This window comes from Thermobia domestica, chromosome 1, assembly GCF_964235325.1.
Source record: "Thermobia domestica chromosome 1, izTheDome1.hap1.1, whole genome shotgun sequence".
NCBI classification, from domain to species: Eukaryota; Metazoa; Arthropoda; class Insecta; order Zygentoma; family Lepismatidae; genus Thermobia; species Thermobia domestica.
Window position 1 is genome coordinate 359,296,041 of NC_137454.1, and position 72,089 is coordinate 359,368,129.

A 72,089-nucleotide genomic window follows, 5' to 3' on the forward strand; every position below is an offset into this window, starting at 1 on the left:
TTCAAGGTATGAAAGTAGTAGAATTTGCAATTAAATGTAAAAATTAAAGTTTTGAATCATGTTGACTTATCTAGTGATTCGAATTGTGGGCAATATATGTAAAATAAAAATATAACGTTACAACAAAACATACTACTTAACAATGATTTATTTGGTGACTTACGTATTGGAAACCGCCTTCGGTATTCTTGATTAGCCATGCGACTAATTCCATTACAAAACCATACACAAGTACAATGTCTGCATACTCCTCAATTATGTACTGTATTTATGCGCCGTTTGCCTCGGTGACAGTATGTGAAATGTATCGGAATGAATACACATAAGGATAGTTCACAACGGTGCCCGAGCTCCAAAAACACTCTCTTACAACAGTGGAGGCGTAACTGTGTCGCATGTGCTACCATCAGTTGGCAAATTTGAAGTCATCATGAAACATTCCTAATTGCGAATTATTCTAACGTTTATTAACCTGAAAACTTAATGTTTTACATACTAGCTACTAAATACTTTCTACCTACCTCAATTTCTTGTTTTACTTTAATAAATGAGATACATTGATGTTGGTGGCAGTATGTTATTTTTCTTCCTATTTCAGTTGTTATTGAAAATCGTACCCATGTTTTTATGGTTGTTCTCTTGTTTGATTTACCACTATCACTATTCGTCAAAGCATTGCCACTTTTTACCTGGACACCCACCACATAATAATTATAACATTAGAGTTTGCTATGTGTAGCATATTAAAAGCTTTTAGGAAAGATCGGTTTAACACCCTAACAATCTTAAGTCTTTCTTCTTGATAAGATTCACTCAGTGTGTTACATTGTCTCATTCTCACATGTTATTCTTCCCTAATACTTTTGTTGGGTATTACGACCGTCTCTACCATATGAACATCAGGCAGAAGGTTTTGAAGGGAAGCAAAATCTATCAAAACTATGGTATTTAAAGTAAATATTTCCTGATAGAACAGATTTCTTGATGATGACAGTTAAACTTACTAAGCTGGCCTTCTATTTAAACACTACATTTATAAACCATGATTATGTTACATTATATTAAGGTCATATGGACAACGCTAAAGCAAATGGTCTAATGAAATGTGTGTGAATTACTGATTGTTGTGTAATACAATAACTCAACGAACAAACAGTAGCGAACAACTGTTCCCTTGGGTTACTTATCACTATACACCGCATGTTAGGCAAAATGTGTATTCTTTAATATTAAATATATGATCAAAAATAACTTTTTAAAGTTTTCATGGCGGGGGCATAGTTTCAACTCAAGTCAGGTTTTAGCCTATTTTGCCTATTTCGATCTTTACTGCTTAAATAGTTGCTTTAGTGTCCAATATTACGTATTCTATGATATTTTTTTTTTCAAAATAAGATTTTATTGGAAAAAATATATAAGTAAGTATTTCAAGAATGGATTCTGTCTCCTCCGAGAAATATAAGGGCTGTTTGAGGAGATAAGAGGCTGCTAAATTTGGACTACTCTATTTACTGTTAAAGTTTATAAAATTTGGACTCTTATGTGTAGTGATGAAGTGCTGTATAGAATGTATCTACAAAATATACATGGAATATATGTCATGTTTCTTTTTACATAAGTAGTAAAACAAGATATTAAGATACAGGTATGTTTCTATACTATTTGAACATTGTATAAAACTTGAGTTACTTTTCAACTGGATTGGATATTTATCTTCATTTATTTTGAGTTCCATTTCAGTGGGAATTTTCAAAATCTTAATTGTCTATTTTCTTGTCTATTTTCCAGATTTTCTTTTCCTAGCATCGGGTCTTTCCTTATCACACTTTTGATACGAAATCTTCTCTTGTTTTTGTCACAAACATATTCCTTATCATTGAAGGTGAAAACAAGTTCTTCCTTGCAATTTTAACAGATATAAAAGCAAATCAGGAAATATGATAAATGAGCTGCTTTGACTGTAATAGTAAACTGATATATAAATATTGAAGCACGATATTGCATTCTATAAAAAGGATTATCCTATTTCATCTAAAAATACATATGTTTTTTTTTCTTTCACGAGCATAATAGTTTTAAAGATAAGAAACAGACACAAATAAGTTATATTTGTATTGTTTAGGCGTTTCTGAGTGCAATTGTCTTACATTCCCCTTCGTTGTTCAAAATGGAGTACAATCCGCGGCTTAGAAATTGTTACAAAAGTTCTAAGTCCAAATTAATATCAAACTCTTCCCCGTTTTCTTATGCAATCCAGAAATACATGTCTCGATCGATTAGTTATTTCTTGTTTCAATCCAACTCACTCCTCCTCCACCTCTCCTCGTCTAATGCAGCGTGTATGACGTAATACACTCTTTCCATTCAGACGAAGAAACAGAAACGAGGTTTACAAGTTTTATAGCTTTAAACTAGTCTCTTCCATTGGTTTGATCTGAAATGCCTTTCTAGAGCCTGAAAAAAGTCACAAAATGTTCCCATAACTGCATGAACGTCTTTATTTCCATTCGTTTCTTTCTTCTAAGACTGAAAGTTAGGAAGTTCTTTGTGAAATTTATGAAAATTGTCAATCACGGTCGTAGTTTTTGTGCTTTTCAAAGTCTGTAATGCGAGCACAAAGCTCTGAAAACTACTAAAAGAAATTAAAGTTAATGAATGAATAATTTCATTTCTTGTAAGTAATTTCAAGCAAATGTTTCAGGGGCGTCACTTTGGTAGGACACGAGAGTATAATTCTCAGTCTCTTGACCTTGACAAATACATATTGTTAATCAAATGTATAGTAATTAGAGATGCAAGGGCTCGGAAAAATCTGTTTTTCGGAAAAGAAGTCGGTTTTTTCTGCTTCGCTTTTTTGCTTGGGAATTTTTTTTGCTTTTTTGAAAATTTTGCTATAAACTGGTAAAGCAGACTTTGTTTCGCTTCTCTACAACAACAACAACAACTCATTAGTGATTAGTGAGATCAACAACAAATTAGTGATTCATGCAGATAATAATATGAAACCTCGAAAATAAACCATGAATTTCAAAAAGATTTTTTAAAATTCATAACAAACTTACACTATGAATTCCAAAGTATTAACCAATATATGTAATAATATTTTAACTTCTTATATGCAATAAGTACTTTTTAAAATGATACACAAATAACTAGCAAAATTGTATGTAGAATTTGTACTTCAAAACATTACACACACCCACTTTTTGAAGCAAAATAAAGAAAAAAACATGAGAGAAATCTGCACATCAAGTGCTTTGTTTCGGGTAGTTCTCTACATTCTTGAAATTTTTCAGTTAAGTTTTAACTTTCATATACATTGTATCAATATTTCGAAAAAAAATTTCATTGATTGATCACATGCGTAATAATCTGTTACCACGTATCAGGTGCTTCGGATCTGCAAAATCGGTAAAGCTTCAAAATCGGTAATGCACTCACTGTTCCCTAAGCTTGTTGAGAATCGGGTAAGTATTGTAAAGGAATCAATGTGTCTTTGCTTCGATTTACAAAGACTGTTATTAATAATGCATTAAGTTATGCAAACAATAATGTTGAAAACAGGTTTCTATTAATTTTATTTATATTTATAAAGTTTCTGTGTAAAGTGCTTGCGTCCTGAACTGTCAACAGTCAACTGGTTGTTGTTTTGCTACATCAGCAATTTATAAATGTTATGTATTTATTGTAATAAAGTTACAAAAAACACCTTCCTGACTCCTCCCAACACCTACAACCACACCTCCTATAACGTCTGGGACTCGCTTTCGATATCAACCAAAATAGTCACCGAGCCTGTGGGCCCTCCTTAATTAGCCCCGGTTACTTCCGTCTAAGGGGGTAGCGATACAGATTTGTAGCCGGGAGTAACGGTTCAGAGTGAAAGCTAATTTCGGACTCCTTCTACAAACTGGCAGATGCCCGCAGTATTTTGCCAGTAGTCCAGGCCCTGATCCATAAAGGTTGAGCGAAACACCAGGAGACCAGAGAGGAACCAACGCACGCCCGGACGTCATAATAAAGGTACACCTTTCCTAACTGATAATCCTATCCCAAACCCTGTCTCTCTTCTTTTCATAAAAATTCTCAGTAAATTAATCTAATATCCCGAATAATCTTTTTCTTCAAAAAACAGCCATCCAAATCCAGTGCCTGTAAACTGAGCTAAATTCCCCACTTTAGTTCTTCTGACGGCTTGTGTGTAGGTGAAGTTTCCTTTCATTTTTCCTCCCCCACACACTCTTTATAGTATCGAATTTTCTTTTCATTGATCATATACGTAATAGACGGTTCATCTGAGCGTATGGTTTCCTAGGCTGTAGAAAATATAACCACCATCATGGTTTACCCAGTCCTGAAGGTTTCTGAATTTTTAACAAGAAAATTCAACATATCGTCACGAAACTTTTCCAGAGACCTTATGAAAGGCTTGCAGGTACATGAATAAATGTAGAGAAATCTAAATACAAGGAAGATCAGAAGAATCGTAATACAGCAAATTATGAATGCGCTAAAGTATCAATTAATACTTTCGACACAGTGGATATTTTCAAATATCTTGGATCAGTATTACCACACCGAAATCATACCCACAAAAAAGTTAAATGTCGACTGAAATCAGGAAATTCTTGTTATTATTCAGTTCAAAATATTTTGTCGTCGAGAATTCTGTCAAGGAATTTAAAACTTAAAATATATAAAAATGATAATCATGCCTGTTATGCTTTATGGTTGTGAAACATGGTCGCTTACGATCAGAGAAGAACGCAGACTGAAATTATTTGAGAATAAAATTCTGAGACGAATATTTCCCAACAGAAACGGGAATGGGGAATGGCGGAAACTTCATAAGGAGGAACTACATAATTTATACGGTTTACCAAACATCGTTAGAGTCATCAAGTGTAGGGGGCTCAGGTGGGCAGGTTATGTAGCCAGGATGGAAGAAAATTGGAACGCTTTCAAAGTTTTAACTGGAAATCCAATCGGGAAACGTCCATTAGGAAAAAATAGGCCCAGATGGGAGGACAATATTAAGATGGATCCAAAAGAAATAGGAATACAGAGTAGAAACTGGATTAAATTTGATAGGTACAGAAGTCAGTGTAGAGCTTTTGTGGTCATAGAGAAAAAAACAGAGGGAGAGAGAGAATACATTTAAGTTAAGGACGACTACACAACAAACATGAGTGAGTGGTTAGCTTTCGCACTTCTATCGTGAAGTTCGGGATTCAACCCCGCATTCGACCATTTTGACAAAAGTTTCTCTTATATTCCATCTGTGAATGTAGAGATAGTGCGTGCATTGTGAGTCCTGGCCGACTTCCTTTCTAATCGTTTTTAAATCTTTGTTATTACTAATTACAAGCAGTGATGGATTTGCAAAGAGGGTTAGAGTGGTAATGTCTTTCGGATTGAAGCCTCTATCCCAAAATTACGGAATTTCTAAAACAAACTAAATATTAGTTTTGCCTTACTCATAAACTTCAAGCTGTCCTTAAATAAAAAAAATAGAATTTTTGGAAAAACTAACCATTAATAAGAAAAGCCCATCCCAAAAAATTTTTCTAATTCCACCACTGATTAACAGTATAATCTGGTTTTCAAAGTTGTATCTGCAAGATTGTAGATGAATATACAAACGAAACGAAATATTTGTTACGCCTGTACTCATAAACTTAAGCTCCTCTTAAATAAAAGTTAGGAATTTTTAGAAAAAACAAACATTATTCAGAAAAGACCCTCCCAAGCATTTTTCTAAATCCCATACTGATTATTTCTATCAAATGGTGTTCAAGGTGGTGTCCGAAAGATTATTGTTGAATCATTGCATAGCTACAGTATAACGCAAATGTGAAAGTACGCTCTGACAGATATATTGAAAAACGTACGTTCTGATGGATATATTAAAAAACATGAGTTTAATTATGTGCTAGCTTTAAGAAGTGAAACACGGATGACTAAAAAGAAATGATCTAGAGAAGAAAAAATGTCGATAATTCAGAAGTTAAAATAAAGTTATATAGCTTCTAAAATTGCCCTCAAATACTATGTAGTTTATGTTTAATTCATAAACCATGTGCTCCATCCATCATGATGGTGAATTCCAGAGCGAAATATGGCATTCAGGTTATGGAATCTTATTTACCTTCAGTTTATACTATAAGAAAGCTATTTAAACAGAAAAAATATTAAAATGAAAAAAGCCAAAATTTCCTAAATTCTCTTTTTTTCCGAAAAAGGCGGCTTTTTATGTGCAAAACCATTGATTCAAAAAAGCCGGTTTTTTGCATCTCTAATAGTAATACAATGATTTTAAAAAAATGAAACTCCCGTATCGGCGGAGAATCCCCACTTCCCCCCACCTCCTATAAAGTAAACAAGAAACCTATAAAGTAAAAATTGGAACATTACTAGAGAGCTTACATATGGTTTCAAGAGTCGAAGATTTGATCCCAAGTCATATCAGTTCATAACGGACGACATTGAGAGAGAGAGAGAGATTGAAATATGGAGACAGAGAGGGATGGATTACATATGAAAGTTTAGAATTGGTTAAAAAATTATCGGACCGCATCCATATTATGACGAAAATTTTTTTTTTTTTGAAACCGTTTAAAAAAAGGTTCCGAACTGGGAGGATCACATTAGGCAGTTGTCGAATTAAGTTAGAGAACTATTTTTAGAACATCAGACGATTGTGAAGGGAGAGAAAAATCTTAAAATCTTTAGAATTAAGAATTTAAATAAAAATCATGAGCTTCCGAGACAGGTTTCTAACCACGAAACATTTAACTATCAAACCCTGACTTTATCCATTCATCCACGGAGACCTCCACTCAGTATTTCATATACCTTAGTCACAGGTTGCATAACAAACTTCATTTTGTTCAGGAACGCGTTTTAAGGCAATAAAAGTTTGTTACTACTATGTTGAGTTGATGATGTAATGCCAAATATTCAGACATAATTCACCTTGCGCGATGCTCTAGTGGAAAATGAAAAAAAAATCTTCGCAAACATGTTAGTTTTGAAAAGTAAAAGTTAAAAAAAACAATTTAAATGCGCATGAGTATGTTTCTTGAGTGCAAAGATATAACTTTAAAATGTAGCGTGTCTGCAGCGGTGTTAGTTAGGGGTACGACTAGTGTAAAGGACTCCTACGTGGATGGCCATAGGTTCGAACCCCGCCCGTTGTTGATTTTTCTTTTAGCTATGCTCTAACTGTGCATTCCAGAAGTTATCTAATGATTTTAATGTAGTTACTGCTAGTTTGAATCGGAATTATTTTCAAATATGTGATTTATTATTACACGCTTTTCTTTAACATGCGATGTTTCAACTTTGATATGAAATCTAACAACCTTACTTTAATGCAATTCTCTACGTTATGTTATGATGAGTTTTTGCACAACGGTGACAATCAAACAGTAATATTCAATTGTTACAGTAATATATATATATATATATATATATAGATAGATAGATATATGGATATATAGATATAGATATATAGATAGATAGATAGATATAGATATAGAAGTATATATATATATATATATATATATATATATATATATATATATATATATATATCAGGGCCGGATGAAAAGGGGCTTACGGGGCTATAGCGTCTGGCATCGAAATGGACAGGTCCCTCTACTCTGATCAAAATCTGTAGCTCCTTCGTGAATAAGCGGTTAGTATACGCTCCTTTGGCGCGGGAGACCCGGGTTCGATTCCCGGCGGGAGCTCATGTGGTTCGGATTCCACGTTAATCAGTAGGTACACGTCTCATATAGCCTCGCTGCTGAACGGGACGTAAAACCCAAAAAATAAAATAAAAATAATCTGATCAAAATCTAAACTTGTTATCTAAAAAGAATAATGAAGAAACAATCATCATCATAAAATAAAATATGACCAAGAATATGAAACATATTTCCTTAACTTTCCTACTGTAATTTCACAGAAATGTATTAGGTGAAATCAGCAGAGGTCACATAATATTTCAAGCCCCGGTCCTCCAGTTGAAATAATCCAGCCCTGGTAAGATACTCAAACCATTCTTCGGAGGGGAGGAGACAGCGTGTAAAAGTAAATGTCTAGTTGAATGCAAAAGATATTGATATCGATTTAGCAGTTTTCGGGTTCGAAGAGATGAAAAGTGGCACTAAAGATAAGCACTTCTCACTTCCTTTTAGCAACGCGCAAATGGAAAGTAGTTTTAAAATTATATTTTTTTTTCTTTCAAGTATGATTGTTTAAGAACTTGTCTTTCAAATTTATGTTTTAATTATTTTCTACTTTTAGTTATAATTATATATATTTGCTATTTATATTTTATTCTATGCTAAACATTTATTATTTAGATTTTAAGTCTTACACATTTGAAAAGAAGCATATAACAATTTAGAGCAACAGGGACAAGCATGATGACCTTCGCGATCCAGAACCACCCGCTCTCCTCCCCGAAATCACTACTTTTTTGTAGATTTTAGGTGATTTTATAGATGGCGTCAGTCAGTTTAGTATAGTATGTCCTTATATTGATTTTTAAACCGCTCAAAAAGCTTTTGATCCCTGAAATTAGTTCTTGCCTATGCCCTGGCAAAGCAGTGATTGTGATGAGTTGAATTAATTTTGCAAAAGTTGATACGAAATTTGAAACGTTCTAAATTAAAGAGAAAAATGTAATAATATTGTCTTATATTTGAAACTAATTTCGGCTAGATTTAATTCACAAGCTACTTTTATATTTATATCAAAGTTGAAGGTCTGGAATGCACAAATTAAGTGAAGATTAAAGAAAAAAGTAACAAGAACGCAGAGATTTGAAAGCATGACCACAAACCTATTAATTCCGTTAACTAGCCCTTCATCTAATAAACTATAACTTTTCGGAATTTATTAATTTGCATCGAAGTGACACAATCATGTGTATGTGCAATCAGTATGTTTTTTGGGGGACATTCCCTTCCACCGGAGCTCTGAGAGAGCCCTCTGAAGGAGACCAAATAATACGTCTATAATATAATGATAAATAGAATATACCAGCAGTTCCGTGCTCCACGGAACATTTTTTGTGTGAATGAACTGTTTGTGTAATAACTGTTTTCCTCTTTATTTCTTCCAAAATGCAATATTTACGACTCTGTGTGTCATTTTCCACAAATCATTCTCCAAAAGGATGATTTATGTCTGGGTACATTGTCTCCTTTATGAGACACATCTAGGAAATACAACTCAATTCGCACAGCACTAAAAAAGTACCTTACTCAGGAGCGTCATTTCAGATTTTGCTTGGGGGGGCAAGACCCCTCGATATAAGTAAAATTTCGCACTTTTCACTGAATTTATAGTATTTTATTGATAACATCTGTACAAATCCCACACGCCGGGGGAGGGCAATTGCCCCTCCGTTCCCCCCTAAAATCACGCCCCATACTGCCTTACAAAAGTTTTCATAAAAAGGGAAAACTGAATCATGCACCCTGAATTGTGGCGGAACTAACGGACACGCGGTGCAGGAGGCTGACCGCAAAAGGACATTTATGTTTCGTAATTCCGGACATTTATGTTTCCAGGTTTTCATATAATTTCACACTTTTTCCTCAATTTATAAAATGCACACTACTTTAGCCTTAAATGAAAAAGGGTGTAACGGACTATAGACTGTGAAGTCTACTCAAATTATTTATCACCTCTTTGCTCCAACAACATTAAGTTTTTGAACAATAATGAAGGAAAAGATTGCATGAAATTTCAACTTAGAATGAATTAGCTCAAGTTTTAATGTTAGATAACTGTTATTGCTACTAGCGCTGCGAATTTGTTTACATCTTTACACTGTTATAAGTATATCTCACTTTTCTGTTACGAGAGCAATACCTAATCGAGCATTCGAGTTCAATATAAGGACATACTGTACTAAAATGTCGAACATCATCTCTAAAATTAGGTAAAATGTACACAAAGTAAATGGTTTCGGGCAGAACGAGGAGTTCTGGTCTGCCAAGGCCTAAATCATGTGTATATTTCTGCTGCTCTGAATTGTCTTAACCTTCTCTTCAAATATATAACTTGAAATATAAATAATAAATGTATAACATACAATATAATATAAAGAGAAAATATATGTACTTATAAATAAGAAGTCGAAAATAATTAAAACAAAGTTGAAAGACAACTTTTTAACCAGTCATATTTGAAAGGAAAAATACCGTTAAAACCACTTTCCATTTATACCTGGCTGAAAAGAAGTGAGGAATTTTAATCTAGAGTGCCACTTTTCATCTTTTCACAACGAAAACTATGAATTTGACACCAATATATTTGACATTCAATTACTTTTATATGTCACCGTCGTATACATAATTCATCTGAAATTTTATCCATTTGTCCACTTAGCTTCGAACATTCCCCTGTAGTTTTTTTGTGAGTGAAACTTCCATACACAGACAAACGGAAGCATAGATAGATAGATAGATAGATAGATAGATAGATAGATAGATAGATAAATAGATGGATATATTACAGTGACAATGGAATATTATATTACCTCTCGACTGTCGTTGTGCTAAAAGTCCTCATGATATAAAATGGAGAAATGCATTAAAGAACCAAAATTGAAACATTGAAAGTTAAAGAAAAGCGTGTAATAACATATCACGTATTTGAAAATAATTCCGGTTCAAACTACCTGCAACTCCATTAGGATCAAAATTGTAGTTCTGGAAAGCATAGCTTAACAAACAACAACGGGCGGGATTCGAACCTAGAACCAACCGTGTAGGAGTCCTTTACTCTAACCGTTCACCTAACAAGCACAACTGCAAACAACCTATGTTTTAAAATTATACGTTTGCACCCATGTGGCACTCTTGCGCATTTTTTTTTTCAATTTTTACTTTTCCAAACTAAAATGTTTGAGATTTTTTTTATTTTTCACTAGAGCTTCGCACGAGATGAATTATATCCGAATATTTTCCATTACTTCATCACCTCAACTAATATAGTAGTAACAAACTTTTATTGCCTTAAAACGTGTTTCTGAACACGATGAAGTTTGTTATGTAACCTGTAACTAAGCTACATGAAATACTGAGTAGACGTCTCCGTGACTGAATGGATAAAGTTAGGGTTTGATAGTTAAAAGGTTCGTAGTTAGAAACCTGTCTCGGAAGCTCAAGATTTTTTTAAAAAAAATTTAATTCTGCAGATCTTAAGACCTTTCTCTCCCTTCACAATCATCTGACGCTCTAAAATGAGTTCTCCAACTTAATGCGACAACTGCATAATGTGATCCTCTCAGTTCGAAACCTTTCTTTAATCTGTTTCACAAATTCAAAATTTTCGTCATAATGTGGATGCTGTCCGTTAATGTTTTCAACAATTCTATACTTTCATATGCAATTCATCCCTCTTTGTCTCCATGTTTCAATCTATTTGTCTCTCTCCCTCTAAATGTCGTCCGGTATGAGCTCATATGACTTGCTTTCAAACTTTCGACTCTTGAAACCAAATGTAAGCTCTCTTGCAATGTGCTATAGTAACTTTATAACTTTGTTGCTGAAAGCAATGCCATTGTAGATTTTTTTCGGGGGTTGGATTCTCCCCGATATTAGCTTTTCACTTTTTTATTACTATATTACTTTACATTTGATCAAACAATATGTATTTATGAAGATCATGGGAAGGGGAATTACAGCCTCTTGCCCTGCCCAAATGACGCCCATGGAACATTAGCTTGCAATTACTGCAAAGAAATGGAGTTAAGCATTTAACAACAGTTGTTTCTGTCAGTAGATATCTTAGAACGCTGTGTCTGTATTACAGACTTTAGGAAGCTCCAAACCTACTGTCGTTATTGGCAGTTTCCATGGATTTCTTAGGGAGCATCTTACTAGCTTGCAGTCTTCGAAGAAGGCAGACAATGAAAACAAAGATGTTTATGAAGCTATGGGACATTGTACGACTATTTTATTTGTCTCCTAATGATATTTCACAACAAACGCATAAAAAAGACAGTTTTACAGCTATAATGTTTAAACTTGATTCCTGTTGTTCTTTTTTTATCTGAATGGAAAAAGTGTACTACGTCTCATACACTGCTTTAGACAAGGAAAGGTGCAGGAGGGAGGGAGTTGGATTGAAAACAAGAAATAACTAATCGATCGAGACATGTATTTCTGGATTGCATAAGGAAACGGGGCAAGGGTTTGTTATTAATATGGTTTAGAGTTTTAGTACCAATTTCTGAGGCGCGGACCGTACCACAGTTAAAATCATGTTTTTCAAGATTTGTTCTTTAAGATAAGGGGAGATAAGGGGAGAAACATCATCCCATTGTTTGGAGTGGCAAATTGCTTATGATCTACCATGGGTGAACATAAAAGACAAGATATATTCTGTTTGCTGAAACGTATATCTACTTGTAAAGAACTGAATAGCTAAACTTAATACTAATGTTTGTGCACTCAACAAGATTTACGTAATCCATTGAATATTTCGGCAACTACTCATCCGCAATTGATGAAACCAACTTTAAAATATTTCTTAAGTCCTACTGAATTGATTTACAACATAAATTTCTCTTTCACAAGTAAACCTTACGTTTGGGTGAATCGAATTGCTGACTGAGACACATATGAGAAAGTAGTACTAAATGTGGTCAGTGAAGTTGTAGGTGCGAAACTCCAGGCGTTTAGGAGATACAACTACCAAAACATCATATGGAAGTACAGAATAGTCTTTATACAGTTGGAGGTAAAAGCTCTGTAAAACCTCTTGTAACGACAAAAGGTGACTAACAAATATATGGGTACATATTAAGACCAGGGGGAAGTCACATAGTAAGGGTATACCTGACTCCAGCCATCTTCAAATCCGCCAATTTGAATTAACATTACATTTTTTTTAAAAAATAGCAATAAGGTCATGTGATACATGATTTATGGCGCAAATTTGATCAGAAGAACAATGGTGACGTTAATTTTGATTTACGTGCAATTGGTAAAATGTTACACGGAAATTAATTATTGTTGCAGCATATGTATTAGTCCTTTACCCCACCTTCTAAATTTTGGGTTAATGATAATAATTAAATAAAAAGCAGGTGGATAAATATTAGGCCTATGGTAAGAGTTGCCGCTTCTGCGATGTGTATCTCCTTTTCTCCACGCACACTAGTTTTTGGTTTCGTGTTAAGCAAATCGTCAAAGAAATCTTTCCATCTATTTAATATACTATCCGTGTCAGTGAGAACTGTACCATCAGATTTCTTTAATATATAAGCACGAGGTTGATAGCCTTTCTTAAATTCGTTGTATTGTCTCGGATGTTTTTATTATTACTATTATCTTCAAGTTCCTTAATTTTAGCTTTCAGAAAATCGCTTTCCATCTTCTAAAAGTTTTGGAAGTTTCCAGCCTGATATCTCCGAAATTGTGTGCAGTTATTTCATTCGGACATTGTAGCAAGAGTAATTTGGCCTGTTTTCTCTTCTCTACTAGTTTACTGCATCTCTGCTCTGCTAGTTCGTACGTATTTCCGCGTGTCCCAATTCTTCTTTTGCTGAAAATTTAATGCTATCTCTAATTTCAATCCAGGCATCCTCAACACTAGTGCACTCCGAATATTCTAAAGCCGAGAATCTATTCGAAACTTCAATCTGGTATTTCTCTCTTATCTGGCTCTCTTTTAATTTCTTTAAATTGAATCTCTCCGTTTTCGGACAATGAATATTACCTTTATTCAACGATAACCCCTCTCGTATTATCGCTGCTACCAGGTAGTGGTCGGTGCCAAAATCAGTCCCTGTAAACGCCCGGACATCAATTATGCTAGATTGCCTTCTTCTATCTACTAAAACGTCATCAATTTGATTATGTGTTTTCCCGTTTGGTGATGTCCAAGTGTATTTATGAACGTCGCGATGTGGGAATTTTGTACTCTTCACGATTAGGTTTTGGTTGTTGCTAAGTTTACGAGTCTCATACCGTTGTCATTACTTTCCTTATGCAGACTTTCGTTCCCTATAATCGGTTTGAAAATACCCTCTCGTCTTACCTTCGCATTGAAATCCCCTAATAGAATTTTCATATGGTATCGCGGGAGTTGGTCAAATATCCGTTCCAATTCTTCATAGAAACTGTCTTTTATATCGTCATCCTTATCTTCAGTTGGGGCATGCACATTTAAAACAATAATATCACACCACCGTCCTTTAAGAGTAATAAAAGAAAGTCTGTCAGTAACAAATTAGACCCGTTTAATTGCTAGTAATATACGTTTATGAACGAAAAACTGTCCCTAAATGGTGATTTTTATTTCCTTCCCCGTAAAAGAACGTAAAATTTCCTGAATTCACAGATCCATTTCATTCCCAACTAACTTCCTGAACTCCTACTACGTCCATCCTGTATTTGTCTAACTTACTCGTTACGGATTTTAAAGCACCTGCCCTATAAAGACTTCTAATATTCCATGTTCCAAACTCATGTCCATTTTCTTTTGCTGAGGTCGTGTTAAGTTATCAGTCCTTGTCCGAGGCTTTTATGAATATTTCTGAACAAGTCCTTTTCTTTACAGGATGAGATTGTTAGCCCTACCCAAACCCCGAAGCTGGAGAACCACTCCTAGTCGTCTCTCCGCGACTGCTTATTCAGTATATTCGCAGCTAACCTCTATATCTAGAGGTCTTCTCCTCGATCCGCAACCTCGGGACGCGCCATGCCGTGTTGACAGTAACCCACGTTACACGGTTAGTACAGAATACTTAGCTAAAAAGGGTATTCACAATTTTGAAGATATTTTGAGAAGACTATCACAAGAAACTTGACACAGTTGTAGAATAAAATTAATATAATTTTCAAATTAAACACTAAGAACTTACCTTGCAACACCTGTTATATTTGTTGACACATTTCCTGTGGCCAGTGTTACATTTAACGATATATTCAAGAATATTATTGTCCATTCATGTTGAAACTAAGAAATCTCACTCAGCAAAATGGAGAAACACAGTTGTTTTCTGGTAATAGTTTATTATACATAATTTGCAATGTTATTACTCAAAGTTGTTCTTATCGGGAAAAAATGTATATATGTATTAGACTGACTTATGCAAATATTTTAACGTACAATTTGTGAGACTGAGAATGTATGCTTATGGTCTAATTACAAAATATATTTGTACTTTTTTCTGAATATAAACAAAAATGTCCAATTAGGATAACTATTCTGCAATGTGCCGGTTATTCTGAAACAACATCATAGTACGCATAACATTTTCAAATGGTAATATTATGATAATACATTCAATACATGTTCGTTTCATCACTAACACTGAGACAATAGCTCATTATGATTTCCTTTTATTGACTATTCTTCAAAACAACGCTAATATCCTGCATGACTTGTTTAAATCAGTCATTACGATAATGATCATTTAGACTTAAACGGCTTGTTACAGAAATAATATACGTATATAACATGCAAAATATAACGAGGTAATCAATACAACGCTTTTATGAGAATATACATAAATAAAGGAGGGTGTTTCCTTCTTTCTACAGACGCCTTTGGTTCTTTTTGCTCCTATTTTATAATCTATCATATATATAATTCAAACCTATATTTTTGCTAAATTATTAGCGTACACCTTTATAATACTTAAGGTTCAAAGGTTTGATTGTAGGAGGAAGCTCATATGGTTTGGGTTATCTGTTAAGCTGTTAATTACAGATCTATGCAGGGTGTTTCAAATCAACACCGACAACTCTTGGAAAATGATTACTGACATCAAGATAAGACAAGAATTATAGAACAACCTGTGTGCACAAATGGAGTTATATACTGCCGAAAATATGAAGAAATGGAATTCAAGGGTCTATAGTTCCAAAACTATGGGACATACCATATTGGGACAAGACTTCATTTAAGAACTAATGCGTGTGTTTTCTAAAATTACATGCTTCGGAATCCAGAGGTTCTCACGCAGCAATAGAGGAAGTTTGGCTGTGAGCATATAATTTTAAATGAGCATATAATTTTAAGTACTCACCCACTAGCACTGTAAAAATTGCTGCGGAAGTACCGCAGAATTCTGAATCTTGACCATTGATATAGGAGACATACTATCTCCTAAATGAAACAATTACCTGAATAATTTAGATCCTATAGCCCCATAGTTGAGCTACGACAATTAAAGAACATACATTTTATTTTTGTATTCGGTCCTCTATAACTCTGAAAGGAAGCATTTGTACTCCCAGGTTGGTCTATATATTTTGTCTTATCTTGTTTTGAGGAATCATCTCCCAAACATTTTTTATGTTTAGAAACACTATGTATATATACACTATATATATATGTTTAGAAACACTATATATATATATATATATATATATATATATATATATATATATATATATATATATATATATATATATATATATACCGGCAAAAAGTTTAGGAGCAAGAGTATGTGATAAATATTGTTGTAAAAACGTCATTATTTATTAAACTGAAACAATGTACAATTTCTGGGCCTTATATATTACAATACATAAAGAGGAAAACAACAGAAGGAAGGTATATAATGACACAACTAACAGAAGAAAACATTAGATTGCCGTTTCATCGATATGTCCTAAATTAGCTTTGATGACAGTTTGGCACAATCTCGGCATTCTCCGGATCAGGTTTCGCAAAGTTTCTTCGGAAATACCTTACCAGGCATCCAACACGGCTTGATACAGTTGTTTTACTCTTGTTGGTCGTGTAGTTGTCGACTTCTGAAGCAATCTATACTGTTCGTCCCAAAGAAGCTCGATCGGATTCAGGTCCGGCGATTGTAGCCGCCAAATCGTCCTCTTTAAATTTCTCTAAGCTTTCCATATATTCCTTGCAGAGATTGGATCTATGCTTAGGGTCATTATCCTGTTGGAATGTAAATCCAGCTGCAACAAGTCTTGTGCCGCAGGGTACACATGGTTTTGGAGTATCTTCTTGTAGTCGTTTCTGTTCATTTTTCCCTCGACTTCAATTAGATCTCCAACTGAATCGCCCGGAAAACACCCCCACACAATCTCCAATCTTCCACCATGTTTGACTGTTTGTTGTAGCATGTGTGACTCTCCTTTCTTTCGAGCAACGAATTGGCGACGTTTGTTTGAAAATAGTTAAAATTTGGATTCGTTCGACCATAAACCGATTTCCACTGTTCTTCAGTCCAATTGCAATGTGCTTTAGCCCACTGAAGACGTTTCGTTTTGTTCTGAAGTCTGAGTGGAGGTTTCTTTACTACTACTCAACCACGAAGTCCTGCGTTTAGAAGGAGATTAGTGACAGCTCGCATGTTTACAGGTGTTCGATTATACGATATTGTTCTCATGAACAAAGATAGTCCTTTTCAACATGATAAATATTATTGTTTTAGGTTGTTTAAGTTTAGTAATACTAATACTTTAATACACATTAGCATAGAGGGGCCGCGGTGGCTCAGTGGTAGAGCATTCACCTCTGGTGCATGGGGTCACAGATTCAAACCCTGCTCCAGCCAAGGGAACTTTGTGGTGGACGAACACCGTGTGCGTGGTTTTCCTCGGGGTTCTCCCGTTTCCTCCCACTTTCATCATTCCACCATTTAATTCATTTCTCATAATCACCGTCTCCTTTATCCTAACCGGCATAACCGTTGGACGTAAAACTCACAGATTTCATTTCATTTCATTTACATTAGCATAGAATAGGAAATATATACAAAATATTGATGCATACACTCGTGTTCCTAAACTCCTTGCCGGTAGTACACACACACACACACACACACACACACACACACACACACACACACACACACACACACACTGAGCGCAATTATATTTGGAACACCAGGAAGGAAATGAGGTAGAAGTATAAAACTTTACAAATAGATAGATTTTACTAAAAGAAGAAAATCATTACGCTTATAGGTCGGTGCTGTGACATTTGACACACGCAGCAGGGTTGCTGTACCTACTGGAGCCAGTAGATTCCATTAACGGCCTGAACTGTTGCAACATGTTGAGAGGTGGAGAGGAATATGCCCATTGATGTCGTCCCTAGCGGCTTCCATTTGGCCAAAGATCATCCCAAGCGGCCAAAAATCCTCAAAATTAGGTGGACGAAATCTGTGTTGAGCCTAGCAAGTAACCCACCATGGACAAGAAATGCTCGATCGGCAAATGATTTGGGGTACCGAAACGGGCCTGGTACCGAAGCAGGAACACGTGGTTAACTTTCACGAATGTGAGGACATACCTTCCAATATGGGGTCGCGCGTTATCTTCTTCGAACGTGACGTTATGCAAACTACAGGTTAAAGGGACTTGAACAGAGGTGAGTACCCCTGTGTTTTCCGTTGCCTATTCAATGTCCATGGAATGCGTAAGAGACGCGAAAGAACACCTAAGTGAAGACAACTCATAGCATGATATCCAGTGAAGGACCTCTGTGACAATGCCTGATGCAGGTGCCCTGAACCCTAGTGCCACAGTGCCGCGAGACAAGTATAAGTTCAACATTGTGCTCTAGAGGGAAACGGTAGTCATCGGTTTAGAGTATGGTATTCTATTCCTCACGCCATGCACGATGATGTCCGCACCATGTCTGGCGCGCACGCCTATGTTGTACTCGCAGAAGAATCCGCAGGAATTTTTGGCTAGAAAATTTTTCACTCCTTCAAACGACTCAGCACGGTTCGTGGTCAAAGTGGATAAAGTAAAGTCACCCCACTTTCTGCGCGGGCAACCTTGATGTGGCCGTAGGGTCTGTTAGGATGATACTTATGAAGCGGTTCTTCTCGCGGTTCCTTGTGTCAAGCGGACGTCGGAACCTCTACGTCGTTCTATAGTTTTCTTCCTATGCCCACTGGTTCCATACAGTGCCATCGTAAAAGCATTCCGTCCTACTCTGGCACCGATCTCTCGATAGGGTAAGGCACAATTACGCTATAAAATAATTCGACCCCGCGAAACCTCCTGGAAGTGCTGCCATATTCAACTACGAGGCACTGCTGAACGCTTTGTACACACTACCCTCATGACCACCCACATTCTCCGCACTTATGGGCGTCCCTGGCCTGATCGAAGTTTATTTTTCCAGATGGCGTAGGTCTACGTGACGCACCATGGTCTTGGCCATCTAAACACTTTCTTCTACGGTCATCTCCTACATATGTGTGTAAATTCCATGCTCTACTAATAACTCCTTCTGGGTATTGTTATTTTAATGTGGAATATATGTTAAATAACAACATGGTATATAAAATACGTTGCTCGAGCAGTATGTGATTAATGTGATTGATTAATGTTTGGGTGATAATATTGTATGGTTAATGTAATAAGAGAAGTTAAAAGTTAACTTTGTTTTTTAATAATAATGTTACTGAGGTAACATCTAATTACAGGTTAATTATAAAGAGCCATTAAATATCCTATTGACACGACATTTAATTTGAAATTACATATTAGTCGCCTTGCATATCACCAGACAAAACTTCGGATGCGTACGTACTGCGCTGGGAATGGCAGGCAACACTCACAAATTTGAAACGCTGTAGAAACGACGAAGTTACTCTTTAAAACTGTAGTTACTAGAGTGTCTAGAAAAGTATGCCAAGGGTAGAAAAAATCGATTAGACCCGTAGATGATAGGCGAGAAAGATTTTAGGGTACGGGACAAAGCGGCAACTCTTAATCAATGAGAAGAACACCATAATGTCTTTATACATACAGATCTAGAGAAAACCACAACAGGAAAGCCATGGTGGTGAATTTGAATGAAACGGTGAATTAAGAAATCCAGAACAAACGGAAGAATAACGAAAGACACATGAATATCATTTTTCTTGTATATTTTACAAACTCCAATTGACGAGAATTGTGAATAAACAAATACCCTACGCATTAGACGTAGACACCCAAATACTGAGATAAACATTTTGTATTCTTAATTGTGGTCTCAAGCTATCTGCTTCGAAAAGTCGCTCGCAATATTTTTTTTTCTGTTATGAAATTTAGTCACCATATATACACTACGATAAAAAAGAGCTTATTAGCATATAGCTAGGCACCTGGTTTTGTTTGAAACAGACATGATGGAAAACGAATTTTTTGATAGTATTTTGTGACCTACCTGCTAAGCTTGTGGTACAGTACTGAAGAGAAAGTAAAACAATGTTCTTCTCTTAATATTTCCTTGGTACCAAAGTACAGAGTTTTGTGTTTATTTGTTTCAAAATTACAAAGGAGTATTCATAATAAACGATCCTCTTTCACTTTATATATATGGGATGTCTCTGGAGAAATTTAAAATTATTGACTTTTTCATTGATTGAATTTTACTCGGGACGTCAGCATCAGACGTATTTGTCCTCGTCACGATCAACACAACTGCTCAAAAATACTGACTGTCGCGAATAAAATTTAAATACTAAAAAGAAAAACTAACATACGAGAAAACACACACACACACACACACACACATATATATATATATATATATATATATATATATATATATATATATATATATATATATATATATATATATATATATATATATATACGGTAGCAGTAACATCAAATAGTAATAATAGTAGCAAGAGAGAGAACATGTAGCATAACCAAGAAATAATAATAATAATCTGAGCATTTAATAGAAGAAAAATGAAAAGTCAGAAAACATGATAATAGTGCAGAAGTGAAAATATAACAAGTCGTGTGCCGCAGGGTACCACATGGTTTTGGAGCATATTCTTGTAGTCGTTTCTGTTCATTTTTCCCTCGACTTTAATTAGATCTCCAACTGAATCGCCCGCAAAACACCCCCACACAATCACAAATCTTCCACCTTGTTTGACTGTGGGTTGTACTCAAGCAGGCAGCATTTTCTCTCCTATCTTTGTAGGAAAAAATTGGCGACGTTTGTTTGAAAATAGTTCAAATTTGGATTCGTTCGACCATAAAACCGAATTCACTATTCATTAAACGAATAACAAAAATAATACAAGAATTTTCATTGGATGGCTGAAAGTAAGCAATGGTCTCTTAAACCAAAAGATAGTAAAATAACAATTACTTCCAATGGAAAAATTAGTTAAATTATAACGTAAGCATGTCAAGCTTAAATTACTACCCAATAGTATTTTTCTATTCCACAAATATCCCCCCTAAAATGACTCATTCCATTTATTATATTTTCTCTGTGCTACCTTCTATTTGCATCTATTATATATTTTAATTCAAATACACCTGATCCTTCCTTAAGCGACACTAATATTAAGAAAACAACCATAAATTGAAAGTGATAACAAACCTTTTTTCAACCTTTGACCCCTCTACTTCAATTATAATTGTATCATTTAACTGACTTAGAACGGTAATTGGACTTCTAATTATTCCAATTCCATTCTGATTCTTACCAGGACAACCAAACATTCTATGAAATAAAATTACCTTAACTCTTCATAAGGAATTCAAAACTATTCTCGGTCCCACTAGCTATCAAGGAAGAACCTTCCTATTTATTTTTTTATTCTCCTTCATCTTGTTTAACAATTTTATAGGTCTATTTCCCTACGTATTTACTAGCTCTAGTCACCTAACCTTCACACTAACTCTCGCCCTCCCTCTTTGAATAAGCTCCATAATCTATGGCTGAGTCAATCACACTCAACACATATTTGCCCATCTCGTTCCTTCTGGAACTCGGGCCCCTCTCATGCCATTCATAGTGTGCATTGAAATAATTAGCAACATCATTCGGCCCGGAACTCTAGCTGTTCGACTAATAGCAAACATAATTGCAGGTCATCTCCTCTTAACCTTATTAGGTAATACAGGCCCTTCTTTATATCTCTCCATACTCTCATTACTAATAATTGGACAAATTGCCCTCCTAATATTAGAATCTGCCGTCGCAGTAATTCAATCATACGTATTTGCAGTTCTAGTTACACTATACTCAAGAGAAGTTACTTATGTCAGCACCACAAAATCATCCTTACCACCTTGTTGTTCAAAGTTCTTGACCACTTACTGGGGCCTTAGGCGCCTTAATTACAACTACAGGACTCACTAAATGATTCCACCAATATGACCCCTCTCTATTCTTCCTAGGCATATTAATCACATTACTAACTATAATTCAATGATGACGAGATGTAACTCGAAAAAGAACATATCAAGGATTACACACTATACAAGTTACATTAGGTCTTCGGTGAGGTATAATTTTATTTATTATTTCTGAACTATTCTTTTTTGTTTCATTTTTCTGGGCCTTCTTCCATAGTAGACTAGCACCAACAGTAGAAATTGGATCTTTCTTACCTCCAGCAGGCATTGTACCATTTAACCCAATACACATTCCTCTACTTAATACCGCAATTCTACTGGCCTCAGGAGTTACTGTAACATGAGCTCATCACAGACTAATAGAAGGTAACCACACTCAAGCCACACAAGGCCTACTACTTACAATCCTCCTAGGCTTATATTTTACTGCTCTACAAGCATACGAATATTATGAAGCACCATTCACCATCGCAGATGCTGTATATGGCTCAACATTTTTCATAGCAACAGGCTTCCATGGTCTTCACGTTATTATTGGTTCCACATTTCTAGCCACTTGTTTATTACGCCACCTTTTATCACATTTCTCTCCTACTCACCATTTTGGATTTGAAGCCGCTGCTTGATATTGACATATTGTAGATGTAGTATGATTATTCCTTTACATTTCTATTTATTGATGAGGAGGTTAAGCCTATTTAATATATATAGTATATTTGACTTCCAATCAAAAGGATCATTAAATGAAATAGGCAATTAATACAGTCTTAACAACCGGCCTACTAACTATTATTATTTGCTTAATCGTTATAGCCATTTCAACTCTTCTTTCTAAGAAAGTTATTAACGATCGAGAAAAAAATTCTCCCTTTGAGTGCGGATTTGATCCTAAATCATCGGCCCGAATTCCCTTCTCTCTACGATTCTTCCTCAGTGCCGTAATTTTCCTCATCTTCGACGTAGAAATTGCCCTCCTACTACCAATAACAATTACTATTAACAACACTAATACACTATCCTGATCTCTGGTTAGACTAACATTTTTAGTAATCCTCCTAATAGGCCTTTATCATGAATGAAATCAAGGGTCCTTAACATGAGCTGACTAATGAAACGGGATAATAGTTAAGTATAATATTTGGTTTGCATCCAAAAGGTGTTGCTATCAACTTATCTCATAAGTAGGAAGCAAACGATTTCACTCAGTTTCGACCTGAGCCTTTGGTCTCTTGGCCCCTACTTGTTGGTTGAAGCCAAAAAGACGCATTTCACTGTTAATGATATCATTGGGATTCCCTGACCCAACTAAGGAGATGTGAAATTAATCAAGAAGAAGCTGCTAACTTTTATCTTTAGCGGATTAGACCGTTAACATCTCTTAATATAAATAACTACAACCCCCTTAGTATAAATATTACATTGCCTTTTCGAGGTAAAAAAGAGAGTACTCTCAGGGAGTATCATTTAGGGAATATAATTCTTCTTAGTATCTTCAATACTATGCTTTCAATATAAGCTACCTAAATACACAAATATAAAGAAACAAAGGAAAATTGTAAAAAATAAAAAAATAATAAATACATTTTAAATAAATTGTTTTGCGATTGTTGAATTAATATTGAACCATCCTTAAAACTACTATACATGCCTTGAGCACCAAGACATTCTCTCCATCCTTGATCAATATTACTATAATATACACCCCCTACATATAAAGGGAATTTAATAATATAATTTGTTAATAAGTAAGGTAAAAATCATATGCTTCCTATTATTGTAAAGCTAAAATAAAACTTTACACACATTAAAGACTGCCCAATAGAATAACTTGATAGTAAAATACCAACCCACAAGCCTTTCACACTTACAAGTAATGCACCCGTTTTTAAGTATAAAGGTAAAACAACACAATTAACAGTAGGAAAAATCAATCAACTCAATGTTGCACCCCCCAAAATTGCCATCACTACTAATCCTAATATTCCCTTACACATAGTCCAACCTTCATTATCACTAATAGAATGAATATTAGTGCCCCCAAAGCCCTTACCCGTTAAATAAAATCTTAAACGTACTGAATAACATACAGTTAGGCCCGTAGAAAAAAATAATAAGAAAAAGCTGACTACATTAATTAAAGACAAAGAAGAAATCTTCAAAATTAAGTCCTTAGAATAAAACCCAGCTAAAAAATGGCATTCCACATAAAGCCAAGTTAGCTACATTTAAACAAGACAAAGTAAGGGGCATCTGACTTACAAGTGCTCCTATTCTACGAATATCTTGTGTATCTCCTACACCATGAATGATTGCTCCTGCACACAAAAAAAGTAATGCCTTAAATAAAGCATGTGTCAATAGATGAAAAAAGCTAATACAGGAAATCCCATGGACAAAATTATTGTTATAAGACCAAGCTGACTTAGAGTAGATAAAGCAATAATCTTCTTCAAATCATATTCATAATTAGCGCCAATACCAGCTATAAATATTGTCAGTCCTGACAATAAAGTAATACATCTCCCGCATAAACACTTAATAAAACGTCTCTAAACCGAATTAGCAAGTAAACGCCAGCAGTCACAAGTGTAGAAGAATGTACTGATGCTGATACTGGTGTAGGAGCAGCTATTGCCGCCGGCAACCACGCAGAAAAAGGAATGTGTGCACTTTTTGTTATTGCCGCCAAAATAATTAAGCTAGAGATAATTACTATCTCACTATTATTTAAAACTCTATGCAAATAAAAGACATAATTTCAACTTCCATAATTCAATATTCAAGCAATAGCTAACAAAATTGGTACGTCTCCAGTACGATTAGAAAGGACAGTTAACATGCCAGCATTATAAGACCGCACATTTTCATAATAAATAACTAAACAATATGACACTAACCCTAGCCCATCTCATCCAAGGAGGATTCTAATTAAATTAGGAGAAACAATCAATAAAACTATCGAAAGAACAAATATTAATACAAGCATAATAAATCGATTAAGATATCGTTCAGATAATATATACTGTCCACTGTAATAAATTACCATTGTAGAAATATAAAGTACAAATCTTATAAATATAAATGATATTCAGTCAAATAAAGAGTTATAACAATTTTATTTCTATTAAAAGAAATAACTTCTCACTCAATAAATACACTATATCTATTGATTAAAAAATTCAAGCCTATTAGAAATAAAAAAACACTTATTCTACTATCGCCTTGGTGAAGGGAGGTCAAACAAGCTTATTTACGTCTCCCGTTTATATTAATTTTGAACTAGAAACTTTCCCAATCATTCCCTTCACCTGGAAGTATATACATGTTTTGCCAACCTCTGCCTGAGCTTGGGAACGACTCAACCAGAAGAGTTGGTAACAACGTGTTTGGTCGCGTCCGAACTATCAAAAAGAATAAGTATTAGCAGAAAATGTTGATTTTACCTTTTTTTTTTAACCTGAATGCAAAGTTTATCGCGAGTGATAGTTCACTACACAAGCATAATTGTAATTATGTACGTTCCGCGACCTATTCTCGCGTACATGTTCAAAACTAAAAACAACAACAAACAAAATTCGAGGAAGGCAACAAAATAGAAACTCCGGGACTTAGTTATAGACTGTTCATATTTGACAAGAAGCAAGAATGATAATCATACATGCACTGGACACTACATTATAAATTCTGATATTGAAATACACCTGAGCTGAAATGGACAACAAGTATTAAACATGGATATCACACGACGACATTTTTATCATTCGTATTAAATATATAATAACAGTAGAGCTCGTATTATAAATGACAACTTTTCTTTATAAAATTTCTAACTAGCTAAAGACTGTTTAAGAGCAATAAGATTACATGTACTGAAAATAAGAATACGCATGCGATTTTATTTATTTTTTTTAATTGTGGCCGGATTATCGTATATCTATATGATTACCCTTTTCTCTTCTTTCTTTTTAAGTCGACTTTTAACGTTAATAGAAGGCGATATGACTAGTACATAATTCACGATTCAAAAGACGCGATCACTCTCACCTTAAACTGCTGGTATATTTCTAGTTTAGTAAAGTTTTGGATGATGCTCACACAAATCCTGGTTGTGTCGCTCCTATCACATCAATTAATATTACTCACGGTTTGATGCTCCTTAAAAGTAGTAAGTTGGTCCTGTTGTTTCCTCCGACTTGCTGAGTTCCAATTCAACGAAATTCGTTATTTTAGAACTTTTTGTGATAATATTGCGAATATTACATTCTGTTGTTACTTTTACGTGTTAAATCCACTCGTCTTTGCACACTAGACACCGATTCTCAGTTGAAATTACATGATTATCAACAGAATATCACACAACTCGGGATGCACATCTCACGCTTTTAGTCACAAGATCCCGATTGTTTTTGCGCACTTCTGGATTACACAAAGCATGTGAGCAGAGTACACTTAGGACGTAACATAGTTTCTGATTGGTCAGTCATTGAAAAGTTATCCAGTCACCACTCACTTTAGAAAATCACCGGAAGTACGAAATGATCTAGTAGTTGCTAGAACATTCTCGAAGCTATACAACCGGAAGTTCCAATGTCTTTGAGACAAAGAATCTCTGCTCTGGACACACACACATTCACAAGAAAAGTCAGTTTGTGGCGTCGAAGAGAACTCATGTGCTAAACGAGTATGTGCATAGTTGCCAACCGTTAACCTTTGTCACTAAAAGTCAATCATGAATTTAATAAAATATACACATTAATTTTTCTTGCTGCGATGGTCGATAGCAAATGGCGCCCACAGTGAATTGGCAATATTGTATTAACAAGATTGACAAAGGACCCTGGAATGTTTATATGTGGTCCTTGATTTTGATGCACCCTGTATATAGTTTGATTCTACTGTTTCATGGTAACGGTGAACACAATGTTTCCTTATGGGGACGAGCACGCCACTATAACACTATATAGGAGCAACTTGGGATAAATGTGGAACATTAGTTGTATAATTTAGAGGAACTATTTATTGTTGGCACGTGGTAGGAGCATTATTGGTGGAGCATTATTTACGAAGCACTAGTAACGCCATTTTGCACTATTTTATACGCCTTGCTATTATTTTGAGTAATAGGTCTTTCACCTGTATGTTCGGCCACCTATTTTTTTCGGCCACTTTTATATAATTACGAAATGTTTTCTGTCTTTTAATGTCTTTTCATTGAAATATGTAATTTTCTGTCATTTATTAATTTTCACTTAGTATTCTGAACTATGGTTTCTCACCGTGTGTTTATGTGTTATAATTATTCACTAACGACAAAATTTACTTATTGCAACATTACAAAAATAATACTTAACAAGCATACAAATCCCATTTGGGTAAAAATTTAACATTATATAAAAAGGAATATTCTTTCGGCCTAACGACATCATACGTGACAAAACTTTTTTTTTAAACCGGAAACGTATCGGAGGCGAACTTAAAACTCAAAAATTAAGATGGAATCAATGACGGAATCGAATTTGTGCATTGCTTTACAATATATAAACCTCAATACTCATTGGCTATAAACAAATTTTGAAAAACTCCTTTCTTTCACAAAAAGTACGGATATCCTTTTCAAGCATTTCAAAAAAAATCGATACAATCCAAAATGAAAAATATTATCAATGTAATAATCTTCGTCATTACAACTTAACAACATTAAACTTTAAAAATCATTCACTTATCAATTCGTTGGAACAAAACTCAACAATCCTAAAATTGTATTTCGCAATAGATCTTGCTCTCATATGTTCTATCATGTGGTTCAGTATTTGAGAGGATTTTTAAAAAAAAGATTCGTTCTTAACAAGGCTTAACTATTCTATAACAATATGACGGCATACATTAAGGCTACATAACTATTCATATTTTCTGGGTATTTGAGAAATATCATCTCTAACAATTTCCCTATTAACACATTTTTATCGCATTCACATTTAATTACATCGAGGGCACAACGTCAACCTCGGTAAACAACATTTTCATAAAACCATTTCGTCGCTACTACTATCAGAGTATAGCCTTGCTACTGCTATCAGAGCATAGCCTGATTACATTAAACACCTTGTAACCCTCCCAGATATACTATCCCAGATATACTTTATCAACGGGGTACACACATATATATACACAATATTCCTTAAACCCATTTGCAAACATCGTTATATATTCGCCTTATACCTCAGATAATTTGTTACCTATTATTATTCTTTTGCAATCCTTGACCTCTCATATTCATTATAATTACCACTCGTACTTCTCGATGACCAAAACAAACTTAGAATACAATCTTGTTTCATTCTCATTAAAACAGATGATTGTTGACTATGTTGACGAACTAAAAAAACTATTTATTTATCTACTCTCTCCTTTTTTTCAAATAAGTATTCTTGCTTTCTGACAAATTTACTTTAAAGTTAACGCCAAAAGTTTGAAAAATGTATCTGAAGGTCTCCGTTACCTTCCATTTTTTTTAATCGATAACAAAAATAATGAAGTAAAAATGTAAAAATTCGACAAGAAAAAGAATATCTAATTCAATAGTATCTGCATAATTATTGAACTGAACTATATTTCGGGCATTACTAACTAACCTTCTTCAGTGACTTGCTTACATATGTTTCTTCGATATATTTACTAATAAACATCACATTTGTCTAAGAATCTAAAAATATGAATCAACACATAATATGACATTAATTATTAGAACTACTATAGCATATTTCGTAAAATTATTACAATGTTTCATAAAATTGTTAACCACTAAACTAAACAAAACTTTCTTTCACATAAAAGGTACGTTGCTTATGTCTTTGGCCTTAACTATCATAAACGAAAATGAAAATGTGGAGACTGTGTATCAAGGCTAATTCCCTAAATAACTCGGCTATTTATTACTTAATACGTGAACGTTTTATTGAAAAATACTAACCTACTTAATTGGAGTGTCTTATGTATCATTACGACTAAGTTACACGTAATACAAATTATATTGATGTATTAAAAAAAACTAATATATTATATTAAAGTTCAACAAAATTTACTGTAGTGTGCATTTTCGTATATATGTATATATGCGTTTATATTTTTTTTTCATACAATAAAACACAGTAGCTTTTAGACTATGAATGCAAAATTTATGAAACATTACATAAAAACCTAACATGTGAACATAAAATGGTATATGATTAAATTCAAATCCCATATTGGTTTACTAAATATTAAAAGAAAATATGTCCATGAAGTTTATAAAGTTTGACATTAATGATAATTTATGTATGCAATATGTGATATTTGAATCTTCCTACATATTATTCTTATAAGGCAGGTAATTCAACTTTTCATCCATACACTTGCTTTATGTAACTTAACTAATAAACTATCAAACATTTGAATACATATGTACAAGTATGAGTTAAACGGCGGTTAAGCCTTACGTAGCGCTATCCTGTAGGTCACTGATTGACGAAACAGGTCGTAAGCCATTAATTAAACAAAAATATAGGTTAATGATTTGATCCCGAAGATCAATGAGCGCTGGCTTACTATTTCCCATAGCTAGAGTGTGCGGGATCGCTGAACTTCCCGACGATTTGCATAAATCGCTCTCGCACTAAATCCAAATCCCTCCCAGCTGAATGCTTCAAGCATTACAGCTATGTCATAATCGGGTAAATTGTTCCAACACCAATTGGACTGTCAGTATCTAGACCTACAGAAGGTATTTTAAGAAAATAAACACATGAAAAGGACAATAAGGATACCCTGGGGGGGGGGGAAAGTTCGATAATACAGTCCCGCATCTCAATATCATTAATCACTTATTAATTATTAATAATTTTTGGCTCGCTCCTACCTACAAAATTAGTAGGTTTACAAAGTATACTCTTAAGGAACGCCAGCCAATAAAACGAATTGTGCGGCCTTACTGGCAAAGTGCACCTATCAAATCCGGGTATATAGTCACATTCGAGATTAAAGTCACAATTGAGTAAATCATCCACCAATCTAACATCACAGTTATCCACAACATGAAATGACAATTTTCCAGTAGACTGATAGAATTACAAATACGTAAGAGAACGCTAATCGGCTTCCAGCAGAAACATGCCATGCTTAGTTTTTACATTTTTTTTGAAAAATAAAAACATAAAAGAATAATAACCTCAACGAAACAAGTAAATGAGGCCAACATTACGAGCCTGACTATGATAATCAGTGAGTTGAAAATTATACAATGTTCAATTAAAAACCAACAGACTCTTTTCATACAAGGAAGGTTGAAAAGAAATGAAAATTGGAAAATTTTCACATCCTAAATTAATTGTTACATCCGACAAGCACCATTTAAAAATTAGAATGACATATTCGTGGTTTACTTGAATCTACTTTAAACAATTATTATTGACTTTTTTTTTCAAAACATTTCAAACCGAATAAAACTAATTTCGAAAACATTTCACTGATCTAAAATTAGTTTCTGATTCAAACTTACACAAATAACGAGAATACTTCCACATTGGATTCTTTGCGATGCAAAATATTATTCATTCCTTTAATTACTTTTTTTTCGTTTCCGAGAATAAATTTATTTTCAAAATTAAAACGACACTTATCAAATTTTGTTCAAATTTATCGATATTAATGAATTTCAAAGTTGATAATACTTTTGATTATTCAGTTTCCATAATATTTTACGGCCAATCTATATATATATTATATATATTTTCCATTTTTATAAGCCAATTTTATCACAATTCCAATTTTACAATCCAGATTTATTGTAGGTAATTGCTACCTAATTAAAACAAACACTTTACATATCGATACCAAATTGTGTCGATGATCATTGGTAGTACAGTTCTCACGGAACGTTATTATAAATATACGTAACATTCCGTGAAAAGCGCACTACAGGAAAAAAAAGAAGAAGGAGTCGGTTTGCCAAAATCTAAACAAAAAATTTATCATTTCCTTTACGTCAATTAAAAGTAAATATCTAATAAAATATAAAATTTTACGCGTCAATTAAGATGTATTAAGATATATATGTATTAAATGTCACAAGCCGAAAGTGAATTTTGAAGTGTGTGTCTGCCAGCCAAATCACACACTAGCTGAGGCCCAATCGGACGCCGTCCCGATTTCGTCACTTTAATTTTGAAAGAAAATAGTAGTGACGCCTCTAAGGGTTAAATTGCATTTTAACCTCTTCATTCTTCTTAACTGGTAACATGATCATTTTTAGATTATGCTAAATTTTAAACTTTATTAATGTGATGACGAATACTTATTAACTTTACATAGTATCTATACGGATGAACCAATTTGTGACCAGATTCATTATTTTCAACCTTATTTTTGTATTACTCTTTTTTTCAATCACATTTAATAATATTTTAGAATTTTGACACTTCAATGTATAACCAATTTAATTTCGTAGATTTACCGTGCTCTTACGTATATTCAATGACAAAGACAATCATTGACGAACAAACACACATTTTTTTTCAAGACATGTTCCAAAATACAATTGTGTTTACATATTTTCGCCAACAAACTAAACAAAAGAAATATTTGCGAATAATTTTAGGTATGCATGTATTCACATTCGTGATATACGTTCTCTAAAAATCCTATCAGTTTCTAAGGGTACCTAACCAACCTCTAAAATTCCTATTAATGACTTCAAATGGGGTTAACAGGTTTCAAAATCCACATTTCTTAATATTATGGTAATAAAACAACACAAAATGATATAGGTGAAACTTTATTCAGACCTCCTCTCCTTTTATCCTGAAATGAACACAAATACACAAACAAATCATTTAAATTTCGTGAGTGTGGTAGCGTCCACACAAAAATAGTAATGGTTGGAAAATGGGTTGTGTTTATAAAATTTTGAATCAAAGCACATTCGCGAACTAATTTCAATTTATCTTTACCTCTCTTTTTCCTTAATCATCCTTCCTGGATCCCTTTTCTTTCTCCTGGTCATCCTCAACTGGAATTAATCCTGAAATAAAATTTTATTAAACACATATTTATTATCTCACGTACCTGTTGTAATGGTGAGAAATATGGCTGGCTGGATGGATGGTCTTCTTTGGTAAGCTGTAAGAGAAATCCCTAAACATACGGATTGGTGGGGTTCCTAGCCTTTTTTTTTCAACGGAGCTATTTTAATCCACTGGAAAAATTAGTCATAACGGCTTTAATACATTCGTCAGACCATTCAGCAGAATCTTTGCAATAGTGTGTGATATACAAATCTCCCAACTTGTGCAAAATGTATCCTAAACGGTCACAGTGTTGCAACTTAACACAGGTCTGCTTTAACAATGTTTCAGAATCGTCTTCGTTGGTTTCATCAGGCTGATTAACAATATCTACTTCTGGGTACAGCAATGGCAATAACTTTTCATGTGTTGATGGATGGTAAGGAACATCTTTGAGTCTAGCTACTTGTTCTTCAGGTAAATGTTTTCTGGCCATGAGAATCCAAGTATTGTAGGTCTTTGGGGTGGGGTTCCAAATTCTTACTCTGTCCATGGAATGAAACCGATACTTTGACCATTGTATGGATCCCATAACTCTACAGCGCGATCGTTACTGGTGACTGAAGTACAAACATACGGCCCTCGAAATATTTCAAAGAACTTTGCTATTTCCTTCTTAACAAGACTGCTTACATTTCGTTGCCTAACAAACACTAGGTCTCCCTTAATAACGAGTCTCTTTCCCTGTTTGGCTTGATTCCATTTTTCATTACGTGTGGCAATCTTTCGTTTTCTACGTAAATCGGCCATAACAAGTTTATTGCTCCAATTAATCGAATCTTCAGGCGTAATCGCCTCCTGTACGTTTATACCAAAATGTGTGAATATGGGTCGTGAGGAATTGATGTTTAAGTGCAAACTGGCAGGGGAAACACCAAGACTCTGGGAAATTGAATAATTATACAACAATACTGCTTGGGTCAGATATTCAGCCCACTCTTTATGAGATGACGAACATAAAGTTCTGAGGGTTTGCACTAGATTCTTATTAACGTTTTCCACTAACGATGCCATGGGATGGTATGGGGTAGTATGACGAAAACTACATTATACTTTTTCATAGCCTTTAGAAACGGTTTCGAATGAAATACAGCTGCATTGTCGGTAATAATTACTCGCACTAATCATAACATGGGGAAATAAAATTCTTCAAGACACCTTACTACAGCCTTCGCTGTTGACGTGCGCAATGCAAACGCAGTACAATACCGAGTGTAAAGATCCATTATTACTAAAGCAAATCTTTTCTGAGCTTGGCCAGTAGGATAACTTCCCAGAAAGTCTATGCTAATTGCGTCACGAGTTGCATTTACTGGTATTGTATGCATCAACTTAGCAGGTGGATGCTGGTCTGGTTTCATACGTTGGCAGGTAATACAATCGCGAATGAAGTTTTTGACAGCTGTTCGCAGTCCCTTCCAATGGAATGCTTTGGAAATTATAGAAAAAGTCCTTTCAACGCCTGGGTGGTGAATGTCGGTATGGTACGCAACTAGAATATTCTGTGTAAGTGCTGGAGGGACACAAATTTTCCATTGATCCGGCTGGTGAAAATCTCGAACTAATAAAATATGATTATCCAATTTATAAAACTTTTTCCACGATCTACCATTCTTATATTCAGTCTCGTCTACGGTACCCTCTAATACAGCAATAACGTTGGCGTAATCGGAACATTCACGTTGGAGTGCAGCTAACCTTTCGGGTGTTATGTTCATAACTTCTTCCTGCAACACTTGGAAAGTGTGAACTTTCAGTAGGCGGTGTTCGTGGGTGGGGAAGAGTCTACTCAATGTATCGCTTATGGTATTTTCAGCACCTGGTATGTATTGAACCTCATAACTCAATTCTTGCAATTCAACGGCCCATCTGAGTAAACGATTATTCCAAGGTTTAACGCGATCTAAATACGACAAAGCACGATGATCTGTGACGATAATTACATGATTACCCAACAACATTGATTTCCATTTTCTAATTGCGTAAATGACCCCAAGACACTCAGCCTCTGTAGTTGAATATTTCTGTTCGGTAGGTGTTAACGTTCTACTTATGCATTGTATGATACGTTTTTCGTCGCCGTGTTTTTGCCATAGAACGCTTCCTATTCCGGATTGTGCAGCATCAGATTGCACGTAAAAATCTTTTGTGAAATCTGGATAAGCTAACATGATGTTGTTACAAATATCCTGCTTGATTTGATTAAATGCCATCTAGCATTGTTCGCTCCACTGCCATTTCTTTTCCTGTTTCAACAAGTCATATAAGGGAGCGGCTTTCATAGCAAAGTTGGGGACAAATAACCTAGACCAAGAGAATAACCCTAACACTGAACGCAAAGTTTTAATATTGGTTGGTTTTGGTAAGTCTCGTACAGCTGTTATACTACGTTCATCTTTTCGTATACCGTCCTTGCTAACTACATATCCTAAAAATGGAACTTCATTGGCACAAAACAAACATTTATCTATATTTAGCGTGATTCCGTGTTCTTTGAATTTCTGAAATACTTCAGCTAACAAGTGTAAGTGTTCTTCGAAACTGTTGGACATTACTAAATTGTCATCTACGTATCGAATGATTTTACTATGGAACTCGGGTCCCAAGACATGTGCCATCATCGTGTTTAGAGCGGACGATCCATTTCGATATCCAAACGCCACTCGCTGATACTGATAACATAAACCTTCGAAATTGAAAGCAAAATATGGTTGAGAATCTGGATGAAGTTCGGTCAGATAACTTTGTTGCAAATCAATAACCATGATAAATTTCTTTCCTTGCAATTTCGCAAGTAAATCTTCAATGCGCTCTGGCCTAACCTGTCGTAATACGGAATGCCCATTCACCATGCGTAAATCGACACAAAGGCGGAATTGATTATTCTTTTTGGGTACTACTAAAAGTGGGTTACTGTGTACACTTTGACTCGGTTTTATGATTTGTAACTGTAGTAGCTTTTGAAGTTCGTTCCTAACAAATGGAATGGCCTTATAAGGGATGGGATATTGTTTCCTTACTAATGCTTCTGTAGTGTTAATTTTTGCCTTATAAACAAATCCTTTACACTTCCCGGGGTAGTTAGTGAATATTTCCCTATATTAAAATAACAAATCTAACAACTGATTTCGCTGGGACTGAGTTAACCCATCTGCCCTCTGAACTGCATTAATGATCTGTTCGTCTGTGGCCACTTGCTTTTGGAAGGTTTCTCCTTCGTTAACTCCTACACGGTTAATACGCTGATGTTCTTTAATATTGCTGCTGTCATTTGTTTCTTGATCGCTATCATCTGACATGGATTGCACCGAAAGTGGGAGTAACGATACAACAAATTTTATGTTTTCATGTTCCAATGAGAACGTTCCCTGACTAAAATCAATGATGCCCTGTAATTGTGAAAGCGCGTTGACACAAAAATAAAACGTTCGTTTAAATCTTGCACGACATACAACTCAAGTGAAAACGTTAATACGTCAATCTGAACTGGTACTATAGTTTTACCCTTGCACTTTCTTTTAAAACGACCGCTGTAATCGACCAGAAGAACGTCGTCAGCTGATTGCAACCTAGGCGCGGAAATGTCTTTGCTTATTTCTTTCCAAAACTCGTACGTGATCAAAGAGGCGTCAGCACCTGTATCGAGGAGGGTTTTAACTGGAATGTCATTAACTATTGTTTCTATGTACGCAGAATAATTCCGATCGTAAGCGGTGACAAGTTCTCTTTCATCATTATCTTCTTCTACATCACTTCGGCCGTCACTATCTAGAATATCGTCGCTGGCAAATGTATAATTCCTGACACGGAGAATATTTGGGGGATTTATAAACGAATCACCTTCGATGGCCGCGACCCCTTCGTGCCCATCGGATCTTAGTTTCCCTGCTGACTATGATCGGATGTGTGCCCACCATCTCTCTCGGGCGTGCGCTCTCGCCAATTCTGCCGTTCATTATTTGACTGGAAGGTGAAACTAGGTCTATTATTTCTGTTATTGCTATTGTTTCCCCTTCTCCAATTGAAGCGATTCCCAAAGTCACGAGAGTTATTGTTATTGCGTCGTGGCCTAGCGTCGTGATTTGATCGTTCATTCCTCCCGCGCACATTACTCATGAATTGCTGTTCGCGCTTGTTCTCTCGCTCGTTTCTCCGAAAACTGCTTTGTTCAGAATTTCTACCGTTTCGTGGATTGTTATTAGTGTTATTAGGCCTCTCCCTGGTCGGTCTGCTATACTGTACCCGAATCGCCTGATACTGCTTATTACGACCCTCATAACTATTATCTTCGCGCTTATAACTTTTTTCGTTCGGTAATCGTAAGGATCAAGCCGTTTGACACTAGCAATAAACTGCACAAAATCTGTACATGAATAAAACGCAAACATTTCCCGATATTTGTATGGCAACGTAGGTACAATACTGGCTAATATCTTCGCCGGGGTACTTTCAGGATTCAAATCACTTAATGCACGATACTGAGTGGTTGCAAACTCTAACACTGAACCGTGTACTCTTGGGTCAAAGGAAGTATTTCGCAACGCGGTCAGTCTACTTACTACAATTGCTTCCGATTCAAATGCGTTAACTAAAGCATGGCTAAATTCCTCAAAAGTGGTAAACAAATGCTGGCGTGTTCGAAACCACTCCAAACATGGATTCTGCAGTAAACTTGGTAATACCGGCAACACTGCGTCTTCGTGTACATTCAACAGGTCCAATTTATGTTGTAAATCGCGTAGGTACGAGCGCGCAGTTTCCTTATCTGGCATCCCACTATACGTCGGTAGGTCTCGTATTTCTTGGATTGTAATACGGCGTCGAGGTTTATTAGTTCTCGCGAAAAATGAATTATTCTTCTCCTTACTATTCGAGTGATCGGATTCATAACCTTCACTACCACTATCGTACTCGCTATTTTCGTCAGTTTCTCGTGAGGAAGGGTGAGGTCCGCGACTGAACTGATTACTCCGTAAATTATTCAACTCTTGCTCTAACTTCAAAACGCGATCATTCACTTCTCGACTCACTTCCGCTTTTACAACTGTTCGCGTGGGGATATTCTGTACTTGCTCTATGACTTGTTGAATAGACTGGATGGTGGGAGACTCTAGTTTATTTACCCTTGCTGTGACGTGCGTAATTTCCTCTTTATTTTCGGCAGCTACTTTCTTAATTTCTAACATGTCGTCCCGTATTTCGTTTATTTCCCCGCGCTGTTCTCTTAAACCAAACATCGCTTCCCGCACGAATGTACCGTGGGTGTCAATGGTTGCTTGAAAATTAGTGATGCGCTCTTCTACCTGAGCATGATACCGGTTTGTATTGAGCTCTATAACACCTGCCTATCTTTTGCTTCCTGAAACTTCTCTTGGTTGCTTACGCGATCTTGTGCTATCTCGGCCCTACAATTGTCAACCTGTGCCTGTACGGACTCGTAATTTGATCTACACTCGTTTTTATATTCCTCTATTTTCTCCTCCATGGCCTGAATACGCGTAGTGATTTGAACGATAGCATTATTAGTTTGCAAAACATCCTTACCGACTTGTTCTAACTTACTTTCTAAATTTTCCCTCAGACTAGCACCACTTTCTACCTGCTCTTCTTTCAAACTTTCAACATTCTCTTTCAAACTCACTATATTTTCCTTCAAACTAACAACGTTTTCTGTCTGTTCTTGCTTTAAACTGACAATATCTTCCTTCAAACTGACAATCGTGTCATTAAATTGTTCCGACTGCTTCTCAAACAATGCTACGAGCATATTCTTTAATTCCTCAGGCTCTGACATTTTGTACAAAACTTGGTAATCAATAATCAAAAAGGCTAATGATTTCTCTAACTCCAACTAAAAATGCACTCTATTGGTTGCTAATGATTTCTCTAAAGGAACAAAGACATAATAAAACACACAATCAACAACAGTGATTAAAAGTGAAATCCATGTAAGCAATGCACAAAAATTTGTCACGCGTTTTACTTTTTGTTTTACTTCTTACTACCAGTGCAAGGTAAAAATACACAAGGTCACCGTATTGTAAATCTGTCCCGAGTTGGTTTCTGGATCAAGTAACTATATCGTCCCGGGTTTATTTAGATGTCAATTAAACATTTGACTTCCCGGGTTTCGGCACCAATTAAATATACTATCGCCTTGGTGAAGGGAGGTCAAACAAGCTTATTTATGTCTCTCGTTTACATTAATTTTGAACTAGAAACTTTCCCAATCATTCCCTTCACCTGGAAGTATATACATGTTTTGCCAACCTCTGCCTGAGCTTGGGAACGACTCAACCAGAAGAGTTGGTAACAACGTGTCTGGTCGCGTCCGAACTATCAAAAAAAATAAGTATTAGCAGAAAATGTTGATTTTACCTTTTTTTTTAACCTGAATGCAAAGTTTATCGCGAGTGATAGTTCACTACACAAGCATAATTGTAATTATGTACGTTCCGCGACCTATTCTCGCGTACATGTTCAAAACTAAAAACAACAACAAACAAAATTCGAGGAAGGCAACAAAATAGAAACTCCGGGACTTAGTTATAGACTGTTCATACTTGACAAGAAGCAAGAATGATAATCATACATGCACTGGACACTACATTATAAATTCTGATATTGAAATACACCTGAGCTGAAATGGACAACAAGTATTAAACATGGATATCACACAACGACATTTTTATCATTCGTATTAAATATATAATAACAGTAGAGCTCGTATTATAAATGACAACTTTTCTTTATAAAATTTCTAACTAGCTAAAGACTGTTTAAGAGCAATAAGATTACATGTACTGAAAATAAGAATACGCATGCGATTTTATTATTTTTTTTAATTGTGGCCGGATTATCGTATATCTATATGATTACCCTTTTCTCTTCTTTCTTTTTAAGTCGACTTTTAACGTTAATAGAAGGCGATATGACTAGTACATAATTCACGATTCAAAAGAAGCGATCACTCTCACCTTAAACTGCTGGTATATTTCTAGGTTAGTAAAGTTTTGGATGATGCTCACACAAATCCTGGTTGTGTCGCTCCTATCACATCAATTAATATTACTCACGGTTTGATGCTCCTTAAAAGTAGTAAGTTGGTCCTGTTGTTTCCTCCGACTTGCTGAGTTCCAATTCAACGAAATTCGTTATTTTAGAACTTTTTGTGATAATATTGCGAATATTACATTCTGTTGTTACTTTTACGTGTTAAATCCACTCGTCTTTGCACACTAGACACCGATTCTCAGTTGAAATTACATGATTATCAACAGAATATCACACAACTCGGGATGCACATCTCACGCTTTTAGTCACAAGATCCCGATTGTTTTTGCGCACTTCTGGATTACACAAAGCATGTGAGCAGAGTACACTTAGGACGTAACATAGTTTCTGATTGGTCAGTCATTGAAAAGTTATCCAATCACCACTCACTTTAGAAAATCACCGGATGTACGAAATGATCTAGTAGTTGCTAGAACATTCTCGAAGCTATACAACCGGAAGTTCCAATGTCTTTGAGACAAAGAATCCCTGCTCTGGACACACACACATTCACAAGAAAAGTCAGTTTGTGGCGTCGAAGAGAACTCATGTGCTAAACGAGTATGTGCATAGTTGCCAACCGTTAACCTTTGTCACTAAAAGTCAATCATGAATTTAATAAAATATACTCATTAATTTTTCTTGCTGCGATGGTCGATAGCAATTCTACTTAAAAAGGCACATCTAGTCACACAAATTGAAAAAGGTCAAACCATGGCCTAAGGGCAATAAACCTTCTTTAGTTCCACAAACTAAAATTTTATCCTAAGGTGCCTTCCATTTCAACTCAGGCAAAAAAAAATATAAAATTGTACCATCACCATCTCAGATATTGTTGAAACTTTTTTTTATAGCAACTAGACATGTTTTTAAGAGACCCATATTTTTTTGTTTTGTCGAAAAAAAATTTCCCGCCAAGTAATGGGCCATCAAAGACGGGGAGTACAATTTATGAATTGTAGAAGACATGGAAAATGGTCAATTTCGGAGCCTCACCATTCGGCTATGGAGACAGGTAGAGTTATAATTCTTGTTGTGGTATGTACATAGGGATATAAATAAACTATTTTTATTATAGTTTGGTTTGCGCATGCGTACCTTTTTGTACATAAATTAACAAATGAACGTCAATTTATGTAAAAAGTCGAAGTTTGCGAATTTTTTCGAGCACTTTCGGTTCGAATTTTAAAATTCTGTTTTCACGGTTGGTAAGACCTAGTTACTCGCTTTCCGAAAACAATTTTGTTTTGCTTCTGTGGTCAACCGTTTTGTCGCAAAAAATTCTAGAAATTTTAAAATTTTCAAAATTCGCCATTTTTGGGCGCCATTTTCTCGAAAACACCATTTTTAAAATTCTATAATTTTGTCAGATGGTTCAACTTTACCTCAATAATAAACACACCAAATATCATTCTCGAACAATGCTTCATGGATTAACTGCAGCCTTTTAAAGTTAGCGAAGTTTCGCTAATTTTCATGTCACAGTTAGCAACACTGGGAACAATAAAAGTGCAATGATTTGATTATGTTTGTGGTTCACATTCATTAAATGAAGAATAAAAGGTTTTCTTGGCTGTTTTTTTTTATTCTTTTGATTAAAAAGGCTCTCTGAAATAGTAAAATGAGCCTCCCTCTACTCCTCCGTTTTCTTAAACTGAAGTAATCTGAGGTGGAAATTACGATTACGAAGCACAAAAATATCAAGTACACTTACTTAAAATGGTCTTCGGAAACAAAATTTCACTGATTTTATTCATTTATTTATTTATTTATTTATTTATTTATTTATTTATTATATGGACCAATCATTTGCTTGGTTGTTGTCTTCTTTGCTAATAGCATGTAACCGTGCAGATGTTTCAATAGATGTTGGTTCACTCATAACTCATCCAGAAGTGGATCTAGGGGGACTATTGCCGCCCCCCCAGATGACGAAACTTTCTTATTTATATATAAATAAAACCCATCCCAGAGTTTGTAACTCTTAAAAGTAGCTCTAAGTAGCAGTATTACAATCCCCCCCCAGAAGTCCGTCCTGGATCCGCCCCTGCGTAGCACATTGTCGATAGTCACAAAACACTCATATTCACTTCTCTTATGCTCTTCTGGAAACCTGTACCCTGCTGAAGGTTCATGTGGAAGCATAAACAGCACTTAAACTTCACGTAATTCATGATTTATTCATAATATTTCTGCTATGCACCACTGGTTATCATACATATATGTATATAGCAAAAGTTCATTATTGCAGATTTCTTAAATCTACAGCTTGAATTGCAAAAGTTCGATTTTGGGGGAAGTATGAAGTTAGTTCATGGTGACCCGTTACTGCCATAAAAACTTCGCAATGTTCCGAAAGCCAAAGATAACTTCGTTAAATACCAGTTACCGGTCGCATACTTTCCCTTTTTTCTTCCGGAAGTCGTCGAATTCAGTTCCAGGTAACAAAACGAGAGTAATACCCGGAGTTTGTACTCGCACTATACTCACGAATTCTCATGCGGTTTTAGTGGGGACGCGGTGGCTCAGTGAGTTCGCATCAAGCCGCCGTCGAGTCAACACGGGTGCTCTGGTGCTTCCACAGTGTACTATAGCCTATAGTATCGTAGACCATATATACGTTAAGTGTATTTCATAGCTCTGATTACTATATCAAAGCAAAACTCTGAAGTAGGAGTTATACTCCATACTCTCAATTATTGCCGTTTCTGCGTAGTGTCGGTGCATCAGTGCAAACGTGAATATGGAATATAAAAAAGATCTTCAATTTAAACTGGAATTTGACAAGAAGTTCCGTGCAGTTCGACCAGTCCCCTTGGAAATCTACCATTGGATGAACTCCACTTTCCCAGGTATTTTTGATCACATCAGTGCCATGCAGTTAAATAGTGAAAATTTTTGTATTTTTCTAAAATTCAAATCGGAACAGGAATACGATGACTTTGCAGCTCATGCCCCTAGTGAGGTCCCATTCACTCATTCAAATAAGGAAGTGAGTTTTGTTCGAATTATTTCCGCAGCAGATCCGACTACCCACCTTCGTGTGTTTGAGTTCCCTATTGAGGCACCGAACAACTTATTGAGTGAGGCTCTTAGTGCATATTGTTCAGTGATTAAAATAGAAGATCAGGAATGGGCCCCTCTTTATCCCCCTGGTATTAAAACTGGAACTCGCCATGTACATATTAAACTGACATCTCATGTGCCATCCCGACTCCTAGTCCATGGTTATAAAGTAGGAGTATCATACAGTGGACAACCGATTACATCTTTCCGATGCCAAAGCTCTATGCACACCGTAGCGAACTGTGTACTGAAACGGGGGGCTCAACCCCGAGGGGCAACGAGTGTAATCCCGACCACTTCTCCGTCCCTTCCTCGCATGACAGAACTCGGAAAAGTGACTCCTAAGACATCCTACAAATTAGCCCCACCTGTCATTTCTACGAAATCTGGTAACCAAGAAGATGATCTTGAGCATCGACCCTCGGTTCCGGACCCAAAGGAGTTCCCTGCACTTACAATAACGTCTCTTGAGAAAGCAAAGGACGATACCCAACTTCCCAGTAAACGAGTGCCTTTATCGCCTCCATCGGAGGCCTCCGGCATACGAGTAGAGCAGCATATCACCTCACACAACATGGAGGTTGAACCACATCCGTCACCAGTTGAGGATAGCGAGGTCCCGAAAGCGACAAAGGAAGAGCATCTTGAACCCTTTGAAAGCGAGTTTCTCCAGCATGAGACACAAGGAATTAAATTTAGCGATGTTATTTCTAAACAAAAAAGACGCAAATTATCCCGGAAGGAAGAACTGAATTCTCACTTGGAAGGCAGCCAAGTCTCTCTGTCTTGCGATCGAGACCCACGGACTCGCCCACAGCAGGTGTTTGAAACAGATACATAAGGTATCGGTCTTCAAGGTCAATGGATACGAATTCACCCCAAGTAGTGTGGTGTGAGCCTCCGTTGGTTTGTTCTTTCTCTACGTCACGTGTGTACAACACAAGTGCCCTCCGATTCTAATAGTGCAAGAGTGCAGAGTGGAACAGAGGTATTTATCACGTATACAAACAGGAAATCCTTGAGCGTTAGTTGTGTTTTAATCTACCGTCGCCGTATGGTTTTATTTTTAACAGCAGCACTTATATTCATAAACATCTATCATGGATTTTGTAAGTTATTTTTTGCTTCACTTCTTAGTTTTAAGACTCATATTAACTTTGAATAGCGCAAACTTACGTAAATATCGACATTGCACAGAAGCGTTATACTACGAAATTTTCCTCTATATGACTGTGATAAACTCTTTATCCTTTCTCACGATAAATTTAAATCGCGCAAGTAGTGACGATAAAAAAGCATATTTAAACCAATTTCTCGTATGTCATAAACCGGATGTAGTTTGTGTGCAAGAACTTATACATGATTCATTTCACAATATGATGGACTATGATGTGTTTGCTAATTTAGGACCCAGCACTGGAGTAGGGATGTTTATCAGAAAAGAATTGGGGCATACCAATCGTACTCTCTCCCCTGACGGACGTATTATTCATTGTGTCATACAGGGGCACCTGGTCGTCGGACTATATGCTCCTTCTGGCTATACAGCTAAGAAGGAACGAGCTGAATTTTATGGCCAAAGTTTGCCACAATTCCTGCCTCCTAATTTTTCTCGTATGGTAATCATGGCTGATTGGAATACCTCTGAAACCAGTGCAGATTCAATTCCGCCCACCCCCCCTTGTCCCGCATTTTTGGAATTTTTGCGGGCTTATCACTTAAGGGATGTAGTCATTGTTTCCAATTCACCGAGGACCTATACCCATTGTACTTCACATTCGAAATGTAGGATTGACAAAATATACGTCACTCCTGACTTATTTCACACTATTATTGACGTACAGACTATTATACCATCTTTCAGCGATCATGCAGCGATCAAGCTCCACATAAAAACAGATCAACCCTTGCCAGCCCTTAGCAGGCGAGGATACTGGAAGTTAAATACATCCTTACTTCACCACGACGGTTATCGGGAGGAACTGGAACAACAATATTCCTATTGGGAAAGGATGCAACAATATTTTCCAGATCTCGCCTCTTGGTGGACGACATTTCTTAAACCTAAGATCGCTCGGTTCTTCCAAGGTAAAGGACACGAAACACGACACGATCGGCAGTTGATGTTTGAATTCCTCTATGAGGCATTGCGTCAGGCATGGTGTGCGGCCCCCTCAGTACAGAATAAACGCACAGTGCAACAGCTCAAACTACGACTCCAAAATCTCCAGGCTCCCACACTCATGCCTTCTTTTATTAATGAGACCACATATTATAGGCTTGCCCAGGAAACTGTCACTATTTACGACGTTGCACGTCTATTGCACCGGCGGAAACAAGCTACAATAGTAGCTTTTCGACTCCCGAATGGTGATATGACTAGTGATTCGATTCAGATCTTAAATGTTTTCCGTGAGCATTACCATAAATTAGTACAACCCCGACCTTCTGACACCAATGTTACAACTCAGTTTTTGTCGATTATTCCCAAACTGATTACGGAGGAAGAGGGTCGTGATCTTATGCGCCCAATAACTTGTCAGGAAATATGGATGGCCCTCCAGGCAACAAAAGGAAAGGGCGCGCCAGGATATGAAGGTCTGCCGTACGCGTTCTATAAACAATACTGGACTTTTCTTTCCGATACCCTAGTCAAGTTATTTAATACATATTTACAGGGAGGCCCCATCCGCGGTAACGTCGGAATCACAATCTTTATCCCGAAATCCGCCACTTCCCAGACTGTACAGGAGTACCGTCCCATCACTTTACTGCCTACCGATTTGAAACTTTTTACCAAAATTCTGACGGCACGTTTAAAACCCATATTCCAAAAGTATATTAGTCCATATCAGGCAGCCACCCACCCCAAATATAACATCCATTATGTGTTACGTTCGTTACGGGATTTTATAGCGCACGTGCAAACTCGGCGCATTAAAGCGGGGGTCCTTGGCATAGATTTTTCTTCCGCATATGACTGCGTTGATCACGGGTTGCTTCTTCAAACTTTAGACGCTTGGGGATTTCCTCCTGCATTTCAACAAGTCATAAGACAACTATATCAATCGGCCCAATGTCGAGTACAGATCAACGGTCATCTTTCTGACATATTTGCTCTGCAACGCGGATTACGTCAAGGTGATAGCATCTCGACGAGCCTCTTTGTGATAGTTCTAGATACCTATCTCCGGGCTCTGGCTAACATTACCTCTCCCGGTATACCGGAATACCATCAATTACACGTCTTCGGATTTGCGGATGACGTAACCTTAATAGGAACTACGCCCAAAGATATGCTCACCGCCATCCGCATAACTGACGAGTTCACCCAGTGCTCCGGCTTGGCATACAATAAACACAAGACCAAACTCCTGTCATTTCACGGATTCTCCCTACCCTCTTTACCTGATTCACGCTCTCACATTCCCAAGGTTGATATTTTAACAGTACTCGGCATAACTTTTCATAGCGATGTACGCAAACAAATGGATGCTGTCTGGCGTCCTATAGTTCATCAGATTAAGCAGATGCTATACTTACAACGGTTCCGAGGTCTGCATATCATACATAAGGTCCAATATCTTAACCAGTATGTTGCTGCTAAACTTTGGTACTACGCGCGCACCTTTCCCCTCCCTTCTGTTTACGCTCGCCAAATTAAATCTGTATTTATGTGGTTTCTTTGGCGGGGCTACTACTTCCGCCTCCGCCACAACACTATTTATCTTCCTCGCAGCGAAGGGGGCCTTGGACTCGTAAACATTCGTCTTAAAAGTCAAGTTTTATACATGCTAGATGCGTATCAAGACGTTGAGCCCCACATGGACTATACACGGGTGTGGATCCAATGTTTCTGGCCCGAATACTCCCAACCAAGGAATCCGCCATTCTGCAGATTTGGCAAATTTTGTCCTCCCTATGTCACCAATCTCGTTCAAGCATGGACATATTCTGGTGAGCTTGCTTCCCCTACTATATATACTCACCAAACCTTATACCAGCAATTGTGGAGAGCGTCACTTGTAGATGTGAGAGTCCGGGTACAGGATATGTTCCCCAATAAACAATGGCGCCATATTTGGCAAAATCTAAGAACCAATGTCCTCCCTTTGCACACACAAGCGGTATGGACGACCATAGTTCATCAACTGCCTGCCACACAAGAACGACTTCCGCGCATTGGACGTACCACAACCCTCACCTGCAAATATTGTGGCCACTCCGACACACTACCTCATAGCTACATGTCATGTTCAGGTGCCGATATTATTTGGAACCTCCTCCTTCGTATGTTGAGCTTGACCTGCCGTACACCTGTTCCTTTATTTACAGTCGATCTCCTATTCTTTCCTGCATTTCAGTATTACCCAAAAACCAAACATAATACGGTCCTCTGGTTAGTTGGTACCACATTGTTATATACTCATCATCATTCCATGCCGTGAAATGATGAATGCTTATATTTCGACTTTCTACAACGGGAACGCCGCAAATATTTTTCAGTCGACCTCGAAAGACAATCTTTCAGTGGTTTTTTGCACGCAGCTCTGTCCCACGTGTCGGGAAAGACCGGGAGGCCATGAATTGTGCTTGTGAACATTTTCCTTGTTATGCATAACCATTATCATCGTACAGCGGAGTAGGTTTGCTCAGAACCACATCTTGGACTCTCTTCCCAGTGGTCGGTCCTAGATTACGCCTATATTGTCTCCATGTAATTTTGCTATGTAATATTAGTGACAGAGTACAATAAATATTCAGTGGTAGAGCGTTCACTTCCAGTGCTTGGGGTCCCTGGTTCAATCCCAGCTCGTGCCGTTCTGCATTCCACCATTTCATTCATTTCTCATAATCACCGTCTCCTTTAGCATAACCGTGGAACGTAAAACTTAAAGTTTTCATTTTTTTCTTCTGCGGTTTTAATACTTTGTATCTGTTTTAGCCTAAGGCTATGGCGCTTTGCCACATTCTTTGCGCCCCTCCCTTCCCTAATACCGTCGCAGAGACCCTTGCATGGCCGGTTTCACTGCAAAAACACTCCTTTATGGGACCTGTCTGCATCCAGAACATCTGAAAGCGATTTTTAAAGTGGGATGCAGCACCATCAGAAATCACTGACACGGTTGGGGAAATTGTAGACACCTATTTTCACGTATTAAAACCTTTTTCTATAAAATATATTTTCGCTTTTCTTCGAGTATGTTTAGAATCTTGTCTATGACTACGAGTACATGAGCCGAATCGTGTGTTTTATCGTCGTTTATTACAACAAAACTGTCAGTTGTTTCATATTTCGGTGATAACTCTGAATTTCACTTTGCAGAATAACAGTCCAGTTTTCAAGGAAGTCCACATGAAGTAAAATAGAATTTGTATCTTGAAATTTTATACGGTGGTTTTCGGTAGCAATTGATTCTCTTTGGATTTTCTCGATGTAGTCATGAATTACAGTTCTTACAGTTAAACCAACCAGCAATGTACGATACGAAAACGGAAAGTGGCACAGATTTTTTTAACGAGATCATTATTCTCCCATATGGCATACGTAACCACTTTTATTTTCATCAGGATCAATAATTAAAGACACCACACTTATTTCTTCCACTCCAGGACATTCACCACATTCTTGAAGAAGACAGCTGTCATTTTCTAGGGATCATACTACTAAAGGAAATAGGTCACTCATGACAGCTTCAATACAGGTTACACCTTTGATTTGTATCAACGCAGTAGCAGCTAACTTAAAATTTGCACAATACGCACACACACACACACACTTCCCTCTCAGGTTGCGGACCGACACACTTTAGTCGAATACTATAAAATTCCGAGTGACCCATTTTTATGCTGGGATTGTTCTGTTTAAAAATTCAGTAAATTTCTTTGGAACGCGTAAGAAAACGTTTCGATTTTTTTTTAACTTTTTGTCATTTTTCGATCACTGTAATGACATCGCACTTAATTGAGACTGTCTGGAACATTCCAAATCATACTGAGGTAATAGCTTAGGACTTTTATAGATCATCAGAATTCATTGGATGGCCATTTGAATTAAACTTAAAATTTGTGTGTTTCGTAATCGTAATTTCCACCTCAGATTACTTCAGTTTAAGAAAACGGAGGAGAAGGGGAGGCTCATTTTACTATTTCAGAGAGCCTCTTTGTTCAAAATAAAAAAAACCAGCCAAGAAAACCTTTTATTCTTCATTTAATGAATATGAACCACAAACATCATCAAATCATTGCACTTTCATTGTTCCCAGTGTAGCTAACTGTGATATCAAAATTAGCGAAACATCGCTAACTTTAAAAGGCTGCAGTTAATCCATGAAGCATTGGTCAAGAATCATATTTGGTGTGCTTATTATTCAGGTAAAGTTGAACCATCTGACAAAATTTCAGGATTTTAAAAAATGGTGTTTGCGAGAAAATGGCGCCCAAAATTGGCGATTTTTGAAAATTTTAAAATTTCTAGAATTTTTTGCGACAAAACGGTTGACCACAAAAGCAAAACAAAATTGTTTTGGGAAAGCGGGTAACTAGGTCTTACCAACCGTGAAAACAGAATTTTAAAATTCGAACAGGAAGTGCTCGAAAAAAATTCGCAAACTTCGACTTTTCAGATAAATTGACGTTCATTTGTTAATTTATGTACAAAAAGATACGCATGCGCAAACCAAACTATAATAAAAATAGTTTATTTATATCCCTATGTACATACCACAACAAGAATTATAACTCTACCTGTCTCCATAGCCGAATGGTGAGGCTCCGAAATTGACCATTTTCCATGTCTTCTACAATTCATAAATTGTACTCCCCGTCTTTGATGGCCCATTACTTGGCGGGAAATTTTTTTTCGACAAAACAAAAAAATATGGGTCTCTTAAAAACATGTCTAGTTGCTATAAAAAAGTTTCAACAATATCTGAGATGGTGATGGTACATGCTCTGCCTGAATTGAAATGACAGGCACCCTAAACTACTCAAGCAACCACAACCATAGAAATCTCGGCCCTGCAAAAAAGATCAATAAATTTAAAGGCAACCAGTGTAACATCAATAATAAATATTCTCGCACACTTCCTCCTCAACAAGAATATAAATTAGAATAAGGCATTCCGTGTTGAGTATATGAATATAAATACAATCTATAAGCTGCTCTAAAAAAAAGATAGTAAAGCTAACCCTAACATACTCAATCAAGACCAACCAACAATTCTATTTAATAGACTAATTTCTCCAAATAAATTTTATGTTGGTGGTGCGGCCATATTAGCAATTTTTAATAAAAATCATCACAGCCCTAGACTCGGCATAAAAGATAATATTCCTCGATTGATTAACAGTCTTCGACTCCCTAAACGTTCATAAGAAATATTTGCAAGACAAAATAATCCCGAAGAACATAGGCCATGGGCAATTATTAATGTAAGAGCACCCCTAAATCCCCATAATCCCAACGTTAGTAGTCCCATCAACACTAACCCTATATGAGCAACAGAAGAATAAGCAATTAAAGATTTTACATCAACTTGTCGTAAGCACACTAATCTAACCGATCAAATACCCACAACTCTAATACCAAATCAAATTAAATTTATAGTTACAGCTACATTTTCTATAAAATATAGAATACGTAATAGTCCTAACCCCCCTAACTTCAATAAAACCCCCGCCAAAATTATTGAACCACTTACGGGTGCCTCAACATGTGCCTAGGCAATCAAAGGTGAACCAGAAATATAGGTATTTTAATTAAAAAAGCAACAACTAAAGCAAAATATCATATATAATATGTAATTCCTAAATCTATTACACTTCTCATATTTATTATCAATAAGCTACCCCTAACATATTCTAAATAAAAAATACCAATCAAAAGTGGCAGCGAAGCAAATAAAGTATAAAACAACAAGTATATACCTGCCTGCACCCGTTCAGGTTGACAACCTCAGCCCAAAATTAAAAATAATGTAGGAATTAATGAGTCCTCAAAAAAAAAAAAAAAAACATAAATAATCTAGAAGAAGAAAATCTCAAATAGAGTAACACAAGTAATAATAAAACTAAACTAATAAAACTCGTACTATAAAATGAACTTCTTAGTACACCTTCTCTAGCCGTAATTATAAGAATAACAATTCAAATACTTATTAAAATCAACGAATATCTCAGGCTGTCCCTCCACAAATAATAGCCCACCTCCCAAGGAACCAGTCCTATATTATTTCTTATTATAAATAAAAACAAACTCTAATAAGACAAAACTGAACAACTCACCATAATTTAAAATTAAAGCCCAAAGGTATTAAAAACAACATAACATTAAATATTTTAGCATCGTAATACAACTAAAGAATTCAAGTAATTACCTCCATGAGTTCGAACAATAGACACTAAAATTGATAAACCTAGACTACCTTCACAAACACTAAAAGTTAAATATAATAAACAAAAATAGTTTTCAACATACAAGCTACCCAAAGAGTAAGACAAAAGTAAAAAACTTATCAACACAATAAAATCAAGTCTTAATAAAACTATCAGTAAATGCTTACGCTGAATAACAAAACAAGCTATTCCTAAAATAACTAGAAAACAAGAAAACAAAATAAATAATATTTTCATAAGCTTTCATAGTTTAACTAAAACGTTGGTCTTGTAAACCATTAATGAATAAAAATTCTAAAAGCATCAAGAGAAAGTATAAACTCCTCTTTAGTCCCCAAAACTAATATTTTAATAAACTATCTCTTGAAATTAAAATAACCTGAATATTACTTATAATTTTAGTAGTTTTAAGATTTATTTTAATTCAAATATCTCACCCCCTATCAATAGGGCTAATACTCATTGTCAACACTATTACTACCTGCTTAACTATTTCAACTATAAGAGAATCTCCTTGATTTTCTTATATTCTCTTCTCAGTTTTTCTAGGAGGCATATTAGTTCTATTTATTTATGTTACAAGACTAGCATCAAATGAAATATTACTCTAACACCTAACCTTTTCCTACTAATTTTCCTAGTTTCATTGCTCCTAATTCTTATAATAATTATCGACCCCCTTTCTACTGCCAAACATAATTTCATTGCCAGACCCACACCACTATACAACTAATTACCAAGAAATCCCCGGTATAAAATTTTATATAACATCAATCTTAATGAATACTATTATATTAGCAACATACCTATTTATTACATTAATTGCAGTAGTAAAGATCACTTCATTATATCAAGGTCCTCTTCGGCCCTCTAAGTCATATGTCAACAACATATTCGCTTACATCACCCCCTTTTTAAAATTGCTAATAACGCTTTAGTAGACCTCCCAGCTCCTATTAACATCTCATATTGATTAAATTTTGGCTCTCTTCTCGGCTTATGCTTGATTATTCAAATTGCTACAGGTCTATTTCTAGCAATACATTATGTATCAAGTATTGAATTAGCCTTCAACAGAGTATTTCACATCTGCCGAGATGTAAATTTTGGGTGGCTTTTACGCACTTTACATGCCAATGGAGCATCATTTTAATTCATTTGCCTTTACTTACACGTCGGCCGAGGAATATACTATGGCTCTTATTTTTATCTTCATACTTGAAGAGTAGGGGTTGCTATTCTACTTTTAGTGATAGCAACTGCTTTTGTAGGCTACGTCCTGCCTTGAGGTCAAATAACTTTCTGAGGTGCTACAGTCATTACAAATCTATTATCAGCTATCCCCTACCTAGGAACAATATTAGTACAATGAATTTGAGGAGGTTTTGCTGTAGATAATGCTACTTTAAACCGATTCTTTGCTTTCCATTTCCTCTTACCCTTCATTGTAGCCGCCATATCAATAGTGCATCTCCTATTCCTCCACCAAACAGGATCTAACAACCCTCTCGGCCTTAACAGAAACCAAGATAAAATTCCCTTTCACCCTTATTTTTCAACTAAGGACACTATTGGATTTCTAACGATAATGACAGTCTTAATATTACTCACCCTCTGAAATCTCTATATACTAGGAGATCCTGAAAACTTCACCCCAGCCAATCCCCTAGTTACACCAGTACATATTCAACCAGAATGATACTTCTTACTTGCTTACGCCATTCTTCGTTCCATTTCTAATAAACTCGGAGGAGTTATTGCTTTAGTAATATCGATCCTCATTTTAATAATCATACAATTTTTCCATACTAGAAAAATACGAGGCTTACAATTCTATCCTATTAATCCTATTATAGTTACCACGGTAATCCTTTTAACTTGAATTGGAGCTCGGCCAGTAGAAAACCCTTATATTCTAACAGGCCAAATTCTCACAGTTATTTATTTCGCTTATTTTCTATTTGTACCTTATCTCTCCTCTTTATGAGATTTCCTACTAAATAAGACTTAGTTCTTTGGCTGAGAATAAGCATATGTTTCGAAAACATACAACAGAGCAAAGCTCTAAGAACTTATCCTCAATTTAATACACTTAAATTAAGAGAGAAATAAAAAGAAGCTTTATACCTCCTAAAAATAAAAGATAATTAAGAGATAAAGGTAAAAAACATTTTCAAGCAAGATATATTAATTTATCATACCGAAATCGGAGTAACGTTCCTCGTACTCAAATAAACCCAAAAGAAATAAATACTACCTTACAAAAAAACAAAACAGAAAAAATATCATGCCCTAGAAACAAAATACTAAATAAAGTTCTCATAAACAAAATACTAGCATACTCGGCCATAAAAATAAGAGCAAATCCTCCTGCTCTATACTCAATATTAAATCCAATAACAAGTTCTGTTTCCCCTTCCGCAAAATCAAAAGGAGTACGGTTAGTTTCAGCTAAACAAGAAGCAAATCAAACTAATGCCAGAGGAAACGTAGTTCATAAAAATGAGAACTCTTCCTGATAGTAACCAAAACTCAACAATCCATATCTCTCAGCTAAAAATACAAAAGATAACAAAATTAACGCCAAACTAACCTCATAAGAAATAGTTTGTTCTACTGCCCGAAGACCTCCCAGCAAAGAGTATGAAGAGTTAGAGGATCAACCAGCAATTATTACAGTATATACACCTATACTTGTACAACATAAAAAAAAACAAACCCAAAGAAAAAGTCAGCATAACACTTAAATAAGGAATTCTTAGTCATACCAACAAAGATAAAAATAAACTAAAAACAGGGGCTAGATAGTAAGGATAATAGTTAGACATAGTAGGAAAAACTTGCTCCTTAGTGAATAACTTAATTGCATCTGCAAAAGGTTGAGGTAAACCACAAATACCTACCTTATTGGGCCCTCGACGAATTTGAATATATCCTAAAACCTTCCGTTCTAATAAAGTCAAAAATGCAACCCCAATTAAAACGCAAATAATAAAAATCAAGTAAGAAACCACACCTATAACATAATCATAATACATTATTACCTGGACTCAATTCATCCATTCCTAGATCCTAAATCTAATGCACTTATCTGCCAAAGCAATTGCCTATTATTTTTATTCTCTAACAATAAATATTATTAGTACTTGGTCCTTTCGTACTAAAGTACTATTTTCTAAATAAAGGATAGAAACCGATCTGGCTCACGACGATCTGAACTCAGATCATGTAAGATTTTAAAGGTCGAACAGACCTATACACTAAGCTTCTGCACGTAGACAAAACCTTAATCCAACATCGAGGTCGCAATGTCTCTTGTCGATATGAACTCTCAAAAAAATTACTCTGTTATCCCTGAGGTAACTTAGTCTATTAATCATTAATAAAGTATCATAAAAATACTTAAAAGTAATTATATTAAGAAGAGTTTATTTTATCTTCCCGCCGCCCCAATACAATAATCAAATAGCAAATTTATTCATTAGCAACTACAAAAATTACTACTTAAATATAAAGATCTACAGGGTATCATCGTCCTCTTAAATCATTTAAGCCTTTTCACTCAAAAGTAAAATTCAACGTTACGAATAAAGACAGTCTTCCACTCGTCCAACCTTTCATACAAGCCCACAATTAAAGGACTAATGATTATGCTACCTTCGCACGGTCAAAATACCGCTTCCGTTTAAAACCTCACTGGGCATGTCACACCTTCTATTTTAACAAAAGGACATGTTTTTGATAAACAGGCGGAGGAAACCTTTGCCGAATTCCTTTAATCATTCTCACCAATATACTAATAACACCATTATAAATTGTCTTAACTAATTTAAGACAAATAGTACAATAATAAATTAAATGCAATAAAATATGATAAATAACTCAAATAAGATATAACAAAATTACAAATGATGGCTACTTCTAAGCCCACATCTTTCATTTAATATAAAACCACATTATAAATAAACAAAGTAAAGAGCAAATCCCCCTTACTGTTACTCACAGCAAAACTATAATGAATCAAACTCACAACAAGTCTAACCGCAGCTGAATTAAATTCAATTCTTGTATAACCAGATATAATGGAAACCGAAAGGCATCTCACCACTAAAATAAAATTTATAAATAATATGTCACCTATAATACCATAGTATTTTAGCTCTTTCCATTTCGGGAAATAATTATATAATAATATTATTTAGTGTCCCCTGATACAAAAGGTACAACATTTCAAGTTTTCTTCCTCCCAAAAAAATTTCACTTATTTAAACATTCCCTTACGGTACTAATTAACTATAATATCAACAAATTAATTCTATACCCTATATAATAACATCAATTAAAGTTGATTCACTTAATCTCAATATATAAAAAAACATATGTATAAGTATCTCCTTCAATCAAAATAATCTGAATTGCACAGAAACCTCCTCGATGTAAACGAATAGCTCAACTAACAAGCTCTATTTTGCTATTAAATCAATCTAGGCACACTTTCCGGTACACCCACTATGTTACAAGTTATCTCACCTAAACAAATGAGAGCGACGGGCGATGTGTACATATCTTAGAGCCCTACTCATAATAGCAACATAACTGACATTACATTCAAATCCACCTTCATTTAAATAATTTCATAATAAAATCCGTATAAACATTCCATTGTAATACATCTCCTCTTACTGATAAGCTGCACCTTGACCTGAAGTCTTCCTCAGTAAAGGTAATGAAGGTATCTAACTTCTCCTTAATACCTTCAACTACGGCAGTATACAAACTGATAAACAACAGTAAGTAAAATATATCGTGGATTGTCGATTACGGGACAGATTCCTCTGAACAGCCTAAAATACCGTCAAATCCTTTGAGTTTCAAGAACATAACTACTATTACCCAGATATTACATTTTACATTAAAAATAATAGGGTATCTAATCCTAGTTTAAAAAAATAATTTTCATAGCCTCAAACACAGAACTCATTATTTTAAATAATAATTTCCCCTAAAAATAAATAAAACAAGCCCTTCAATCTAAATTTATAACTACAGTTTAACCATCACTACTTCTTCCCTTCAATCCCCTCGTCTCACCGCGGCGGCTGCCACGAATTTCGCCGGGTCTCCTTAAACCTTAACTGCTTCAAGCATTAATTAATAAACAAAAACAAGTACTGCGACCAATTATACTCCATTACTTACCCTTAAGATCAATAATATTTTTTCTTACCCGAAAGGTTACATGTACAACTAGTTAAACAAGAGAAGAAAGGCCAGGATATTACTTTATTATTAATTTATAACGCTAAAATACATAATTATTAATTATGTATTTAGTCTAATTAATAAAAATTAGTATTAAATAAACCCTATTCCCCCCTTGTCTAGTTTACAATTTTGTTTTTTTTTCCTCAAATAAATTGTGTCCTATACAAGTATATTTATTTTCTCCTCACACATATGCTGTAAAAACTAGCATATACTGGATACGTTAAGCCTATTAATATACCTTTAGCCGGTATCTCAGGCTAATTAGGAGGATTTAATAGATTTTCAAGTTTTAATATATAATCTTTCTAAATTTAATTATTATAACACAATATTGATCTATTTAAATTCTCATATACCACGATAAATAATTATTAAATAATAAGATGCCTGATTAAAGGGTTATCGTGATAGGATAAATCAAGTATTTCAATATACTCTTATTACACCTAAAAGAATTAAACTTTCACCTTTGACATCAAAAATCAACGTGCACCCTACACTAAGGCGTAGAAAGATAAGCTAAGATAAGCTAGTGGGCTCATACCCCGCATATGAAGATTACTCTTCTTTTTCTAATGCTCACTAATCCTAAGACTCTTTTATTCTCTACAACACTTGTGTTAGGAGCCCTTATTTCCCTAAACTCCTCATCATGATTTGGTACTTGAATTGGTCTTGAAATTAACCTCCTATCATTCATCCCCCTGATTTCAAAGACCAACAATCAACGTCACACCGAATCTGCTCAAAAATACTTTTTAGTACAGGCCATTGCAAGATCCTTACTTTTAATAGCAATCATTTTACTCTACATAGGGCTGCAAACTACATACTATTTAATCACTATTTCCTTACTTTTTAAAATAGGCGCAGCTCCTCTCCACTTCTGAAAGCCCGAAGTAATAGAAGCCATACTTTGGATAGACTGCATTATTTTAATAACATGACAAAAACTAGCTCCTCTTGGCCTACTTTCTTACAGCTTAAAACCTACGAATCTAATTTACCTAACCTTAACCTTGTCTTTAGTAGTAGGCTCAATCGGAGGTTTAAATCAAACATCACTACGTAAAATCATAGCATTCTCATCTATTAATCACACTGGCTGAATACTTATAGCCCTACTATTAAGTGATATAGCATGATCCCTCTACTTTCTGTTTTATGCCTTACTCTCAGCAATAGCAGTCACTCTTTTCGCAATAAACAAAATATTTCATATTAACCAAACCTTTTCTAATAAAATCATTGTAACAACAAAATTAGCTATTTTTACTAGTCTTTTATCTTTAGGTGGCCTTCCACCATTCTTAGGATTTTTACCTAAATGAATCATCATTATAAAAACTGCCGAACAAATATCATTTATTATTCTCACCCTAATAGTAATAACAGCACTAATTACCCTTTTCTATTATATACGAATTGCTTACGCTGCCTTCATTATTAATCATCATAACCAAACATGAACATCTTGAATGAAAAAAAATCAAGAAACATCAATTAGATCAATATTCATTATTACTTCATTAAGAGGCATAATTATTTTACCCCTAACTGTCAACATCCTTTAAACAAAGACTTTAACCCTTTAATGTTCACTATGACTTACAGTTGACCAAAAATTCTCAAACTTGTACAGGATGACATATAGGCACTCTATATCATCTCTACTGATTTTGAAAATTTTTCCGCCAAAACTCTTCTAGTTATGAATTGTTACCATATGGTTACATTATACAATATGCCTGTATTCATAGGTGTAACCATATGGTAACATTAGTCAATATGGTGTGCTTGTTATGTAAAAGCCTTTTCTACTAGAGCAGTACGATAGTAAATTGAAATAAGAGGCCAGTTGCAAAATACTGAATATATTTTAAACCGTGTTCAATTACAAACACTACTTTTGTGTTACAGCTGGTAAATAGTCATGTTATCAAATATCTGGGGCATATAATTACCACTTAAAGCCACTTGTCAAGAAATGATGGTGACTTTTTTGCGTGCAAGTTAGTATAAAAATGACAGTGTATTTATTTGGACTAAACAAATTACAAATAATGGTATTGGATGCTTTCTTGCACTGTAATGTAGTGCTTATGGACATATTTCTATATCATATAATAACATTTTTAGAGCAGTATAGTTAGTTTGTACGAACTGAATTCCAGAAAGCAAGTTTTTTTTAATGTTTCAGTAAAAGACAACCTTGCATGACATTTCATGCACGTAATTCGACTAGTACCATATTTCTAAACCGGAACCTTCCTTTAGACTATGGATAGGCCAGTGGGGTATATTATCTGTTGTAGTATCACCACTCGGGCGAAGTTTTCAGTGGTCGACCTGTCTTTCCTTGTGGTTTCATTGTCGATTCTACAGAGGACCACCCTCTCTTTGGTTTCCCAAACGTAGCAAGTGCGTAGGTAATATCAGAATGATACCTTCAACTGTATATGTAATTCTCTAACCATTTTACGGTCTCTCCTGCATATCAGTCAGCTGTTTACTACAGCCAAATCGAGGATGTAGCCGAATCTTTTGAGGTACCAATGTTTGGCTTTCATTGTACGATAAATTATAGTTAGCATATTTTATTTATCCACTGCCCCTATATATTTGTTTTATCGTTTGATAATGGCTAGGCACTAAACATGCATTTTCTCTTTGAAACTTCGGAGTCAGCATCAGAACGGTTATGTCATCCGGTAGAGATGTAAGACCTTTTGGAATGCTATTACTCTGAAAAAAGAAACAAAGGTAAAATTATTCTAAATCAGATATTTTTCGATTGTCTTTTTATGAAGTAAAACCTTCAAACATAAAATAGATTTTGGTAAATATCTGGATTCAAGGAACGTGATTTAGAATTGTATTATGTTACATAGAATTTACTGAAAATACCAGTAGCAAGTTATAGATATTACGCCAATGGACGGAAATAGTGAAAATGTAGGAAACAAAAAAGGGAAGGGATTTTATCCACTTTCTTTCTACTAGTAGTTTCGAAATGTATATTCAGTATCAAGCATATAATATGCTAGAATTTAGCAGCAACACAAAGAAATTTTGCAACAGCAGAATACTTCTACGAGATGCATAAACATATATAGGTGCTAAATGATACAACATACCTCACTGTCAGGTACATAATCTTTATCAGAATTACTGCAACTTAGGTCTTCATCGGATTCGGACGAATCAATGTAAAGCAACTGAGGTGAATCGGATATGACAGCAGTTGCTCCTTAAGACTTTTTCGTAAAACACGTTGACCGAGATACCATCCCCATCCATTTTGAGCGACGACGAACTGAACTCTGAAATGAACAAACTGAAAAATATAATAAGTCACTAAGCTATAAATGTATTTCTCATAGATCAGCGTTCAGGATAGATCTGGGTAAAAGAAAGAGGGGTACACAAATTGTACCTAAAACAGATTTACATTTAACGATATCCTATATAAAAGTATTATTAGAAATGTTGTAATACCAACAAAACCTTCACTGATAACGCCCCTGATCACAGTTCACTAGATTTACGAAAGCCGAAAATGAAAATGGACACGCCTTAATAAAAAAAAACTGATGAACCAAACTGTAATATGGAAAATTTCACAGAGTAAAGACACATAAAGCATTTCCTTCATGTATGAATATCAACAATTCAGTAAATATACTTGTACATAAAAAAGCGAAGAATACAGCTCAATAAATAATATAATTTTATTTCCTCATTGAACAATGTAACAATATGGTTACGCGAGGTTTAAAAACCCTAAACGTACTCATAAATTGATATAATTGATAAAATTAAATTTAAAATATTTCAATTAGGCATTAGAAACAACTACAAGTCAACAAAACAAAGTTACTGTTACTTACCTAACACCCAGAAATATTTCCTCTTCACCCTCTGTGAATTCTGGCTTCTACTTACAAACACAACACATCTTTCCCGCGTAAAGTTAGCCGAACCCACTACAAGGTGTCACAACGAGTCAGCGTACGAAGCGGAAAGGTGTAGCCATATGGTAACAATAACCAACAACGGAATATTGAATTAGCGTTCACGTTAGACAAGTTCGATTATTTTGTAACCATATGGTAACGAAAAACAGTAAAGGGTTAAGTTAAAAAAACTAATGGCCTTCAAAGCTATAAATAAATAGCGATCTTTTAGATCTTAATATATTAACTACTACTCCGGAATTGCAGTCCGATATCATAAATATTGACTATAAAACCTAATAGGAGGTTTATTAACCATAAATAGATTTACAATCTATCGCCTAATGCTTCGCCCACCCTATTTAATTTCACTTGCAACGATGATTATTTTCTACAAACCATAAAGATATTGGCACAATATACTTGATTTTTGGGGCTTGAGCAGGAATAGTAGGAACATCACTAAGTCTTCTTATTCGAGCAGAACTTGGTCGACCGGGTAGTTTAATTGGTGACGATCAAATTTATAATGTAATTGTTACTGCTCATGCTTTCATTATAATTTTGTTCATAGTTATGCAAATTATAATTGGAGGCTTTGGTAAATGATTAGTGCCTTTAATACTAGGAGCACCTTATACAGCATTCCCCCGCCTAAACAACATAAGATTCTGATTACTGCCACCCTCACTAACCCTGCTATTAACAGGAAGAACTGTAGAGAGTGGTGCAGGAACCGGATGAACTGTATATCCTCCTCTTTCTAGAGTCATTGCTCACGCCGGAGCCTCTGTCGATCTTTCTATTTTCTCCCTCCACCTAGCTGGTGTATCCTCAATTCTTGGGGCAGTAAATTTTATTACAACTGTAATTAACATGCGAACTCCTGGAATAACTTTAGAACGAATACCATTATTTGTTTGATCTGTAGTAATTTCTGCTGTATTACTTCTTTTATCTCTTCCCGTATTAGCAGGAGCTATTACAATACTCTTAACTGACCGAAATCTTAATACCTCCTTCTTTGACCCTTCAGGAGGAGGAGATCCAATTCTATATCAACACCTATTCTGATTCTTCGGTCATCCTGAAGTTTACATTTTAATTCTTCCAGGATTCGGCATAATTTCACATATTGTAACCCAAGAAAGTGGTAAAAAGGAAACTTTTGGTGTTTTAGGAATAATTTATGCAATGTTAGCAATTGGGTTCTTAGGATTTATTGTCTGAGCCCACCATATATTCACTGTTGGCATGGACGTTGACACTCGCGCTTACTTTACTGCAGCCACAATAATCATCGCTGTTCCTACAGGAATTAAAGTATTTAAATGAATCGCCACACTTCACGGAGCACAAATAACTTATTCACCTTCAATTTTATGAACCTTAGGCTTCATTTTCCTATTTACTGTAGGTGGTCTCACGGGAGTCGTATTAGCAAACTCGTCTTTACCACAAAAACCACAAAAACAAAGACATGGTGGTGAATTTGAATGAAACGGTGAATTAAGAAATCAAGAACAAACGGAAGAATAACGAAAGGCACATGAATATCATTTTTCTTGTATATTTTACAAACTTCAATTGACGAGAATTGTGAATAAACACATACCCTACTCATTAGACGTAGACACCCTAATACTGAGATAAACATTTTGTATTCTTAATGGTGGTCTCACACTAACTGCTTCATAAAGTGACTCGCAATGTTTGTTTTTCTGTTATGAAATTTAGTCACCATATATAAAGTACGATAAAAAAGTGCTTAGTAGCATATAGCTAGACATCTGGTTTTGTTTAAAACCGACATGATGGAAAACGATTTTTTTATAGTATTTTGTGACAATGTACGTCTCTTCATATTTCCTTGGTACCAAAGTACAGAGTTTTGTATTTATTCGTTTCAAAGTTACAAAGGAGTATTCATAATAAACGATCCGACATATATATGGGATGTCTCTGGAGAAATTTAAAATTATTGACTTTTTGATTGAATTTTACTCGAGACGTCAGCATCAAACGTATTTGTCCTCGTCACGACCAACACAACTGCTCAAAAATACTGACTGTCCCGAAGAAAATTTAAATATTAAAAAGAAACACTAACATACGAGAAAAACATATATCTAGCAGTAACATCAAATAGTAATAATAGTAGCAAGAGAGAAAATATGTAGTATAACCAAGACATAATAATAATAATCTGAACATTTAATAGAAGAAGAATGAAAAGTCAGAATACATGATAATAGTGCAGAAATGAATTTTAAATTAAGAAACTGAGAGAACGTGAGCAGTACATTGCCAAGTAAGCAGCATTCAAAATCATTCTCTGAAATCTGAGTAGTAAGGACATTCGGCATTCGGTTTACAAAGTTTTGTCACTATTATCACAGTGACTAATGTTAATTATTCTTATAACGTTTACTCCATGGGATGGTAAACCAAATAGAGCAAACATTACATTAGATAGTCATAAATAGGATGTTTGCTCGGGCGTTGACGATGAAACAAGTTATTATAACTAATATCTCCTTTCAACGCCAACTACACATAAGCAAATATTCTAAATACAACCTTTAAATATGCTTACAATAAACACCATGAACAATAAGTCAGGATTATTTTCAGTACCATGCACTTAAACTGATTACGACGAGGCTTGAGGGCAACACATGCAAATCGTAATCAATACGCACAAATGGACTTAAACTTTTAATAATTGATTAATCATACTTACATCCCTGACGTTAGGTATTGTGTATACATTGAATTTTTATATCGATGTATTATGTATGAAAAACTAAAGGTTGGAACAATTGTAGGTTACATTATTGAAAGATTGTGCAGGAGGGTTTCTTGAACTGTCCTCTTGGTGCTGTCTTCGCGCCGAATAGTGCTGCCTACCGCCAAATCTCTTTAGTTCTCGCTGTTCGCATGTTTCTCGTGTTGGGTGACCTAAGAACGGACAGATATGTGATTGGATGGAGAAGCGCTGGCCAAGGTCAAGCCAGTCGTCTGCATCTTCTGAGCGAGAAAACACACACATAGAAACGTAGTCTGCTGGCAAGTGACAGTTTATGACATTCTCATTCACTTATTATCCCATTCACTGACTATCTTTCAGTTAATATCACCTTGTACTACCAGGTTCACACATTTATCATTGGATTCACACAATATATAAAGGAACGATAATTTTCCAAGTTCAGAAGGAATTTTGTTTGTATTGAGAACACAACTACTGAGGTGCAAAAGCACTGGTCAAGTTTGAGAATTCGTATGGGAGGGATGAAATCGAAATGTAGTTTTACAGAAGGATTTCTGTTCACTAACATGAGGGTTGATTTAAGGATATATTAGGGTTAAGATGACCTGCCTAAATCCCATACTACATGCAGTTAGTTTAATACAGATGATATTCGTCATTACATACGTTACTTAATAATATTACAAAGATTGAAGAGAATATCTATAATATGCGGTGGTATTTTCTAACATTCACATTTTATATTTATTGGATATTTCGGAACTATAGCAACCAATGACCGTTCGGGGTAGGTATGAAGACCCTTTACACATACTTGTTTATTAAATTCACCATTATACATTTTACTCTAATGTCATATTTATATTCCACGCATATTTATATCTTAACATACATATATTCAGTACTCACTTAAAATTTCAACTCAATAATCCCGACAAATTAAATTTTTAGGTTGCAACACCTTATATGAGAGAATCCGAATATATCTCAAAATTAATTACCTGACCGCACATAATGATAAGATTAATATTCTCAAGCATTTTAATTAAACAGGGAGACATTTAATTCGCATTTCAGGCACGTAAACACAGAGTTTTTATATATATATATATATATATATATATATATATATATATATATATATATATATATATATATATATATATATATATATATATATATATACTCTCTGTTTACGTGCCTGAAACCATATAAATATATATATATATATATATATATATATATATATATATATATATATATATGGTTCCAAATGTTAACACTACTTTTGGGCCCAAAACAATTACAACAACCTTTACGTTTATGACTACAAATAGAAACAAAAGTAGTAATAAGTGATAATAAGGGACATTCCGACGAATAATTAAAAAGGTAACATTTTATCATGTACCGAACCATCGCTTGCTACTGCCGTGGGTCGAGATATGATGGAGAAAGGTTTCCTCAATATTCCACATCAACGAACACCTCCTAGAATCGTGTTTCGCGACATCTCAGTTGGTAAATCAAGTTTAAATGATATATGTTGAATGGTTGATATTTGTCAAGTCCAAAACTTGGGAGGAATGTTACGTCTAACAAATCGTGAAGAAGGGAATAGAGGGATAGATAGAGAAGAGAAAGAAAAAGCAAAAGTGGTGCCAAAGGAATCACCTAGGACACTAAACCTGCAAAGATAAGTGGTCGAATTTAGACATGCAACAAACAACAGCCAAATATGCTTTCATATACCGGAAACGGTGGCCTACTAAATATGTAGCCTAACAGGGTCTCTGAGTGCCTAAATACGTGTCAGTGCCTTTTAGGCAGCTATCTCACAAAGAATAAGCCCTGTGGAATGATTGACTATTAACCTTTTCCGTTACCAATTCACTCAGATTGCGGCCGGCCCAGCCGGAAGTTTGGTGTAGTCTCTAATTTATAATTTCTAAAAAAAAAAATATCGGACCCCTCAGAAACTGAGAAAAGTTACGTGTTAAGTATGGACAATTAGAGTAAAGGCGATAAAATAGAGAGAATTTTAATTATGACCTACCAAAATTAATAAAAAAATAATAAATTATATTGTTTACTAGTAACTTATCTGCCAAATCTTCCTAGTAGCTTCCAAATCCGCAAGGGTGCTAACCTTGAGGTGCCATTTAATTTCAATTGTTACCTAGTTCAAAACTAAGGAAAATGAAAATATTTGGAGGGGGAGGATCGATATCTTGGTACGGAAAAACGAGATTCTACTGTAATAAATTTTCTATATTATCCGATCCTATCCGCTTCGTCACCTCTGCGGGGAGTAGTGAACTAGCTTGATCAGGTGACTTGTTACACTGCACATGTGTAACACTACACATGTTAAATCATCTTATCACCAAGTTCAACAATACATAAATCAAACAAGTTACTGGACATTATCATCCTAAATTGGCTCTATGTACTAGGAACAAGAAACGTAATAAACATAGCCCAATGGCCCTATTATTAACTAAATCGTGTTTTCAATTCCTATTAATGAAAAGAAAGATAGATTCTCTCCTGATGGGAAGATAACCCTCAGAAAAAACATTCAACCCATTTCCATTGGAACTTTGGTCAATTTAGGAGTAAGGGAGAGTCCCTGTTGTAACTTACACTGACATTATGAGATTCATCTTCTCTACAAAGAAGCCTATAAATACCGCCATGTTAATAATAATAATTAAAAAATCACATATACTAGGTATGTAAACTATAACTGGTCAAGCATATTGTACCATACACGAATTTGGAGGGATGAAAAGGATATTCTAAATGTTTTAACTCACTTAATCTTAATTTCAAAATCACTTAAATCCGAAAAATAATACACTCTACTAATATTCCTGTCCTTAGCTATCTGTAGATGCAATTATGTCATCCTTGACTTGAGATTACTTATTTTAGATTTTTCGACGCTTTTAGAGTGAACATTTTGCTCAGTCGAGACCCTCAAAGGGTTTCCTCACTGTTTGCTTTATAACTTACAACATTTTACTTTGATTTTACTGCTTTCTCGTGAGATAATTTCTAATATTTCCAGAGCAAATTAGCGTGCTGTTGCTTCATGCTTTCCAGATAAAGAAGTGACAGGAAGCGCGCCTTACTACGAGCGTCGGAAATAGTTCCAATCAGAACGATGAGTTTAGACTGAGGAAGAAATATAAAGCGAATGCAAAATGTTAAAAACTGAATGAAACCGGATTTTGAGAGGATATGGGCGATGGGACGATGGGTGTCTATTTTTTTTCTGGCAAGCATAGATTGTTGAATAATTTCAAGAATTTCTGTCCAATTGCTTGTCTATGTTTTCGTATATCATTAAAATGTATACTTTCAATACTCGTCCATTTGAAATGCCCATATACATGGTTTACATTAAACTAATGCCTGGATGAAGATATTATTCCCCGAAATATAATGACTATTAGATTATTCCGAAGCTTCCACGTTGATTTTGATTTAAGTAAAGAACAAATGAATTTACTACATGGACCGAAAATTATATGTTGAAAAATCTACAGTACACAGTACGTTCAAAAACTATTTGGTCCCTCCAAACAAAAATTTCATTACCTGAACTGTAATGGCACATTACAACTGTTTCATTCCATTTGCTCCTTCTGTCTGTTGCTTCGTAAGCATTCACTTGCATCTTATCATCTTTGAACATACTGAGTACAATCTGGTACAACAAACTATGTATTTCCTGCAATTTATGTTCGTAAAAGAAAATATAGTAGATAGCATTACACTCATTTGGTGGATATTTTGATTAGCCAGGCATCTTTTATCTTCCTGGCGCTGTACTGCCAATATCTAAAAACAGGCTTTGTACTAGGAAATCAAACTGATATTTAGATTGGTATGACAGTCCTTTACGTTTTGGAGTAAGAACTACCGCTAAATCACTAGTATCTATTTCGCAAAAATTTACATTAACAGTGAAACCGCATTCGTTTGTAAGGTATTTTTGGTGAATGTAGAAAGTAAATGATAAAGTTTAATTTTTGAATTAAAGCTGAAAAATGTAGATTGGGTATCAAGATATAAGGGAACATTACTGTCAGGATTTTTTTGCTTTTTTATTATTATTTATTATTTACATGTTGACATGTTACGTTAGTAGTCCTAGATTGGCCTCCACGTGGATCCGATATGGATATAATTTAGACGGTATGGGCAGAGGTCAAAGAGTGATGAAGAACTGGCCTAATCCGCCTCCACAAAGAATACCTTATGTAACATCGTTGTGGATACGTGAGAGAAAGTCATTTTTAGTCTGCGCTTTTTTTATCTACTTACTGAAACTATGCCAGGAACGCTTAAGGCACTCATAGATGTAGAACATAATAATATAGATATTTATTCTCCGAAGATTTTGTCTCTTATCTGTTATATATGTTATAAATGAAATCACTATTCTACTACCATGTCCTTCTTTCTCTTCAGGAAATACTTCTAGAGTGTCGGCGTAATTAACAATTCCAGGCAACCTCAATAATATCAAGGAAAATATTTATATATATTGCATAGAAAAATCTGGATAATATAAAAGAATAAATTCATTCGGTTTTGTTAATACAATTTCTACGAACGTCTAGGAGTGTTAAATTTAATTAAAGTATCTTTTTTTCGAGTTCGGGGAATTTTATTTTAAAGAACAAATAGTGTTTATTTGCTTATTTTATTTCTAAAGATAGTTTAATAGACAAAAACTGTAGGAGATTCAAGTAATGCAAACAAATTGTTTGTCAGAGTTCTCTCTACAAACTCTGGTTTATCACTAAACATATAGACCCGAAAACAGAATCATTACGCTCCTCTTTAAATTCACTTAAGGAACTTGTGCTTCAGTGTTTTACTAGGGTGTAGCGTTTTACCACTTTTTTTTTCGGAACGAAATGTAATACCAGGCAAAAGTGGCCCATCCACATGGACATTACAGGTGCAGATTTTTTTTCAAATCGGATAATAACTTCTGTGAGAACTATTGCCTCAAAGTTTCAAAATTTCACTGAAAAGTAGGAAAAATACCAAAGTTCTTCATGAATTTTAGTAATGTTAAAGTAAACATTTTTTGGTTAAATGCATGTCAATTGCTTAGAAAACTGACATTCAATTATAAAAATGCCAGTTATATGCCTACTCTGGGGCCAGGAAAAGGGGAAAATTCAGTACATTTAAGCGGTTGTGCAAAGTCCTCGCTCACCTAGTCATATAACCTGTCCAAGCGTCCCAGAGTCTACCACGTGGAGGTGGCTGCACCTAGGGCTCCTGCGCCAGCCCTATTCAACCAACTAACCATACATAGGGACGGATGAACTAATCCAATTCGTCACTGTCAGGAAAAATTGTCAAAAATTGGGACTTTGATTGTCACAAATTGGGACTTTAACCTGATGATCCCGTCCCTATCATCACTACCACATACTCGAGAGGCTGCTTCAGTGACTAATTTCACTATCCGTTCTACTGCCACCGTGTGGCATGGATAGACGGTGGAGGACTATTCTAGCACAGTGTTGTCAGAAAGTGAAAGTTTGTCCATGAGCTATTTTTTTGATACCGTCATTAGAACTGGTGGTACAGTTATTGAAACATCAGTTCTTTTCCAAAAGATCATTTCAGTGTAATCTTTCGCCTCAAAATTCAGTCTGGGAATGATGTTATATCTAATAGTGTTATAAAGATTCTCTGCTTCGTGTTTCCGAGCACTAAGAATCTCATGTAAATCATCTTGTCGGAGAGCAAGTAAACCATCAGTCATCATGGCGAAAAGAACAGTCTCTGGGAGTGCCAGAAATACATTCGTCTGAATGGATGAACGAATTACAGCCTGGTATTCATTTGGTAAGTATATAGATATACGAATGGTCTCAAAGACGTAACGAGGACCATTAGCAATGGAAGACTTGAGATAAGTATCTCAGGTCTTTACTGAGTTTTCTGAGCTCTTCTGACTATGATGAGGTAAGTCACATTTTATTGGTTTGAATGACACCACTGGAAGCTTTTCACAGTCAGATAGTTTTGAACCTATGGGACCTGTGTAAGAATAACGGCTTGAATTAGTGCCAATATGCGTGAAGAGAGCTCGGAAAGGCAGTTCATTAAAATGCAAGAGACAAATAGCCTGTTAGTTCCTTTAATTTTCGATGAATACCTCCCTTCCAACCAGTGTTAGTGTTTTTTCCATCACACCCAAGAACCTCAACGTCATCAAAGCCACCTTCGATTTGGTTCATGATGTGGTCGCGTCATGGCCAGAGTCAGAGGATGGTGTCACGTCACCAACGTATTGAGAGTTAGGTTCAGCCACAAGTGATAAGTGCTCTTCTCTAACGATGCCTGCGTGTGTTTTAGTGTCTTCCCTTTGACCATCAAAGTATAGGCTTTTAATGGGATCATCATTTCTAGAACTTTCTTTTAAATTCCGAGCAATTTTAATTTTCGCACGCCTTATTTTGCTCCTGTCCACAATTAAAGCAGAGTTATGTTGCTAGATTGTTGAGAAGTTATAATTCCAGCCTTTAAAGCTACCTGAAGCAGAGCTGATGTTATATGTGCCGCAGCACTTTCGTTTACATTGTATCTCTGAGCAATCATAGCAGTTTCAGTCAAATCCAGCTTCGGTTTAGATGTTCTATCTCTGGGTTTGGTCTCTTCCTCAGAAGAGCTTTGCTCTGCTTTCTCTTCAAGGTCTGCTTGTCACTGAAGTCATTTTTGTGATATAATAAATAAGATTGACTGTTTTAAAAAAGAAATACAGAATTTTCTGGGAAAATAGTGTTTAACAAACTATTATCTGTAACGGCCAATTCATATAAGCTGAAGGCAACAGTAACCAAATATAGCGCTTGAGAAATGGCGCCCAATTTGAAGCGTATCCGACTCGTTCCTCATACTGACGCTGCGTTACGCAGATTGGAACAGGAAAAGGGCGTTGTAGTATTGTGAGGTGGAGGGGTGGGAGTGTTATGCTGAAAAATAACAATGCTCTGCTACCACTATGAACCACCAGTAGATGGAAAAGGCAAGGACGAAAATAGCTGTAGAAACGCTTAATTGTACTGAATTTGCCCCCTTTGAGGGCCCCAGAAGAGGCACCCCTATCCCACCGCAGGGGCATATAACTGGCATTTTGAGACTTGAATGTCAGTGTTCATAGCATTTGGCATGTATAAATCCAAAAATATGTTTACTTTAACATAACAAAAAATAATGAACAATTTTGGTATTTTTTTGTAATTTTCAGTGAAATTTTGAAACTTTGAGGCAATAGTTCTCACAGAAGATATTATCTGATTTGAAAAAATCTATACCTGTAATGTCCGTGTGGGTGGTCCACTTTTGTCAGGTATTACATTTCATTCCGAAAAAAAAATGGCAAAACGACCCACCCTAACTGTTGTTACTTACAAATTGTTCAACTTGTCCTTACTTTAAAAAAATCACTTCTTTCACTAAATCAGAACTCGGCCTAGTTGCACAGGACTCTTGAAAACATCCTCTAAAAGTATGCCTAGCTGTAAGTATGTTACAGGGTTGACTTGAGATTAAATATCACTAACACAGGTTTAGGATCAACAAACGAAAAAAAAAAACACTTCATATAGTGAAAAGACTAAATAAATATAAGAAAAGGACCGAGAGAGTCTCGAACTTCTGGGGAATCGAACCCTAATTCCATTGAGCACGTTGCGATACACATAAAAGACCTAACATAGGTAAGAGAAAGAATCACCTATTTTAAACCAGTCATAATTGTAACTTAAGATTCCTAGCATGGAGAGACCGAATAAGCCGTAATCACGGGAGACTGCAACAAAAGTCTCTTATTGAAACACCAACAAAAATTTGAATTTCCTAACTGATGGTTGTAATTCATACTCCTAGACTTCTCGTAAGAAGGGGACGCGGTGGCTCAGTGGTAGAGCGTTCACCTCCGGTGCTTGGGGTCTCTGGTTCGTTCCCAGCTCGCGCCGTGTAGACTTTGTGGTGGACAAACACCGTGCTCGTGGATTTCCTCGGGGTTCTCCCGTTTCCTCCCACTTTCTTCATTCCACCATTTTCACTCATTTCTCATTATCACCGTCTCCTTTAGCCTCACCGGCATAACCGTGGGACGTTAAACTTAAAGATTTCATTTCATTTTTTTTCTTCTCGTAAGACAACCAAACCAACGAACCATTCACAGTATACCTCTGACAAAAAAGTACCCTCTTAGGTATTGTTAAACAAAAGTGGTTGATCCAAATGACCTAGGACTGTCGGTCTTACATAACCAATGTTATGCAACAGTACTGAAAATACATATTGTTAGCGACAAGCATCGTTTATATATGATTCTGAAAACGCGTAGCAGAATCTGTAAATGTCAAGTTATCCAGATAAATACAGAATAGAAATTAATTTTTAAACGAAAATAATGCTAACCAACATCTCCCTCCCTCTTTCTTGAGTATTTCCTTCTTCGGGCTCAAATAAGGCCCAGAACTTATGTGACATATTCCCCAGTGTTTCCTAGGCAGCTACAAAATACTAAAATGTTTTTTTTTTCTATATGTATATGTAGTATGAATGCTAAAGAAAAAATAAGTAGACTATGCACAAATATATACAAAACAATAAACATATTGTCACTCTGAATTAAAAATATTGGTGGCCAGTCGTGTTCAGTGTGACCAGCAAGGCAAATAATTAAATCGCTGTGGAGAAATGTTTTCCTTTCTAGTATATAACGTAGCAGAATATTCAGCGAAGTCGCCATTCTGGGTATTTTATGCTTCTCGTATAGAGCGCGTGGCACTCAGTTCTTGCACACTTTCCTATAGTTAAAGATATTAACAATAATGTTCTGCACAATACTATGCGGTAGCTCCTACTCAGGTAACATAGAGCATAATATTGTTCACGAATACAATTTACTGCACGAGTACAGTTCACGTTAGTAGTTTATGTACTAGGTCTACCACTATGCCCAGGGTTATCTTTAATAAAACTGGTTTGTTCTGAAAAGGCACGACACCACTTTGCTACGTGTTACTTTGAAATTGAGCCTTCTCCATATACCTTTAAATCTACCTATGAATGCCAGCAGGAGTGTTTTGGACCCACAGGAATCGCATCACTGATCTTACTTCTCTTCACCAAATTTCCACGCGAGTCACTATTTTAATATCCGCTTCTGGGTTATAAATGCAAACATCTTAAGTGCTCAACCCAGCAACTATATAAATTTTATTAATTTAGAAATAAAATTTCGAAAAGTTACAGTGAATAAAACAAAATGTATATGTCTTGCAACTTTTTTCTGATCAGT